Source organism: Nuphar pumila, chromosome 14 (genome assembly GCF_984573655.1).
Source record: "Nuphar pumila chromosome 14, dmNupPumi1.hap1.1, whole genome shotgun sequence".
NCBI lineage: Eukaryota > Viridiplantae > Streptophyta > Magnoliopsida > Nymphaeales > Nymphaeaceae > Nuphar > Nuphar pumila.
In genome coordinates this window covers 35,945,411-36,017,499 of record NC_143262.1, presented here as the reverse complement: position 1 = coordinate 36,017,499, position 72,089 = coordinate 35,945,411, and the positions used below count along the sequence as shown (strand labels likewise).

The window sequence follows — 72,089 nt, the reverse complement described above, 5'->3', positions numbered from 1 at the left end:
ATGATTTTTTAATCATGATGATCATTTAATGTGTTGTGCAGGTTAGCAATGGTTGCAGCTCATCAGAGAAGAGATACCCCGCCATTCTATAAGTTGTGTATTAGAGAAGTCATCTGCCAGTCCCATCTATCTAAGGTTTTTGAAAGGTACCAAAATATACTTAAGATTGAGAACGATAAAGACAAGGAAAAAATGTTGGAATTGTATTATGCGGAGGATTATCCATCATATATTGAGGCTGTGGACCAAAGGAAGAATGCTGAAGAACTAAAAATGCAGAAGGATAACCAAGAGAAGGCAAAGCAAAGAAATAAAGAGAAAAATAAAAAAAAAGAAAAGGAAAAGAAAGAAGGCAGAGCAGAGGGAAAAGCAAAAAAAGAATAAGGAGGAGAGGGAAAGGGAATTTAACAATCTAATGAAGGATGCTAAGACGGAAACGGACAAGATGTACTTGGAGCTTAAAGCAATGCGAAACATGGTAAAGCTACTGAAGGAGGCAGAGGAGAGGCGAAGGAAAATGAATAAGGAGGAAGAAGAGATGGAATAGAATAAGCCTCAGGATGAGGAAGAAAATGAAAGGCGAAGGAGGGAGAAGGAGTTTGAGGAAGGTAAGAAAATGCAAAGGCAGGAGAAGGAGGATGAGGAAAAGAAGGAAAGGCAACAGAAGGAGAAGGAGGAAGAGGAACAAAAGGAAAGAGAAAGGAAAAAGCAGGAGGAAGAAGTGCAGGAAAGAAGGAAACAAGATTTGGAAGAGAAAGAAAGGCGGCAGAAGGAGGAGGACGAGAAAAAGAAGGAGAGAGAAAGGAAGGAGATGGAGGACAAGAAAAAGAAGGTGAGAGAAAGGAAGGAGAAGGAGGACGGAAAAAAGAAGGAGAGAGAAAGGAAGGAGAAGGAGTACGAGAAAAAGAAGGTGAGAGAAAGGAAGGAGGAGGACGAGAAAAAGAAGGAGAGAGAAAGGAAGGAGAAGGAGGGCGAGAAAAAGAAGGAGAGAGAAAGGAAGGAGAAGGTGGAGCTGGAAGAGAAGGAAAGGGAAAGGCAGTGGGAGGCAGTGGACCAACCAGAAAGGCCTAGGTTGGAGGGAGAACAAGAGAAAAAAGAGACCAAGGTAAATAAGTTTGTCCTATCTATGAAGATTTAATAATATGTTTAGCGATTTTGGTATAGCGATTACTGTGTTAGGTATTAATATGTATAGCGATTATTGTGATAGTTTGTGTGCAACCAATATTATTTATAGTGATTAGTAGAATATTATTTATAAGTACAAATGATAGTAATTTATAATTGGTAGGAATAATATGTTATTTTGTGTTACAGGGAGGTCACAAAAGAAGTAGAGCACCAGGTGAAAAGCTCGAAGGCCGAGGTCAATGGCCTATAGTTCTGTCGTGGTATGGTCAGCTGAGTGCATATCAGAAGGACCGATTACGAAATATGCACTTCGGTGGCCTTTTGGACCAACAATATTTTGAAACTTGTTGAAATACCATGACCCACCTGGTAAATAAGTGAAATGATAAGATGAACACATTCCAGTTTGATTCTTTTGAGATCACCATGACTCTAGAAGATGTGGCGAGGATCACTGGCCTTAAGTGCGATGTCAGTGTTGTCCTATTACGACATTCAAACTATAACGCAAAGGAAAAATGCACGACCCTTTTAGGAATGTCGATGGACGAATGAAGTCAATGTATTTCTGGTGGCATCAATTCCACATCAATGAAAGTCTCATTTTTTCGTAATAAATGGGAAGGCAGCTCCGCTACTTGTGCATCTGAAACAACTGACCAAGAGTTGCGTGGCTTCCTTCTTTATTTTTTTGGTCTTACATTATTTTTCGATTGTTCTGGTTCGAGAATAAGTTCCATGTGGCTGCAGTACTTGACAGACTTAGACGAAGTCGACAACTATGCCTGGGGTGCCACTATGCTTGCACACTTGTACAGTCAACTCTACCGTGCGAGTAATGATACAAAAACAGTTGGGAGATTTTGGCCATTTGTTCAGGTATTTGTTTATTACATACTTAGTAATTGTAGACTAAGCTCATTGAAGGTTGTAGTGTTACTAATATATTGTTTTTGTTAGGCTTGGGCGTGGGAACATATTATCCCATTGCGTCCACGTTGTGACCCTGCGATTTGTGGTTTTCCAAAGATCGATCGCTGGGCTAGAATAAACGTCACAGTTCATAATGCTAAGTCCATTTTAGATGGGCTGCAACTAAATGAGGTAAACGTTCTAAAATTGTTTACAATTGGGTCAACATTTATCATTGAGTATTATAAATCATTGTAATGTTTAGCATTCTTAAGTAATCATCGCTGCAGGATTGTTTTCCGTAGTATATATCGTTGTCTCCATATCATGCTTAAGTAAATTGTAATATATTTGTCACTCGTTATTAAAAAGAAGTATCAATGTACAGGTTTTGTGAAGACCATATGGAGATGGGAAAGACGATGACCAAGACATTGTTGCAGAGGATGCTAGATTGTCTGACCGCGATTTGTGGCTGTTTTGCAATTATGAAGCCGAGTTGCAGCATGGTAGTCGAGTTCTCCTACAATCTGACTTGGGGCAGTCTATCCCAAATAAGCCTTTGGAAGTGAGAAGGAAGATGAATAGTGGTAGAGGCAGGAACGTGAATTGGCGCGAACGCTGCAGAGATAAATTATTAATTTAGAACACAGGTGGTATTCGTGCTGTATCGTATGATTATAATGGGCGACAATTTGATCCCTTCTATTTTGAAAGGTATTAGGAACCAATGCGCCGAAATCTGGAGATTGAGAAAATTGGGAACCCATGCCTCCCAACTGCCCCCTCTCATGTTGCAGCCCAGCCTCTACAACCCGTCTGTCGTCTCTCTCCGGTTACAACAACGATTCCCTCAGTAATAAATCACGATGAAGAGCGAACACTTGCTACAAAAGAGAACATTGTCTTCGCCGCAAGGTTCAAACTGATGGAGAGGGAGAATAAGAAATTAAGGACAAAAGCAAGCAATATGGGGATACATTTGAACTCAGTGGTAGAGATGATGACCAGTTTTTTTAATAAGATGGACGCAATCAAGAGGCCACCCAGGATAGACAGTCCACCAAGAAAAAGAAAGAGACGAGTTTATCATATTTCATCTGATTCGTCAAGTGCCACAGAATAAACCCTAGGTATTCTTTTTTATCACGATAGGTATTTGTTGTAATTGTATAAGTAATTGTCATAACGTGACATTCTTTTATTGTTTAATTCTTTTTTATTACATCTAACAGACATGTTTCGTCCGTGGATCTCGTAAATGAATAAACTTTAATCGAAAATAGATGTCTGTTGTTCAGAAATCGTGGCATTGCCTAACCTCCTTGATTGATTGAAAATCGCAATATAAGTCGCAATATAACTCGTCGGATTTGCGATGTATGCCGTGAACAATAATTGAACGAGTTCTGACGTCGTAAATGATAACAGTCAACAACGATAAAAAAAGTTTGATGCTCAGAAATCGCTATTGATGATCATCAGTAAATTCAAATCGCGCAATAGGATGTCGGCCAGCTAAAATCGGTACGATATGGTTCCCGGTCAGAAATCGCTCATTTGCAGGGACACCTTCAATGCAAAGCGCGAAATAGGATTGCAATTCATGAGGTCAACAATGCAACCGCCAATGACTTGTAATAATCGGCGTTTGTAAACGGTGTAAGTCAACATCGATTTGTGGTGTTAAATGATACTAGTATAAAACGATAATGAACGTTTGTTGTTAAAAAACCGATAAGGAAAGTATATGGCATGAATATATCGATATATCCATATATGATAATCAATACAATAATCGTCAAAGATTATACATACCTGGAAACCGGGTTTGGTCGGGTCGGGTCAATCTCCCACTGAATTATTGTTATAATATGCAGTCGAAACGACGAGACAATTTTTTAATTATTTAAAAGACAATAATTTAATTTGAGGGCAGTTTTCGAAAAAAGGGCGGCATGTGAAATGACGTTTTTGTATTTATTTAAAATGCAATCATTTAATTTGCGATTGGTTTTCGAAAAAGGGTAGCATGTGAAATGACGTTTTTTTATTTATTTAACACACAATCATTTAATTTGTGGGCGGTTTTCGAAAAAGGGCGGCATGTTAAAGGACGTTTCCTTTATATGTGACTGACAATGTCGATTCCGTAGCTGTGTTGCAAAGGTGACATCGATATCTTCGTCCAGGCATGGCGCCGAAGAAGAGGACGATGAGATCAATATGACTAGGCATGGCGTCGAAGAAGAGGACGATGAGAGCAATACAATCAGGCATGGCGCCAAATGAGAGGACGATTGGAGCAATACGACTAGGCATGGAGCCAAAGAAGAAGACAACCACATCCATAGGACCGGCACTAGCGCTTAAGACGTATATTTTTTTAACCTCCTGACTGGTTTAGTCAGCATTTGCCTTTTTATGTTGTATTTCGATGTGTGTTGTTTACTGTAGAAAATAATTTCAATGTCGAATTCTGAATACTACGCTCATGGTGCACTCAGTGCAACATCTACAGACAAGGGTGGGCGACAACGCCCTAAATAGTTCATAGATGACATCGAGCAGATGCAAGATGAATTTGCAGAAGGGAACACTATCAGTAATTTTATACGTATGTAACCACTATCATTTTTTAGGTCATCGGTTTGTATGTTTTGAAGTTCGTAAATTTTTGCAACCAGACAATATGTGATTTTGTCAATTATATTCAAAGCAACGCAACGAGCAATACAGTACACATCATCACCCCTTATTTCATGGTATGTCTGGTCTGCTATTGTTTTATTGGCTTTTATGACTTACTCACGTTTCTTGGTGGTTAAACCTTACTATTTTGTGCAACAGATGTACGTCCGGCGAAAGCCATACGCCAGTGGATTCGTAGATGCACTACCTTGTTGGAATAGCGACGATGAGTGCATAGACTTTTTGAATTTTGAAAAGGTAAGTGAACAAACCTCTTCTCCAAGGTTTAGTCCTAACATTCCCATCACGATATGTCTTTGGATTTATAAATTATTGTATCGATTCGCAGATTTTACTTCCTACACACTGGCAAAATCCCGAACATTAGGTCTTATATGAGATGAATTTACGGGAAAAACAACTATGGTGCTACAACTCATTGGACTGCCACAATGGTGTAGAACGTGACGCTATGCATTTGGTAAGCTTTTGTCCATAGGTGAATCGTAGCTATTTGAGGTGGATCGGACTGTACTATATTATCCGTTTAAAATAGGTGGGATTCCTAAACGACCTTGTGGGTGTCGATATTGCCGAGTGGATGTTGCTAGGTGCTGACGATGCTCCTTTACAAAGTAATGGGGTCGATTGTGGCATATTCGTAATGAAACATATTGAAGCAATATACAATGGAGAAGAACATTGTTTCGACGCTGTATGAGTTTTGTATCCGCTGTTATTGGGGATTCCTGTTATATATCGATTTCACATTACATATTTTGTTGCAGGAAGATATACCGGAAGTACGCGACAAAATATGCCAAAATTTGATTGAGTTTAAAAAGTCGACAGATATAAATAATCAGCCAACAACACTACTTACAAAGGAAACAAACGACACGATCCAGAAAAGTTTACAAGGATGTAAATAGATCTGTAACAAATTTTTGAGACTGTCTAAACCAATCTCCGCAGGCAAATTTTGTAAGACTACAAATTTTGTAAATCTATCTCCGTTGAAATATAATTTAAACTTTACAAAACACGCTTGTAAATCGTTGTATTGCTTCATCTACGAAAATCAAATCGTAACAACAAATAGTTTTGTGTTGTATGCGCTTAACCAATGCTAGTAATGTTGCTCTTTAGTAATTAAAAATACTGCACAGCGAAAGATATTTTGTTGCTTTTCCAAAATCTTTGTATAACTCACACTCCGTGAAGGAAAATCGCAGAAATAGGTTTCCGCCATTTGTAGTCAACAAAGGCACGTAATGTTTGCCCTGAACAAATGACGAAGTATTAATCGATAAGAAAGGTTTGTTCCTCAGAAATCGCTGTATTGCTGAACTTACGAGAATGAAAATCGTAATATATATGATCCATCGTGAACGAATATAGTGCATAGGTAGATGAGAGTGACTCAGGTTGACCCAATGTCGAGGTGTAAGTCCATAATCTACACCTAAGGCGATTTGTTGGGACGCGGGTGGACGAAGTTGTGGATTTATATAAGACCAAAAAATATTTCTATAATCAAACCCACATGCTACGTGCTACCGTGATTTGAACTACTATATCCAATCACATTGATTAGTTTTGGGAATAGCTCTCTGACATGACATTGTTTAATTTCATTAATGCAGAGTGTATTTTATTTGAGATTTGCTCTCTGTTTTTTAAAACGGTCATATTTATTTGAAAACTGGCGGAGGGTGATAGGATGTTTCATTAATATATGAATGACACATCACATAGGTTAAGGATGTGTTCCACTTTGCTTCGTGTATAAGGAACCGACAAACTGACAATTTCTGCATAAACGACTTGTTCTTGAATCGAGTGTATAGGCGACTTTGACGCAATTGAGGTATCCATCTAGACTTTTTTCATATGTCTGCAATATCATAATTAAAGGAAACGTTGTTTCACAGTACAAAAATTTTCAAATTATTACACAAGATTTCATGGTAGTAGCAGTGAAGATGACGTTAGACCGCCGTTTCTGAACATCAAACCTGTCTTATCGCTGTGTATTATTTCTAATTACGAAAGCGACATTAATTGCTCTTGTTCACTGCATTCATCGTGAATCTCTTCTGCGATTTTCATACTGTGAGTGTCAGCAATAAAGCGATGTTTAAACAACAAGCATTTCCTATCGATGTTGACTATTATCATTTCGAACATTAGAAGCCTTTGTTGATTGCATACATCGCACTCTAATTCTGCGACTGCCAATCATGCTGGTTGAGCACACATCTTTTATCAATTACAAGCTTTCATTATTTGTGCATGCTTATCGTATAAATCCTATGTTTCCCTTGCGATTTGCATTCAATGACGACAAAGAATATTGCGATTTCAGAACAACAACCGTTCCTTATCGCTGTTGAGTATTATTATTTTTGGGCGAACATATACATGTTTTTTTAGAGCATGCATAAATCATGTTTGTTGTAAGATATGCGCCCATGATAAAGGTCAATAGCGGTAAGATTGTTTGTTGATCAGGAATCGCTCTTTTGCTGAGACACTTTAAATGAAAATCACGAAAAAGGATTACGATTCATGCAGTCAACAACGACTTCTAATATTCGGTCAAAATATGATAGCTTACACACAAGTTGGTTGTACCGTCTCTAAAATCTACTTGAAATAGATGAACATGAAATTACTCTGGCGTGGTGGACACCATTGTTCGTTGACTTTTAGATCATCGTGGCGGCTCCGTTAGTTTCTCCACCGCAATTAAAAAGGCCGCCAATTTTTCGCAGAGTTCTTCACAGAATCCAGGTATATCAACCTGCAAAAACAAATTGTAATGTGGAACCAATAGCCATGCATTTAATCCCCAATAACAGAGGCCAAGAAATGGCATACAACATCAAAACAGGGTTCTGCACCATTGTATATCGCTTCAATGTACTTCATTACAAATACGCCGCAATCAACGCCATTATTTTGTAAAGGAGCATGGTATGCCGTGCGATAGATCCACTCGCTAACGTCGACTCCCAAAATGCCTTTGACGAAACCGATCTGAGAATAATGAATAATGCGGTCGAAAGTAAATTCATGACCCCAGTACACGACACAATACTCATATAGATGGAATCTTACGAGATGGGAAATGTCAAGCCGTAAACCACTGTCAACTTCCAACAAATTGTAACACCATAGTTGTTTTTCATGTAAATCTATCACGTATAAGACCCAATGCTTTTCAGATTGCCAGAGTGTAGGAATCAATATTTGCAAATGGATCGTAAAAATGTTGTTAGCACTGTTATGTTGTAACCTTGCACTCTAGGTTTGTTTACTTACTTTTTCACTTGACAAAAGGTCCCTATAATGATTACTGTTAACCCAGTAAGGTAGGCCATTTTTAAATCCACTGGAGTATGGCAAACACCGTAAGATAGTCTACAAACCAAAACATTGTTAAAAACAATGTTAAAATACGAATCAACTGGACTAAATCAATAACCAAAAGCAACATAAAATACAACTGATATACCATGAAATACGGGCTGACGATGCTTATAGTTTTGCTTGGTGAGCTGCTTTTAATATAACTGACGAAATCGGATATAGTCTGTTTGCAACAAATATGATAGATTACACGTACGTACACATGGCTTATGTATATAGACAACTCCTACTAGTTTCATACGAACAAAATTACTGATCATGTTGCATTGTGCGAATTCATCGTGCATTCGTTTGATGTCCTCCAGGAGTGATTGACTAAGTTTTCTCCCAACTTCATCGGTGGATGTTCTACTGAAATGAATAAGGACTTTGCAATGACCAATATTGAAATTACATTATAGAGTACACAACACAAATCACAAAAATGGCATGAAAGAGATGGATTTTGATGAAAATGGAGATGATGTGTACACAATATACGCATGATTCGACATTGTTGGTCGTGTAACTGTCTTTGTCTACCTCATCAACCACAATTTGCTATGTCGCTGGTTACATGTTCGAGGGAGGAACTCCAGGTTTATAAAGGAACCGTCAGCTTGACTGTTGCTGGTTCACGAAGTAGAAGATAATCACATTGTCCAATACTTGTGTGACTATTTATGAGCCAAAAGATCTACTGCTCAACCACCGTGATCAATGAGTAATGTACGATCAATTCAAAAATTTTCAATACATCATTTGTCGTCCGTACGAATCACATATGTGTATTGCGATTTACATTCAATAACGATGAGGAAAATTGCGATTTATGAACGGTTTAGTTACCTTATCGCTGCTGACTATTATCATTCAACGGGGAACATTACCATGTTTTTTTGACAGCATACAACCCAAATTTATTTTGCGATTTTCAGTACATGATGGAGAGAATTACAGCGATTTGTGAACGTCAATCATTTCGTATAGATCTTTACTTATATCATTTCCGAACATCGACTACATGTCTATGTTGACCGCATAAATCAGAAATGTGTTCTCCGTTGTTCACTCAGTTTAGGGTATAGGGTTTATGTTATAGGCTTCATGTTCAATTTTCGTCTCCATTTGTACTGTATTATGTTGTACATACATCGATTTATATGTTGAAATCGTTACTTTGTTATAAATTTCTCAAAAAATCGATGCATATGATTTGAACTACGAATCGTTGTAAATATGTATTAAGCGTATACGAATGACTGTTATAGATTACTCATACAAAATGCAGCCTGATTGCACAAATCGCTATACAGCGAATACGAAATCGATTCACGCACCACCAACCACGAACCACAAATAGTCACCGACAAATCAAAATCCAGCGATTAAGAAAGATTTCCTCGGCAAGATCAGTGGACGTCCTCGGAGTTCTGCTGCAGTCCGAATAAGAAGGGAAATCCAACAATTTGTCAGTTAACGACCTCTGCTAGAAACCCTAAACTCTTAACAAATCCGACAATATGGAAATCACGTCATGCAAAGAGGCATGCCCACTTAATTAATAACCCAAACGAGATTCCTGTGTACCCGTTTTCTCTTACGAATTCATCAGAGCCTGTCATGAAACACAAAATATAAAACATTGCCTTAAGTTTCACAAGAAATGCAAACCTCATCCCAACATCGATTACATACCAAAAGACTTGTAAAACTAAAGCTATCGTTGCCAGAAATCTAGTCGGGAGGAATGAAGGTTAGCACGTTGGGTATTACGTCTTGAGGGTATTGCTGCATGTTGGACATTACAAGAGTTAGATATTGACAAGCTTCACGTAATGGGAAGCAATATAATGCCTTACATACCTGTTCATGAGAAGGGTTTTGTTGCTTTTGATTAGAGGTTGGTTGTTTCTTAGACCTTTTCTTGCCAACCAATTCTAGTGCACCCTTTGTCCTCCGACGACTGCGATCAGAGGCAGGTTTTCTTTTGATACTCTTCACTTCATGAATATGTTCATCATAATCAACAACGTTCACTACTGACTTGTTGAAGATGATGTTTAGGCTACGCCACAACTTCTTAGAAGTGTTGAGCGAAACATGATTTTCACCTACGTTGTTCGATCCCATTATCTTTGACTGGTAATCATTCACTGCAACGGACTGAAGGTTAATTAACTGCACGTTTTCAAGTAACTCCCTTGACGCTTTTCTCATGCATACATAGCCTTCTTCACTTCTCGATGCCAAATCAGCAACATGCATAAATGACCTACACAGTTGTTAATAACGGAAGGCTATGTGGCACTTCTCGTCGACAACAGGTTTACTCATATTGTCCATATCAAGCATTTCAATCTTTGCTTGTCTTCTCCATCTTCGCATTACATAAGAATTCGATATTTCTTGTATCTTCTCTTGATTAAGTGACTTTAATGCATGACAACATAAAATACCTTTGAATTCATACATTTTGCACGAACATTCAACTCGTCCACGTTTTCAAAGTCTGTGTTTCACATCTCGATGTGTTTATGCACACACACGTTTTCAAAGTCTGTGTACAAATATCTTATGAATACATATTACAAAACATATAATATCTTACAAATCGATATACATATCGAATAATATATTGAAAATCGATGTGGCAGTTTAGAGAAAAAAAAGTCTCATTATAATCAATTCCCTCCATTTGTGTGAAACCTTTTTCAACAGCCTAACCTTGTACCTCTCTACTTGCCCTTTGGAGTATGTTTTGGTCTTAAAGACCCACTTACAACCAACATGTCTTACTCCATCATGTCGAGGTATAAGAACTCACACTTGGTTTTTTGCTATAGAGTCAAGCTCTTCTTTTATAACATTAATCCAATGTGTTGATCTTTCACTTTCAATGACTTTTGCAAAGATAAAATGATCATCATCAATATTTATGAAATTATTAGGCTCTTGCAAATACACTACATAGTCTAGATGGATTGCAGATTTACTGGTCCACATAGACCTCCATACAGGTGCTATAGGTGGTTCAAAATGAACCTCTGCCCCCTGTTGTTGTTGTATATCCTCGTCAACAATTTATTCTAGTTGGTATTGATGTTCATTGACTGAATTTTTCTTAACATTATCCAAAGAAACAATGATTAAAAAAGTTGAGCCCCTTTCTTTTGCAGGTATGAAACCTGAACTCTACATTTGCTCAAATTCGAAACTTTGATATGTATCTATCCTAATAAAACTATTTTCAAGAAATCTTGTTTTATATGTTTCAATTATCTGTGATGTATGAGATAGGTAATATAACCTAAATCTCTTAGATCTTTCTGGATAACCAATAAAAAATCCACTAGTTGTTCTAAGATTCAAGACTTTTATATGTGGGTTATATAATTTAGCTTCAGTTGGACATTCTCATATGCGTATATATAACAAAGAAGGTTTTCTACGAGTCCATAGCTCATAAGGAGTCTTTTGGATAACCTTCATAGGAACTTTATTTAACATGTGTGTTGTTGTCCTAAGAGCTTCACCCCATAAGGTCAAAGGAAGGTTTGAGTGATTCAACATCGCTCAATCCATTTCTTTAAGCATACGTTTTTTTTTTCAACTACACTATTATGGTAAGCATTATCAAGCATGGTGTATTGAGGTACAATTCCTTTCTCTTTTAAAATTGAAGATAATAGCCTTTCCTTTTGTCTCATCTTAGTGAAATAAACATAATATTTACTACCTCTATTAGACCTAACTACTTTAATAACTTCACCAGTTTATTTCTCTATTACTTTCTTGAAGTCTTTGGAAATCTGAAAGAATTCAGATTTTTTAAATAATAAGTAGAGATATATATATTGAGTAATCGTTTATAAAGGTGACAAAATATTTTTCACCCGTATAACACGAGAAAAAATGCCTACAAATATTCGTATACACAATCTCTAATTTTTCATTGTTATGTTTGACATCTTTCTTATATGTGTTGGATTGCTTAGCCTTTATGCAGTCAATACATGGTTCAGTATCCGTTAAACCAAGGGATCCAAAAAGCACTTCTTTCACAAGTCTTTGTACTCTCTCTTTCGAGATGTGTCATACCTTTGATATGAAAGCAAATAAAATTAATCATCTTTTAGTCCACATTTATTATCAATCATTGTGTTATCAACGAAGTGAGATTTTTTGGTTTTGCAATTTGGTTTTCAAACAATGCAAACCATCACACACATATGATGAACTTACATGAATAAAAATTTTAACAATAAGCTTAGAGTTTTCAAATTTAAATGCAAAACCAAACTTATCAAGTTTTAAAAAAAAAAATAACATTTCAACTATAGGATAAAACATAAAATGTATCAACCAAATCCAAAATAAATCCTGACTCCAACACAATGTTGCAGGTCTCAACGTTCTTGGCATGCAAACACATCTTATTTCCTGAGAAGATGTGTCTTTCATGCTCTGTTGGTTCTTTTTTGTTTAAAAATGCCTGTATAGAGTTGACAATATGCACCATGGCACAAGAGTCAATCCACCAATTATGCAGTAAAACATGAATTAAATTGCACTAATGAGAAACAAAGGACTCAACCTTTATTCTTGAGTCATTTATTATACTTCAGGTAGTCCACCTTCTTATGTCTTTCTTCTTGCAGAAGAAACACTTTATAAAAGAACCTCTTGCCTGAGATTTGGCTTTCGTTTGAGAGTTGAAACTCTTTTCAGGGTTTTTTCTTGTTTTTCTTCTTGAAAGAACTCTTCTTTTCCCTCAACCTATATTTTTTCTGATGAGATGTTATATGTGTGCCTTTCAGCCTTTCTTTATCTTCAACACACTTGGTTAAGAGGTCATTAAAGGGCCACTTATCATTATATGTGTTGTAAGAGATCTTAAAGAGTCCATATTTTATAGGCAACGAGGTCAAAATCAGATAACTTAGAAAAGAATCTTAAATGACAAACTTCATGTTATTTAACTAAGATGCAATATTTCTCATCTCTAAGATGTGTTGTCTGATGTGATTGTCACCAGAATATTTCATAGACACCAACTTGGATATTAGGGTACTGGCCCTAGACTTATTAGAACTAATGAACTAAGCCTCAATGGCTCTAAAAAAAAATCATTGTGCTGCAGTGAAGGATAATGCCTTGAATGTTCTTAGTCACTCTTAATTGCAAAAGCAACAAGCTAAGTCTATTCGAGCGCTCTCACTTCTCAAAGGTAGCATTCAGTTCGTCTGTACTCTGCTCTATAAAAGTGGGAGGTTCATTAATTCTAGGTCCATATAATCCAGAGTGAATAACACTAATTTTTTTAATGTGAAAATTTTATCCGTCTAAGATGGGGATATTACTAGAACTGTCAATGATCAAAGAACCTGGTCTTACAAGAATAAAAGGTAAATATCTTACAAATGCTAGAACGAGATTCATGTTGAAAAGGTAAAAATTGAGATAATTTATTATTTACCTTTTCTGAGACAAACATAATTGGGTCATTATCGTTTCATTTTGGTGAAAATGATAATACTCAGAGTTGCTTTGTTTCCTCAATTCATAAGAAATTGACTTTAATTGGTGAAACTAATATATCATATAACTAGAGGCAATTCAGCACTACACCTTGGGGTGCAAATATGCTTCATGGGCTAGTATACACAACTACTATTACACCCTATGTGAATTTGGAACACAATGACCCACCTTTGGGTACAATCATTGTTTTATAAAGTTACATACAATCATAATACTTAATCTTAACACGATTCAAAGAATCCTTAATCAACACAACTCAGATCATTTTGGTAATTGCATGAGTCAGTTAATTGAGATCTTTTACCACAAACATATTCATATTATAGAGCATGTGTATGCATACATAATAATGCATGTATATTCATGATAAAATATGTATTATATCATCAAAAACACAAATTCATGCTTCAACTTATATGTATAAATAAAATTTTGATGGAAACACATAATATATGTTATGAATTTAGTCATAATTCATGGTTAAATATCATGGATAACTTAAATAGCATAAAAATGCATGCATGAGTCATGCAAAAGTCATGATTCCATGATAATAAATACATATAAAGCATGAGAAAATGACAAAACATGATTTTATGGGTAATACCCTTGATCCCTATGTTGAAACTGGTCAAAAAGTACTTTGAACTAGTCTAAAATGGCTCTGAACAGGTCAACCAAGGGCCTGAACCGGTCCTGAAATAGTCAAACATGTCCAAAATATGTATAAAAGTCTATAAACCTCTTAAATCGAATGAGAAAACCCATGTTTCTGCACTGATTCATGAAAACAGGGTCTCTACATGCAGTAATTGGTGAAAACCTGATAGAAACCAATCAAAAAGGGTTCTGAAAACATGACAAAAATTGGGATTCTGGTGTCCCAGCTTGTTGGCGGTGACCATTGCCATCCTTCACAAGAAGGCAACAACAACTACTAGCCCATAGGCAGTGGTGCATCAGCCTTCTCCTTTCTTGTGACTGTCTAACATCCCAAAGACCAAATGGGAGTCTGACCAGAGAAAAAAAAACATTTTTTTTCTACGGGCATCCGACAGAGCGCATCAATGCACCCACACATGCAGCGGCTGTGAGATGTGGTCCCATAACCCATTGTTGGCGCAAACAGGAATGAAAAACAAAACATACTGAAAGTCGCCATAGTTGATTCAGACAAAGGGAGCATTGACGCGGGTGCTAGGCATTCTCCTCAGCCTATCGATGTCCACGATGAGCCCAGGTCATCAAGTTGAAAGTGAGTAGGACCCTTGAACTCAAATGAGAGAGAGAGCACCTTGCTTGCACTCATCAAACAACCATGTCTCTCTATTTATAGTGGAAAGAGAGTGGGGGTTACATGCATGACATTCGTGTATGTGAACCCTTTATATGCCATATTGAATGTGAACCCTTCACATTCATGCAACCCCCTCTCTACTAATGCCCTTAATTAAAAGTGCCTTGTGTCAAACATAGTCACTTACGGTTGGACCCGATCTGAAATCTCCAACACCTCCTTCAAGTTGAATAATACTTTGCATATTCTAAAAATTACTCAAAAACTACAATTAGTTCAAAATTTTATTAATAATGTGGCTTTCAAGTTTCATCCTAACTATTATTGTCTTGTGAAGGATCATGTCACATGGATGGTAGCACAGAGCCCTAAAGACATTTGTGGCATCATTTACCTAGGTTCCATGGGTTGCCAAATCTTGGTGTGATGCAGCAATTACTCTTAGCAACTAAAAATCATAATGAAAATTGCATTGTGAGTACATTTAAATTTGACCAAAAACATAGTAGGTAGGAGCCTGCACACATGATTATATGTCACTAGCAGAAGAGTTCATCACACTTATGTGCTAGAGAGAGTGATGTCAATAGTGAAGGTTCCACCTTCCCAACTGAATGAATATAAAGAAAGGGTTCGAAACCTAGAATAAGAGTTAAGGATTATGAACCGTTAGATGAGAGGAACAACAGGTGAAAGAAGACCCTATGAGATCCACGATTTCATTTTAAGCCATGACAATGAACCTTTGAGTCCTTAAGGAAGTTTGTTAAGTTCAATAAGATAAAATCTTGAGACCCATGTGACTTTATTCCTAAATGCATGTTCAGACTGCCTGATGAATTATCATGCACTAATTTGATGGTTCTCGAGGAGTCTCGAAGGAGAAGCCTAATCTTGGTTCTCCACTTTGAACGTCCACCAAATCAAGAAGTTTCAGATCTTGATGAACCTATTTATTGATGTAAACACCCCAAATTTTCACTCTCATCCAGTACTTATATTTCATGTGTCACTGCAGGTCATCGCATGCATCAGACATGTCATTTCATTGCATTGCATAATTTTCGAGATCCAGCACTCCTATTTTCAAAATATTTAATCTAGATTCGAGTTTTAAAACTTTTTTTTCAAAATCAATTTCAAAACCTGAGTTTTTAATCAACATTCTGTCATTTGCCAACCCCCGGGATCTTATATTTTGAAGAATTTTTCTCAGAAAACGATATGGATTCATTTTAAACTCAATTTTCAACTAATTTCAATTCTCAGATGAGACCCATTTAGCTGGTGTCGCTTCCGGATTCCTTCATTTATCAAATTTCTTAAAACTTTTAGAGTCCTAGTTGGATCAGAACTCTACTTTTTACTATCTTTTCTACCTGTTTTGGAAAAAAAACCTTTCAAAATCTTCTGTTTTGGCCAAAATCCCAGAGTCCTAGTTGGATTAGGACTCTGTTTCAAGAATCTCAGTCGGATTAGGACTCTTCTTCAGAGTTTCAGTCATATTAGGACTCTGTCTTTTGTCACTATTTTTACTTATTTTTAATCAAATCTTTCAAAATCTTTCAAAGAGGAGTCAAAAACTCAGAGTTTTAGTCAAAATAGGACTCTGTTCAGAGAGTCCTATTTGGATCAGGACTCTGATCCTGATTTCAATTCTGAGAAGATCTTTCAAAAATCTTTTCATCTATCAAAACGGTTACACTTTTGTCAAAGAATTTCAAAATTCTGAGGTTTTATCCCAAAGTCCTGATCGAATCAGGATTCTATCCCAAGTTTGTTTTCTCACTCCATTTTCACTGATTTTCAAATTTTTTGCTTAAATTTCATCATTTGCTTATCAGAAAACCAAAATTTCTTAGATTTCTGATCGAATCAGGACACTTTTTCAGAGTCCTAATCAGATCAGGACTCTAAACCAAAACCTCAATGTTATCCTATTTTTCAAAATTCTCTTTTTTGTTTTCTCAAAAAATCCAAAAGTCTGAGAGTCCTAGTTTAATTAGGACTCTGTCCCCAGAGTCTTAGTTGAATCAGAACTCTGTTTTATTTCAATATTTGTTATTGTTTTCACTGTTTTCACAAGTTCTTTCATCTGTTTTTTAGAAAAATACCAAAAAATCTAGAGTTTCAGTCTGATCAGGACTCTGTCCCAGAGTCCCAGTCCAGTCAGGAGTCTGTTTTGAAGTTTGTTTTTACTTCCATTTTCGTTTCTTTCTATTTGGTTTCAAAAATTAGGTCATTTTGTAGAGTCCAGTTAATCTAGGACTCTATTTCAGAGTTCTGATCGAGATAGGAGTCTAACCCTGACTGTATTTTCTGACTTGTTTCACCATTTTTGATAAAATCTTTTCAAAAACTCCTTCATTTGGCTTTTAAAACCCAAAATCTCCAAGTCCTAAAATTTTAGGACTCTAGCCCAGAGTTCCAGTTAGCTTAAAACTCTATTTTCAAAACTTTGAATTTCAACTGTTGATTTTAACCTTTTTTTAAAGCCATTTTTAGTATTTATTTCAAGTTTTTCAAAACTTCGATGAGGGGCCCCTTCAGTTGGCACCATATCCAGAGGAGTTTTGACTCAGTCAAGACTATGTACCATTTCAAACCTTTCAATCTCAAAGTCTACTTTTGAATCTCTTTCGAAAAACCTCACATTTTCAAGTTTTAAAATCGTTTTTTAAAATTCAAGTGGGGCCCACTCGGTGTGGCACCACATTTGAAGAAGTCAAGGTTAGACTAGGGTTAGTCATTGTCCTAGTTAGGCTAGGGGTTTAGAGGAGTCAAAAGCAATTTTAAAAATCTATTTTATTTAAGTTTTAAACCATTGGTTTTTAAAGGTTTTAAATTCAAGTTTTAAAAACCAAATGTGGGTCCATACTAGGTGGTGCCACATTTGGACTTTCTAGGGTTTAATTAGGTGTTAATTAGGGATTAATTAGAGTCCATTCTGGTTAGAATTCTCCAAAAAAATCGTCCTCCCCATGTGGTTTATCAAAAACAATTAAAAAGAGTCCAAAAAATCAAAACTCTTCCTAAACAAATCCAAAAAAAAAATCTATAAATAGGGGACCTAAAAGGGGTCAAAGAGAGCTCTTTTCTCTCTCAAATTTTCGTGGCTTCTCTCTCCTCTCCAGCACCTCCACCTTCCTCCATTGCAGTTGCATCCCCAATGTGAGTTATTTAATATTATTTTTTTATTTTTATTAGTTTTTTATGATTTTATATTAGATTTCACCATTGGCACCTCCCCTTTCATGGATTAAACCATGGATTCAACCTCAAGAACCTCAAGTTCAATTCAAGAAGATGATCTAACCCTATTTCATGTTGTTTTTCATGATTCTAATCCATTAGAATCATTTATTGCATTGTTTTTTATATTCTTAATCAAGAAAACATAAGATTTATCCGATTAAATCCATGGTTTCAAGGGTAAAAGCAATTCCAGCCATGGATTCCCTATGTTTTATTTATTTTTTTAAGCATATTAGTGTTTATTACATGTATTCCATCATTAAAATCAATTTTGTTTTGCTGTTTTGATAATTTTTTATGGTTTTTCATGATTAAATCATATTTTTTTAGTGTTTCTTAGATTTCTGTAGATTTTAATTTCAAATCAGTATAAATCATGTTAGTTTATATTGAAATACTGATTAGAAATTACTGATTTTTTTATATGTGATATACAGATATGTCAGTGAACTACTGTAAAAATTTTAGAAGTTTTGTAATTCGAGAACTCTGTTAATAAAATACAAAGTCAAATCGGGAGTTCTGTTGATTTAAATCATTATTTAATTTCAAGCCTAGCTTGCATATGTGTTATTTCTCTCATCCGATATCCGATTTGAGATTCGTAAAATGCAGTAGCTTTGTGTTGATGTAGGCTATTTACTGTAAACTTTTCATGATTTTTTGCCTCTGTTTGGTATTTTTCCTCTGACAGAAAGTCGAATCCATCTTTTAAAACTCGTTATGATTTATAAAAACCCTAATCCGACTTGTATTGATCATAGAGCTCAACCCATAGATTCGATTCATGATCTATAAAAAAGAAAGTTCATTATTTTTCTATCTACTATTCACTGATGAAATTGCAGAAATTTTTTATGAAGGCTGCTATTTATTTCTGTATTTATAACCGGAAGTACCTGTTCTAAGTAATTTTATATTCATTAAATTTTAGTCCAGATTGCTGGAAAAGTTTCTCCCTCATCGAAGATGATTTTTTCGATCTGTAAAAAGGAGATTCTCTGTTTTTTTGTCTAGCTTACTTTTATAAAATTTCAGAAATTTCTATGATGGTTTGGCTCCTGATTCGGGTCTAACACTGAAACTGGTATGTAAATATGGGTAAAAATAGCTTGTTTTACAGTTTTAATGCAATTTTCGAGTTGAAATAATATCAAAAATATATTTTTGTGATCCCAATCTGATTTTAGGGTGATAACAAGTGCAGGTGTCAGTTTTGTATGAATTTTGGAATCCATTTGATGCTTGAATGGATCAAATTGCAAAACAGGGTCCAGAAACACTACCAAAATTGTGATTTTTATGATATTTCTTTATTTTCGTGTATAAGTTCATGTTTTTAGGGTTTGTTCATGTTTAGAATCATATTAGAATGCTTCATGATCAATTTTGTGCTTATTTGACTTCATCTAAACTCTAAAACCAAAGTTTTTACCAAAATTTATTTTAGAAAACCTTGATTTCAAGGCCATAGTCTTGCTATCAGGGGCATTTTGGTCATTTGACCTCAATTTCGAAATTTTAAACCCTAATTTTCATGTTTGTAATCATGTCATATCTTATTTGGTTTGATTTATCCTTATTTGAATTTTAAAACTTGCATTTTACAAAATATCTTTCTGAAAACCCTGATTTCAAGGCTATAGTCTTGCTATCAGCGGTATTTTGGTCATTTTGACCCCAATTTCGAATTTTCAAATCTCATCTTTATTATTTATTTTGTTTTATTTTATATTTCATTAAGTTTATATCAAAGAATCATGGAAAAAGGCTTATATCTAGCAAAATTCAGCAATTTCCAAATATTGCTGGATAAACCTAGAAAAGCAACATATCTTCACTAATCCATTTTTCTAGTTTTGCAGGGACATTGAAGGCTTTATTTTCAGTCATTTAAATTCAATTAGTGATGTAAATTATAATTAAATTTGGAATAAGAATTTCAATATCTGCTTAGATTAGGATTTGCATTGCATATAGTTTTAAACTTTGATATATAACTACTATGTATGCCAATTCATGCACATTCTTTACAAATTCACCATGGTCTACACGAATGGCACGTTCACTAGCTCTTATGGAGTTGACAAACTCGGTGGAATTCATATTTATGGTCATAGTCAGAATACGAATGAGATCCAGATTTGTGATCTTCGTATTAGCCACATTCAGCCTACACTCTTAGGCTAACTTCAAAATGCACTGCATTTCTCAAAAATATAAAAGGATTTTCTCAATTTCTCAAAATCAAGTCTTTCAAATCCATATTCATTCATTTCATTCATTTTGCAAATCCCAATTCCAATTCCAAGAAATCGATTTTCTCGAAATTTTCTAAGTTTTATACAGAAATCGATTTTCTCAAAAACATTGAGTTTTCAAAGGATATTTCAAGTGTTTATCAAGTTCAAAATTCAATTTTATAAGTTATATTTTCAATTTCAAAGTTTGAATGCAGAGAAATCAAGTTTTTCCAAAGTTATTCCAAATTTCTTAGAATCGATTTTCACAAAACCCTTGTATTTCTTCAGAAATCGATTTTCGCTTTCTCAGAAACATTCTCTCAATTAGGATTCACGATTTTCAAAAAACTTCTTTGACAAAAAAAATCCAAGTATTTCAAATCTCAGAAGCAAACATCATGTTTTCAAACCTGCATTTTTCTGAAAATTCATAGCACATGCCTGATTCTTTGTGCACTTAGGAAATAAAAACACAATTTAGACAAGTTGAGCAAAGCTAAACACACAATTGATCCTTGGTTCAATTACCCCTGGTAAAGGCGCCAGGAACGGTTGAACCTTGTACCGACAGGCGAGTCCTATTCTACGGAATTTTCCCACATTTTAAAACGCAGGCGAGTTATTTTTAAAATCTTTTTCAAAGGTCAGTTTGACTTGCAAAAGTAAAATTTTGTGATGATAACAATTGAGTGCTTTCAGTTCAAGACTGATGATTTGCCAATAATCAATCAATTTTATGATCTTCGACAAAAGAAGGATGAGGATGCCTAAGACTTCATAAACAGGTGGATATCAATGTATCATCGCATGAAAAAACAGATTTGAGAGTCCCATGGCATTACCATCATTATGAACAACTTTAGCGAGCCGCTGAAAGAACTCCTAGCCACCTACAAATATGAAATATTTTTATAACTCATTGATACAACCAGTTGGATGGAGTCAAACCATGAATGGGGGATGTATGGTGGCTTGTTGGTCAAGGTTGAAAACTGCAAGGATTCAGGGACCAAGAAGTCAGATCCCAAGAATCAAGTTAATATTGTCAATCTTGAAAAGAGAAAGGGATAGTTTGTGTCCTCCCAAAACCAGAATCAGCAGAAGCCTTAGGGACAATACAAACCATAAGGGAACCATAGCAGTAACTTCCTAGTTCCAATTTGAACCCCAACTAGATGCAGGATCGTAAGTTCACTCGATCCTGGCAATCCTTGACAGCGATCATGGAGTCACTTTTGCAGGTGCATATGGTCAGGTTATCAAAGGTTCATAACCCACCTCCAATTAGAGAAAAAGACCTTACTAAGTTCTATAAATTTCATCAAAGCTTAGGGCATGACACCAAAAGGTATATCACTCTCCAACACATTATTCAAGATCTCATGGATAAAGCTGAGCCTAAACTCACTGAAGATACATCGATCTGTTTCCTAGTCACAAGCAAACTAATTGTTTAGAGTCAATCAGATATGTAGATACCATGGGACATATGCAACAATCTGCACACCATAGAAAGTCTAACATAATGGTAATTCCTCGAGTCAGTGCTACCCAAGAGTACAAAAAGGTACCTAAGTGGACCACCATATCAATCGTCAAGGTGCACCAAATGGTATAAAAAGAGCAGTCTAACCAATGACAGGTCAAAGTCATGTACTTGGATCAGTCCACATGAAATCTTTTGAAATCATCTAAAAAAGGGAGTAGTCAGTTAATAAAGTCAAAATCACTAACCTCTATCACCATCCCTTCGGATTAGGCCCTAGCCACAGGGGTCGACCACATCACACGATTTGGTAGAGTATATCAACCAGAGCACATAAGAAAAGGTGTCTCTCTCCTCTCCCACCAAATGGGATCTCATACACAATCAACACTTGAGGCAAGTCTTGGTTGTCCCCACTGGTGAACATCCTACAAAGAAATGATAGTATGACATTAAGGGTCATTTGTCCAAGCTCACAACTCCCAATTCCATCTTGGAATTGATCAGAGTGTTAATTGGGCACCAACAAGTGTTGAAAGACAACTAAATAAGGTCAAAGTCCCTCTGGCAATAGAACCAAATAGTCTAGCAGCATTGGTATCTTAGGTCATGACCCAAAATGCCTATTACATTTTCAAAAGGTGACTTGCCTGAATAAGGTCAAAGTCCCATATAATAAGGCCTTGCACATCACCATTTAGATCAATGGATTTTATGCAAGAAATATTCCCACTATGATAAGGCTTGAGCTCTTTAATAAGAGCAATACCTACAAAAAAGGTGGGCAGAATTTTGTAAGAAAGATTCTCACTTTGATATTGGTCTTGGATCTTTGCCAAAGGACTCGTACCCTTAAGGTAAAGGGATCCCAAGGGGGATAAAGGAATCCCAAGAAGAAACATTAGAGGAAGAAGAGTCAGAGAAAGAATTTCAGAGTCTCCCCTTTGAGCCCCATCCTCTCTCCAATGAGGTTAGTGTTTGAGGCATAAACATGTATGAGACATATGCACTTATTACTGTGACGGGGCAATTGAAATTTAGGTCGAGTACAAAAAAATTAGTTAAGGAGCAAAGGGAATAATTTTCTTCCAAGGAAGAGACTTTTGAACATATTCAAAGAGAATCAAACTAAATACGAGAAGAAAACAAGAAAATTCCTCTCCCCACTTTTGATCCAGATGACCCCTGGTTAAAGTGGAAGCCTCAAAAACCCAAGAATCTCTACCTGGCATACCTCAAAACTCGAGGATGGTGCTAACAACATGTGGTCAAAATTTGGTCTAAACGCAAACGAAGAGCTTCTAAGACCAGTAACATCAACTGAGTGGCATTGGAAAGAATGCATCGAGTTCAGCCGAAAAACATGGTATTAGTATACATCCTTTTAGGAACTACTATTTGACAAGTTTGTACACAAGAACTTGTACAAAAGGTGATGGAGGAAATAACCTAGACCCTTTGACTCAGAATGGTCTGACTTTGGATTACGAGACCTCTTTTAAATCAACATTGATCTGATTCATGTCCCTTTAAAAAGATTCAGAAGGTTTCCTCAAAGGACGAGATCTATCATCACTCCCTTCAAGTCCCTTGATAGAACAAATCACAACCCCATGGTGACCAAGGAATCTTTAGTCTTGAAAAACTTAGGAGAAAATATGACAATGGACTCAGGGGAAGAAACCTTAGATTTCAATACTATGTTCTCTAGCATATATGTTGATGCAGGTTCTCTTTCTGTAGCTAGAGAACAAGTTTCTACTGAAGAAATCAACCAAGAGTTTGATCAAGAACTGGGTAGAAATACACAAACCTCAGGTATGTGATCCTGATTTGGACTTTATACCATATCATGCAAAAATAAACTCGTCGACAACTGTGGTTAACAATGGTGGGGGCAGAGGGAGACGACTCCCTCTGCTTCCATGCAAGGGGCGGTAGGGACAGGGACAACCCCCCGCCCCTCTCTTTTTTTTTTATATTGAGCCGGCAACTCTGGTTGTTGCCGATTTTGAATTTTTTTTTTCATTGACCATTGGCAACCTACTAGTTGCTGATGGTTCGATCCGAGTAGAGATAGAGGAACATCCTCTCTCTCCCGCCACCACCTTTCCCCCTTTTCTTTGATTTCCTAAGCCAGCAACCTCTGCGGTTGCTGATTTTGGGGTTATATATATATATATATATATATATATATATATATACACACACACACACACACACACACACTATCGCCACTAGAAATGGCTGTCGGTGGCTGAGGTAGGGTCATCCCCTTTGCCTCCATCCCTTTTTATCAAGAACAGTCCACCAGCAACTGTGTGTGTTGCCAGTGGTGAGGATAGAGGGGCCGATCCCCTCTGCTCCACCTCAATGACGGTGGTAGGGACAAGGGCGACTCTCTGTCTCTGCCCCTCTCTCCTTCTTGACAATGCCCTACCTTCATCGCCAGCAACTGTGGTGGTTGCCAATTTTTTTTTTAAGAAGGGAGAGGCGTCTTACCTATCATTGGCGATGAAGCCCTTCTCGCCGCCTCCTTCTTCTTCTCCTCTCCAGCATTTTTCTTTCTCTCAATCCCTCTCTCTCTTTCTCAACGAACATGAGGTTGAGAGAGAGGACCCATGGCTTTTACAAGTCATGGGTGAGGGGCATTACCCCTCTCCCATTACCTCTCCTCTTTAAGAGGAGTTTCTCCCTCTCTCTCCACTACTTAGTCATGGGAGTGAGGGGGTTACTCTCTCATTAAAGACAAGAGGTGGGCTTCTCCCTCTCCCTACTACCCATTAAATGGGAAAAAGGGGGTCCCCTCCTCCCCTTTGCCTAGCCGAACCAGGTGGGTTCTAGCCCACCTGGTTTAGGGGTTATAAGTGCTATTAAAAAAAAGCCAAATTATTTTGGTAAATCTGACCTGTGGATATGATATGCATGGTTTGATTAATATTTAGATTGACCGATTTGCATGTGTAAGTAGGTTTTTTGGGGAGATTAAAAAGCAACAATTACAAGCACTTCAAAATTATTCAATTATATAAAAACATGTTTTCATCCACAAAGTGCAGTTTTAAGAGTCGATTCATGAAAAGTTTACCTTGTTAATCACATGGGCAATGCCAAATTGAGTCAAAATGACTTGTGTCAAAAGATTCCAACTACATTATACAGACAAACGATTGTAGCAAATATTTTCCCTTTAATGACCCTTCAAATTGTTGGCTACTTTGTACTTTCGTAAGATCAAATAGATCTTACCATCATGAAGTCTGAGAAATCACATCACATGACCCTATAAGCAAACTCTACAGACGATAATTGATGACCAACCCATGCCAAATAAGGCATCCTTTCCTACCGCTTTTTTTCCTCCCATTCTGTGGGTGGTTGAACTGATTTGGGAAGTCAAGATAAGTTGGCTTCACAACACTGGCTGATGTTGTGTGTTGAGTTTTTTTTATGTCGAGGAATCCTCACTGAGGCAAGGAAAACCCCGGGCGGAGCTCAACGACCATAATTACTAGCATCATGTCAAGTGTAAAGAATGCCAAGAACATATTGATGTCATTCCTACACCATCATCTGCATTGCATTCTAGCTTATCTCCCTAATCATTCTCTATGTTGACATTTGATGTCATAGGTCCCATCCATCTAATAGTCATTGCTATATTTTAAGGTTCATTAAGTATTTCACCATGTGGGTAGAAGATATTTCATTGGCTAAAGTCAAAGGTCAACATGTAATTGCATTCATTTATAGAAACGTCGTATGTTGTTGGTATTCCCAAGGACCTAGTGAGTGATAATAGTTCTCATTTGAAAAATAAAAAAGTTTGAAAGATGTGCAAGAAATTTGGCATAACCCAACATTTTCTGGATCCCTACTACCCTCAAGGTAATGGTTAAGTCGAAGCCACCAATAATACCATGATCCACATCATTGACAGGACTATAGAAAGTTCGTGATTGGCATGAGATTACATGATGCATTACTTGCATACCCCACCACCATCTGGACACCTACCAATGTGACTCCATTTGAGTTAATATGCAGAACTTATTTTACCTCTGCAAGTGCAATTGCCCTCACTTAGGATAATTTTTGCCTTGGAAATGCCTCTAGAAGTCTCTCAAAACTTAAGTTGACTGAGGTGGATCTCTTAGATAGGAAAAGACATCTAGCAACTAAGCATATTGAAGAATACAAGAGAGGGATTGAGCGATACTATGCAAAACACATGATTAAGCGATTATTTCAAGTCAACAATTTGGTCATGAAATTCATTCACCATATGAGGTCTCACCCCTTGAAAAAGTGACCCAAATTAGGAAGGATCATACGTTGTTAAACAAGTCTTGCTTGAGAATTTATATCGACTAATCAATTTTGATGGAGTTGAACTGCCTGATCCAATCAATGCCATGTATTTGAAAAAAGTTTTATTGTTAAATTGGATCTCCTTTGAAAAACTTTGCAAAATATCCCTTCTTGGTTTATGACAATGCGACTTTTGGTGATGGGTCATAAGTAAAGTCGTGGAAACCCAAATCTTGATGAAAGGTTAACTGAAGGAAAAAAGATTGATGATGAAGCAAAGTTTTCTAAATCATTGCATCCTAACTAAGGATTTCTAGAAGCAAATCATGAGAATTCATAACCGAATATCTTGGGTCCAAGACATAAGACCATATAGGACTTTCTTAGATAACCAACTATATGAGACTAAGGTCAAGCCAAAAGTCACCTCTGATTTGACCTTGCTTCTCAACTTCCTTTAGTCAGTTCAAAGAGATCCCTAATCACTAACCTTAGGTAGGTCATAGATTCAGGTGACAAAGATTTTTTAAAGGTAAAAAGAGCCAAAGTGGCAACACATAGGAAAGTAAAAAAAAAAGTCAAAAGAGGGCCACACATGAGAGAATGAAAAATCATGTGTATCCAAAGAGAGAATGTGGGGTGATTATTAGTTGATAAAAGTCATAAAAGGTGAACTGATTTAAGGTAAACCTAGACTTATATCCAGTATTCTCTTTTCTCAAGGGCACGAAAGATCTTCATGGTACTTTCCACTATTTGGCATCATGCAGAGTTCTAGACTTTGTAAGATCAAGCGTGACAATCTCACACTACAAATATTTAATTATGAGTTCCTATGATTAGTTGTCTCTTTATCCTTGCTAAGAGACAATAAGGAGTGTGATGACGAATGCCAAGCAAGTCCTTATTAACTTGGGATAACAATGAAAGAAGGAAGAAGGCTTAAGTAGCCAAATTTCGAAATCCATTTTAAAAAAAAGTGCATTGAGTTAAGGCAATTAGGGGTATAAGTATGCACATACTAATCACAAGTTTGTGAAAAAAGTAAAAAAAAAAATCCTGAGGTGGATGAGTTCATGAAAAGAGTCCTTCATTCTCAAAGAAAGAGAGTATTTCTCATTCATCCTTTATGTATTCTTATGCATACAATGTAAGAAAATGGCCAAAAAGCATTGCATGTCATAACTAAAACCATAAATGTCTATCATCATCGTTATTAAAAAAAAATCATAGTATCATGGTATGTACATTGCAAGGAAAAAAGAAAAGACAACATGACTAGGGGGCTTCTTGTCTTTGTGATCCCCCAAGCTTTCTCCAGCTTCCTCCCAAGACTCATTGTAGGCGTAATCGTCATGACAGTCTCCACTTGTTATAACAACCTTGATTGATAACTTGATTTTTCTAGTAGATTTTTTTTAAACAATGGAATATACAAATCGAGATTGTCACAGTTTCCGCATCAAACCATATACTAATTAAAATGCAGAAATCAGAGTACATCAATATCAATTAAATTGAATTAAAATAATATTTAAATTATCCAATTGCCCTGCTATAAAACCATTCCTAAAATCCAATGTCAAAGCCAACCAAACCCTCATAAATTAAGAAGCCAAAACCACCACCTCAACGGGCAGTGTGCAAAGTCTAAGAACTGTTGAACAACATAGGATCACTCAGCCACCTTAGAACTTAAAAATTATTCAAGTAAAAGAATCAGACAACCTGAGTTTGAATTGACAATAACATACTCGCATAATATACGACATGAGAACACATTCAAACACAACCTCATATATCAATCATGTAACACATATCTTAGCAGACAATAACATAAAATCATACTAACAATAAAATCACAAGTAAATATAATGTGCATCCATTCATGTTAAGATTTGCATCAATACAATAAATTATGCATATGCATGAATATATACGAAATGCATGAACTTACCATCTTAGTGTTATGAATCCTTCATGCATGAATAAGTTCTTATCTTCAATGATCATTTTGTTGCTTAAATGATGCATGCCATGTTCTATCTATATGCAATTTGCATTCTTGTTTCACTTGCCAATATCTGTTTGTGGGTACAATACAGACTCTCCAAGTATAAAGGTACATCACAAGTTTGTATTTTTAAACAATTGTATTTTATTAACTTGTGTGACACCACAACTGTGCATACTCTGGAGATGAAATATAATTTTATAAAGAGAGTTTCCAACTCCTGCAATCTCGATATATCAGATTTTCTTCATAAGTCTTGCCTACCACACCGTGGACAAATTTTGGTAGTTCCTCTGGTTACTGGTCTTGTAAATGAGGAACAAAAGCAACCTTCCATGCTAAGCCACTATCCCACAGAACCGTCAGTACCATGCTTACTCTTTCAATAAGCCCCAAGAGAATTAATTTTAATTTGATTTCATAACTAACTCTTTTGTTAATAATGTCAATGCAAACATGCAACCACGTTCATGGTTCATATGCAATAATATTCATGACATTCTATGCATGCTTTCAATTAGTTTCTATCATAAAAATCAATAAAATAATACAACCATTATGCATTTACACAGTCAAGGTAGGATAATCATTGATATTTATGCATGCCCAATTAAATCAATAATGAAATGCATTCAGTTAATATATATATATATATATATATATATATATATATATATATATATATATACATACAATATCTCATTTAAGTATCAATAAACATGTTGTACAAAATAAAATACAACTAGGCATCAACACATGTCATACTGTGTAGTTTCGATCCTTGTTAACCCAATTTTGAAAAACCCTCCAAAAATCATAAGAAATGAATTTAACTCTCAAAATTTTACCGGGATTGCCCCAACATCTTAGAAACCTAGTCCAAAAAGCAGAATTGCAAAATTTATCATAATAAATTAAAAAAAAATTGAGACAGAACCCTATTCAGGAAAAATATCAGACAAAACCTGTTAACTGTAGAAATTTATTCCGGTTTGAGGAATTTCTCAAGATTTACAAAAAAATCTTTTGACAAAATCTTTTTTATATAACCTTGTTATACATATTACCAGATTTTTCATAATTTAATTTGATTAGGGTTTTAGATCTTTCAACATCTTTGGTTGGAATAATCCTACTGATAGGGCAGACAACTTGTGTTCTGTTGCAATGAATGTTTCAACCTTAAAACTGAACCAAACAGAACAAAACAAGATTCTAAATTCAAGCCCTGTATGTGTAGAACACTCAAATATTTTTTTTTATTGACCATATTTTCATAAAGATATCATTTTTTTAAAACTAGTCTAAATAAAAAATGAGGACAGAATAGTCAAGATTCTAACTCATGCAAGATCTATTAGGCAAGAACAAGAATCAGGGTGAAATTCATATAATCACAAATTTTTATGTTATAAATTTATTTTCAATATCATACAACACATCTTTGATCATATTTATGATACTCTTGCTAACACATTAACAAGCGTAATGCAAGAATCACAAAACCTTTATGGAATATCTCAAATACAATTCCATCTATGCAAGCATCACAAGAAATATTAAAACAATATGGAATCATGATTCATCTATGCAATAACATGTTGTTTAATCATGCTACGCATATACTAGTCTACCATATATGATCAGATTTACTTTCTTTAACATGAAACATCAAAAACTTAAAACATTCTTGGTAAGACCTTCTTCAAAATGACTTTCTCGTATTTTTAAACAAGATCTATACAAGAGACAAGTTTACAGCATTAAGATCTATGAAAAAACACTCAAAAACATCTTTCTATATTCATTATACATGTTGAATAATCCAATAAAATATAGATCTATCTATTCACACGATTTTTGCTTTTTAGGGATTTGAAATGAGTCTTTTCTAAATCGTTTTTTCAAACCCAAAATTCTAAAACACCATTTTGGGTTTTTAAAAATCTTTTTCATATAGATTTAACATCCATAGATTTTATAGGCATAGATTACATGTATATCCAAGCCCTGGATAAAAAAGAGGGTATGCTAATGCATCTTGAAATCAAACACCATGAAAGTAGAGATTCCCTACAAAAAATACGCTTCTTCCAATGATACCGTTGCTTTTTTCTCTACTCGCACTTTTTTCTGGGCTAGATTAGACCTTCATAATGGTAGTTGAAGGTCTTTAATAAAGGTTTGGACTACCTTAATGGCTTAAAGGAAGAAGAAGATACGAGGAAGGAGAAAAAGAAAAAGGTAAACTCTATTTTTTTTCCTCAAACCATGAAAAAGAGGGGGAAGGGGGTGTCATGAGCCTCTTCTAGGTCTCTCTACACTATCTCTCTAGAACACGTGTTCTAGAGAGAGAGAAAAGCCATCCCTTTTATTTAATTTTTACTAATTTATTTATTTTTATCTTTTTTATATATATTTTATTTGCTATATTTTTTTATTAAATTTAATAAAAAATGGGGGTGACGTCCCCTCTAGAGGTCTTAAGTAGATAGACCTCTCAAGAGCCCAAATCATTTCGATTTCTATCTTCCTTTATATTCTAAAAAAACTATTTTCTTTTTTTTTTCTTTCTTTCTTTATCTCTATATATTTTTTTGTATTTATTTAGTAGTTATCTTTCTTCCAAGTAGCGTGACCATATGTGGAGTCCACAATAGACGTCCAGCCCATGAGACTCCAAAATCCATAATTATATCAATTTTATTTTTAATTAAAATCCATGTTTTATCCTTAATTGGATATTTATTGGATTTTCTTAGTGAATTTTAAATTCAATCCAATGAGAGTAAACCATATCAGATCCATATCCATATTTAATTAGTAAAACTCACACCCAAATGAGGGTATAAATCCATCTTAAAATTCTATCAAATTAATTTAAATTCCTATGTATTATTAAATTCTCATTTCAGGCCTAATTAAATTCAATATTAAATTCTATTTCAACTAGTGACTCCATTCAATTTATAATTTCAATCTCAATTTAGAAATCATATAAATTCTTAATTTTATCAATATAATATATAAATAGGGATTTAATAATTGCCAAAAAATCAAAGACATTAGAGTTGTGGTATGCTCAATAGGTCCTCGAGTCGAAGTGTCTCTGGTCAAAAATGAAATCTCCAGCTAGTCCATGCCACTCCTCGCAAGCAGTGGAGGCCTCTTTCGGGTTGAGTCAACTCCTGGTGTTTCAATTCGATCACTGAGGGACTCCATTCAAAAGCCAATGTGAGTGCCTTAAAAATATTATTTTTGTCAAAATTTTGTACAATAATAAATTAGGATATGGGCATAAATGGGGTAGGATCTCTATATCATTATTCTAAATGCTAAAGACATATTTCAAAGAAAGAGAAAGTGAGAATATTAAATTCAAATTGGAATCTAAAAAAGCCATAAGCAAGTTATTTTACTTGAAAGAAGTACATAATGATCACATGAGGTCCATATCAAAAGAGGTCCATCAGAAAATTGTGGCACCAATCAAAATTTGAAAAGTCCAGCTTGAGTGACTCAAATATGATATGATGATGCATGTGGGTCTCATTTTAAGATCCTTATCCGAGAAAAGGGTGCCACCCGGGTTCAAGTGGGTTTCCACATGGGCTGGATCATGGTATACCTGACTCTGAATCTGCAGTAAGTCCAAATCGGAATCTGAACATGAACTCAAATCTGATGCGGTATAATTGAATTTGGATCTAATTTTTAAATGAAAATATTGGATTAGTTTAAAAAATTAACGGCTGAAAACAAAGGTTTTAACTTTATCTTAGAAGTGCAATTGGATTGGATTTGTTCCAGGTCCTAATGTAGATCCATCAGAAAGTACCTAACCAAACCAGATTCCAAATACAAAAAGTCCGATCATATAAATCCAAAGCCTGACTAAATGTCCCTTTGGATTTATTTTAAGATCCACATCCTAGAACAATTTATTAGATTCAGATCAGAGGTGCAACCCATTTTGATCCATTTTTCATCCCTGGGCATCACATTCTCGAATTGGAGGTCCGATTCAATCCTAAGAGTAGCACTCCTAGATCCAGCCCTTTTCCCAAACCAAGTCGCGAGGGTCCCCATGGCTCCTTGTCTAATCGGGTCAGCACCCTGGACCCGCCCTCTTCGACTAGCGTCGGCGACTGATTTTTAAAGCATTTATTCGAGAAAAAAAACCCAAAACAAATGAGCAAAATATCGCGTTAAAATGGGCGAGGTGTCGACCGCGTATTCTAGACGCGGTCCGCATAAATTTGAAAACCAAAACGAAGAGATGACGATCTTGGAATCGCTTCAAAGGGCGGCCCAACTATAAATAGCCCCTTTCTCTCCCTCTCTCTCAGAATCAGGAGGAGGTGGAGAACAAGGGGAAGAAGCATCAGAGAGAATGAGGCGGCCTAGGGCTTCCGGGAAGAAGAAGAATAAGGCGACGGATGAGGTGGGGGAGAAGCAGAAAAGCGAGTCTCCGGAGGGTCCTCCCAAGGGATCCACCAAGGCCTCCACCAGAGGGAAGAGGGTCAAGGCACAGAAACCAAAGGCAGAGCCCGAATTCTTTCCCGATAGAAGGAATCTGGTGAAGAGATCGTTTCCATCTCTCTCTCTCTCTCTCGATGCCCATTCCTGCTTTAGAACTGCGATTCTGATGGAAAAATCTCTTTGTTGTGTATCACCTCTGCAATTTCCGTAGTATCTTGTGTCGTTTAACATCTTCTCTTATGCGTGCCTATGTTTTGTGTGAAAAAAACGTTCTTATGATTTCTGTTGTATTCTTTCGCTTTCGGATGCGGTGGACTGTGTGGTTCTGTACCATGGATCGAGGTTTTCTTGAAAGGGCTGTTTTTCTAGGGTTCGTAGCCCATCCTTTCCTCGTTTCTGTGCATCTCACTGTGGGAGTTTGTTTTAAACCTTGAAGAAGCGTTGCAGATGGTTCTCCGTCTCTTGTGACCTCGTTTATTTTTCGTGATATTTCTCTTGTTAGTCACCTGTTTTGTTTGCATAGGGTGATATCAGAGACGCTGAAATTTGTCTATTCATTATTTCCGGTTTTAGCACTTTTCCCTAGTTGCTTCTTGCTATTTTTTTCAGGTGGATGCCACAGTTTCCTGGAGTCTCTGTTGTTCCTTTTTCAATGGACTTGTCTTTCAATTTTAATAACATATTTCTCATAGAAACTGTGTTGAATGTCAAGTGTGAAAGCTGATTTTCAGTTTTCGGAAATATCTGTTTTGGTGCTTTCTATTCCTTCTTGGTTCTATCTTAATATCTTCCTTGGAATGAAGAGGATAACAGATAGATCAGCCACACTATCGCAATGTAGTTTTCTTTGTTTTTTTAATTCCCCAACCGGTTGTTTGAAGGATTAAAAATGGAAAAACTAAACTTGCTATCATATTTATGTTGTTTTTGTATATCTTGATGATGAACAATTTTTTTTGTCTTTGCTTGTTTACCCAAACCCTTTACAGAAAATGTAAAATGTGTAAATGAAATATTGGGTAACATTTAATTAATTTAATTTCCTTTTTCGGTTAGATTTATAACCATTTTGTTGTGAATGTTTCATTATTCTGATTTACATAACACATTTATGAAGTCAAGCATTGCAAGCTAGGGACAGCCTAGAAAGTATTTGAACTTGAGAATGTTGTTTGAGACAGTTGTTAATGTACATATCCAGCTCAAGATTCATCCTTGTTGCTTATATTAGATATGATATCAAATGCCGTCACAAACTCAAGCAAGAGACTTGCTGAAGTTATAATGTGACCTTATATCCTTATGTTACTTGATGACCTAGGGTGTATTTGACATCATGAAAAGCGGTGTGCTTGCTCTGATTTCTGTGGCTTCTTGTGACAACCATAATGAAGTAAATATTGCGGATTCTCTTTCCACAATGCAAGTGGATGAAGCAAACGTCTCTGATTCATTTCTCCCCCTTAAAGTGTGAAGAAATCATTGTTAAAAGGAATCATGGTTCCACCTTTTACTATAGCAAAAGTATCCTAATTCTTGCCTTTTATGCGAGAATTTAATCTGACATTAGCTGTTTTTGATGAGTTCCGTCTGTCACCCTTAATTGAATTTGACACATGGGTTGACAATTTTTATGATTGAAAATCTCATTTATTTGGAAAATATCATATTATGAAGATATCATGCCTCAATTCCTTCTATCTCGTTCGGCCTCTTTGTATTTGACGTATGTGTTGGGACCATGCTTGTAGGATTAGCTAGGCGTTCTTGCAAAACATGAGCTTGTACTCTTGTACTGGATGGCACCTGATTGGTGTGATCCCATCTTGTGAAAATCAACATACCAAGTTTTCATGGTTGAGTATTTAGGGAAAGGAGGAGAAAGAAAAAGAAGGCACTGATTCCTTTCCCATGTATAAGCCCTTAATGTCTATGTTCTTATGCTATCTATTATACAAGTATTATTGTACACCTCTAAATCTGTTAATGGTACATTGAATATTGAATATCTTATAGCTATAACATAATTCCATAACTAAATAACCTCTAATATCCAAGACTTCCCTCTCCTCCCTCTCTCTATCTTTCTATACTCAAAAAAATGAAGTTGCCTACCATGTTGGGAGCATTAGGTGATAAGTGACATGCAATATATGCTCCAACACCCTAAGTTCCTAGTGACCATGGGCGCATCTTAAACAATCACCAACATTTCTTGGACAGGGATTTTCTTAGTGGAATCTAAAAGTATGTGGTTTTTATTGGGAATATCTAGCAGATCTTGTTGGCAATAGTAAAAATTTTAAAATCTCAAAAATATTTTGAAAACTGAATTTGTGTGAATATTTTGTCGAAGTATTGTTATATTTTCACTTATCACAATGATTCCCTTATTTCTTAGGATTCATCATAAAACCTTTAAAAACACATTAATTTCAAAATATTACGAGCTATGTAACACGGACTCTTCTAACAAGGCACCATACCCATGTCGCACCCGCACCCAGGTGGGTGCAACACTTGGATACAACTTTCTTTGTGTTAGGTGAAGTCAACCGAGGTCCATTCCTATCTAAAAAAAAGTAGATTCAATTTACCCTAATCAAGTCCATTTTTATCTATATTATATATATAAATACATAAATGCACACAAATACATCTAGTGTTAACTTAAAACTATTAAAAATTATATATATATATATATATATATATATATATATATATATATATATATATATATATATATATATATATATATCCTCCCTGCAGCTCCGCATCCAAGTTTTTTTTTAAAATGGCGCATCCGCACCTGCACCTATGTGACATAGATTACGAGGTTTAGTGGCTATGGGCTTGAGAGATCAGAAACTCCATTCACTCTTCCAACTATAGAGTTGTGTTATAAATGCTTCTTATGTCATTTCTCTTATTTAAATGTCCTTATTTTGCTAATTTTGTGGAAAACTTTGGAGGGCATGGGTAGCCCTAAAATATTTAAAGCAACCACTAGATTGAAGATTAGAGATATAGAAAGCAATGTTGTAAGTATCTATGGGGATTTGCAATACAATATATGCTCTTATCTTGATGCAGGTGTCGTATCTTATGATACACCTTTGTATCTTATGATACACTCCAATATGAGGCATATTTTAAGATTTGCTATGAATGCAGTTTAAGTTCCCTCATTTCAAATTTCTTTTTCACGCACACGCACACACACACACGCACACACACACACACACACACATATATATATATATATTCATCCCTAAAGAGATCAAGAGTGATTTAGGGAGTTTTTTTTTTTTGCAAAAAAGAAGGTAATAGTGATGATGATACTCATGATTGACGTTATCTAATTCATTTTTGTTTGAATTTTGAAAAAAATTATGTAAAATTTTTAAGTATTGAAAAAACACTATGATTTTTTGTTTGTTTATGTAAACACACATTATTATGATTTTTGTGACTTATTAGCTTAGATTCATTATTTAATATGCATATTATTTCATAGTTTTCATTTTTCATGAGATATGCATGCCATTTATAGCATATTATCTTGATTATTGAATGTTTGAGTGTTACCTTCCAATTTTTTGCTTATCGTTCAGGCTTGTTTTTTTTGAATACTTTGGGATGCCAATTTTGAAAAAATCCCAATTGCACATTATGAATTAAAATGGAATATAAAACTTGATCTAGAAAGCAACACTAAGAAAGTCTACTTTGAAGCCAAACCTTTTACAATCTCCTAATTTTTTCTATTGGCAAGGCTCTCACTGGGTAGCGCAACAAATTCATTTAGTGTTCCCTTTAGAGAGGTGCAAATATGGAAACATTAATTAAGAGAGCTAATGGGAGTTTGGTCACTCTCCCGAGTCCTTGCCAATGGAAAGTGCATGCAATTACTTGCCTATGATGGATAGCACTTTGACAAAAAAAACCCGACTTCAAGCTTATGTGGGCTTAAAAAGAGCAAGTAGATGGAAGGAATGATTCAAGTTCAATAACGTGCAATGGATGAATCAGAGTATTGAACAACTTTTGCGAGCTTAAAGTGGAAAGTTGAATAAGATGCATTTCGGTCATACCTTTTTTGCTCATTTTCTCTGTTTCTTTTTAACACTTTTCATCTTAATGTGGGTGGGGATGAAGACTTCTTGTCAGGGACAATTGCATTCATGGATCTTGGAAGTGATTCAAATGTAAACTTCTTGGAAAGAAATTCGATTTTTTTTTCACCACTTGATGTATGATTTATAGGGAAAGAAATAAAAATTTCCTAAAAGAGTTTTCATGAGAGCATTCTTATCAAATGCTGGGGAAAAGATTGTCCTTTCCCATGCAGGTTTCTCTTGTCATGAATGTTTCTCGTGTCCTTTGGAGTTACTTCTCTTATTCTTTCCTAGTGACATGTGATCACTACTACTTTCTTTCATTAAAAAGGTTTTGCCTTTTAGACCATAAAAAGTTGTCTTTTTTCCCCAAATATTGAGAATTTAATAGCCCTTGGTTTTGGTTTTAGTTGCCTTTAAGTTGCTTATTCACAGTATGGTTATTTTTTTTTTTGTTAATCAAGCTGGGAGATTTAGGTCCTCTCTTGTGTATTAATGGCTATGTAGACAAAAGTGCCGACTATGTGCCTTGTCGGCCTAGGAACCTAGTCTAGGGGGTTTTCTTTTTCCTCTTCTTTTTCTTTTTTTCTTCTTTTTGTTTCTTCTTCTTCTTTTTGTTTTTTTCTTCTTTTTCTTTTTCTTATTCTTCTAATTCTATTTTTTTTCTTCTTTATTTTTTTCTTCCTCTATATGTTGTTTGTAAAATATATCAGTATTTTATGGTTTTCACATTTATATGTTCTATTTTATGTTTGACCTATTTATTGTACTGCGTGCATTTTATTTGTATGTATACTTGCTATTGGTTATATATGTATGTATATACTATACATTGTATATATGTATTGAAATTTATATATGATTCTTTGATTCCTTTAATTTTTTCTATAGTTCTTATACTTATGTTTAATTTATCTATTGATTAATTTTATGTTCCATACATCTTGTTATTAATTCTTAGCAATTTATTATAAAATTTGTATTTCTCCTTTTTTATTTTTATTTTTGGTATTGACTGGTTGACTAATCCTGCCTAATTCTTGACTAGTCTCTTTAGGGGTCTACCTACTAGGGGCTGACTAGTACTTTTGACTACATAACAATTATACAAAATGGACGATGGCCTAGTATAGTTGTGGTTAACAATTATACAACATGGACGATGGCCTAGTATAGTTGTGGTCTAAATTAGAACTACATTCATCCATGAAATCCATGACCTCTTATTGGCCATATACATATAAAGCGTAGTCATAAATCTCGTTATCGGGATATTCTCGACAAAGGAATATCTTGGGTTATTTTCAAAAAATAAGTTTTTTTCTTGAAAAAATCTCAGCAAGTTAGAAAATAAAAGCATAAGTATATGTATATTTAGAGAGAGGGAAGGAGGTAGAGGGGGTATGGAATATAGTCTCACATATTGGGCTCAAGGATATTATGAGGGGGAAGGCCTTCCCACATGTTAAATGGGGGCTTCCTTCCCCTTTCACTTCCAAAATGCGGGCCCCACGGTATGTGGTGTGGGCTGCATTAGTGTCTCCATTTCTTAAAAATAGGAAGTGAAGGTACATGAAAGAAAAGCTGGGTTATAGCAGCATTAATGCCTCCTTTGAAAATAAAAAGTCGAGGCATATAAACAAATTTTTTGGTTTTTAACTGTTTTTTCTTGCGATTTTTTTCAAACATATCTAGATCTATTTGCTTTAAGCGATCTATTCAACATCACATTTATTTCATATTTATCTTGTTTATTGAATAAATCATGTTTTTTTTTGGCAAAGTTCAATATATCACTGATATTTTTGACTATCGTATAAAGTTGGAGGTGCGGACAATATGCATGAGGGTGTCATTCAACACTATAGTTTCTATTATTAGGAGGTCCGATTGTTCCTGTGGTACCCTTGCAATATGATATTTGTTGTCACAATATAAATACACTGTTGATTTGGTCTCTCAAACTAGACTTCCTGATGATGAGAAAAGGGTGGATGCTCCACTTGAAGTGAATGTTAACTGGGGCTTACTGATGGTGAACTATTGCACAATTACACTGTTTAACTACAATTTGTTTGGAAACTTTAATATACATGTATTGCCTTTGATGTTCATTTGGTGAGTCAGCTTATGGGGCTCTTATATCTGTGCACATGGCATCTGTCTTGCCCATTATTCCATATGTTCATGATATCATGCATTATGCCTTACTTCCTTCATTATCTAGATTGATGTAGAAAGCCTACCCAGATTCAGACTTTGCAGGATTTAGCTGTCACATAGACATGACCATTGAACAGCCCTACCTGTGTTGACACAGCCACAGGTACGTGTGCAGGACACAGCACAGGTACGTGCTGCTGGTTCGGATTGGGTTGGGTCCAACCCTGGCCCAAACCATTTTTTTATTTGTTTGATGTCTGTGAAAGGCAGAGAGAGAGAGTACTGGAACCGGTTCTCTTCTTCTTCTTCCAATCTACCAGAGAGAGAGAGAGAGAGAGAGAGAGAGAGAGAGAGAGAGAGAGAGAGAGAGAGAGTACTGGACCTGGTTGCCCCTTTTTCTCAAAACTTACGCTTACAGGCTTCTTTTAATTTTTAATATCAACCTTAATATAGTTCCGTGTATGATCTAGACCCAAACTCTTTCCTCTCTCTCTCTCTCTATATATATATATCCATGTCCCCATACCCTCATTTTAGAAAATTGATGTGTCGTATCCTTCATACCCGTACCCATGTGACAGTGATTTTATATAGACATGAGATCTATTGGATTTTTGCATTTTCTAGGGAATTCCTTGATATATTGAAAAAATAAGAAGCAACAAGGAATAACATTGTCTACTGCTGACTGAGACTGTTTAGCTTTGATGCCTTTTGGCTAATATGGTGATTATTAGTTAGGGATCTACTCCTATGTGTTGTACAGTAAGAGTGCTATATATATTGCTAAAAGTCCAGACTCCAGAGCAATGTTGTTAGAAGTATCAGATCCTGAATCGATTTTCAAAACTAATTAGGGAATCAGCTGATTCTGAACTGAATCGAGCTAAATTGGCCAATTTTTAACCAGAAGATGACATATATCAGAAAAATATTAAAATAATATTAAAAATATTTGAAACCCTATTTAAAAAATAAGCTGATTCAGCTCATTTTGTATCAAATTTTTTCCGATACAATACGAATCGGCTGATTCGCGACGATACTAACAACATTGGACTAGAGTTTCATGAGAAGAAAAAACATATTGAGATCTACCACCACTATGTTCACTAAGAGTACTTAGCTGGGACCATTTAGGGAGAATTTATAGCGATTTTGTTTACTAAGTCTCTACCTTTTCTGCATTTCTCTCCCTTCTCTCCAATCTCTAGATGCATTTTGTTGATGCTCCTTGAGTTTGAAAGATAGAGAGGGGAGGGTTGAAACTTGAAAGTATTAGTGTCTGTGCTTTTGTATATATGCATTATATATATGTATGTATGTTGTGCATTATATGTTCAGGGCATGCTTATCCTTTTGATTTTTTTATGAGGTTATTTTTGTCCTTTTTTTCTTTCATCTCTCTTCAGTCCCATCAATGTATCTTGTTCTTTATATATATATATATACACTTAGACAGACACACCGATATAAGTGTGTGTAATACGCATACACACACTTATACATATGTATCTATGCATGTATTGTATTTCTAATGAAAATATACATGGTTTTTTGCAGTTTTTTTTGACTTTCTCCTTTGATCCTAACAGTTCGTAAGAACAATTTCAAGTTAAAGTGTTTCCTCTTATTTCAGTTTGAACCCGATCTGAACATCTACTCAGGCTTTTGGAAACATGCTTATCCTAATTTCAGATATTGTTGTTATTTTTCTAAGATTTCTTTCATCACATAAATTTGATCTTGTTATGATGTTTCTGTAATGAAAATGGCCCTTCCCTTCTTAAGAGCTTGTACTTTTTACCAATGTTGATATTTATTATAACAAGATATTAGTCATGCATTCTTTCTGTTTGCTTTGATGAGACACATATAATGCACTGTGCCTTCTTGGGAAAGCTTTTGTGATGTTGAGATTGTTAGGGGCATGCCGTCTTTGTTATTGTAGAAGCAGGTAATTTATTCAGTTATTCTTAATTTTTAAAATAGAGGGCATAATTTATTAAAGCATTTAACTTGCTCGCTCTTCCAACACCCCCACTCCTCCCCCCAAAATCTAAATTAAGTGTGGTAGTTTGTTTTGAAATGTTTTTGAAGCGGGAGTTCAAAATTTGAATATTTCAATTTTGTGTTAATTTCCAACTGGGGATAAATCTCAGTTGGAGGCGCTGCATTATAGCTAATCTGCATCCTTATAAAAAATACCATACGATAGATTTAAATTTGGATTGACACATATAGATACAGCTATCAGTAAGGTCAGTAATCCAATCCAGTAAACATCCAGGTCCTATGATTCCTTTTCTACCCGGACAAATTCAAAATTGAAAGACACTCTGGGAAATGCTTCTGCTCTCTCCTTCTCTCTCAGTACCATGGTTGCCAGTTGAGGAAGCGGGAGCGGGAAGCGATACGGGAAGCGGGAGCGGGAAGCGAGGCACTTTCAAAATTTTAGGAAGCGGGGAAGCGGGGGACCACTTAGGAGCGATTCGGGAAGTGTCTCGGAAGCGACCTAGGAAGCGTCTCGGAAGCGACATAGGAAGCGTCTCGGAAGCGAGGGGAAGCGAAAAAAATAAAAATAAAAAATAAAAAATACAAAAAATTGAAAAAAACAGGGGAAGCGTGGGGGAAGCGAGGGGGAAGCGTGGGGGAAGCGAGGGGGAAGTGCGCTTCCCATTAAAGGGAAGCGCGTCCCCCATTAAAGGGAAACACGTCCCCCATTAAAGGGAAGCGCGCTTCCCAAAAAAGGGGGACACGCTTCCCAAAAAAGGGGGACGCTTCCCCCCACGCTTCGGAAGCGCGACGTTCCGCGCTTCCGAAGCGCGCTTCGGGGAAGCGCACTTCCCCTTTTAGCTAGGCGCTTCCGGTAACTCTGCTCAGTACACATCTTGGTTCCACATTTCAACAATTGAAAGACATGGGTATATGTTTTTCATATGGTGTTCATCCTTGAGGGTCTGTCCTTAAGTGGCAGCCCTTCTGGTAGATGGTAGCATGCAACATCTTGCAATTATGCAACTTTTTCGATCTTTAATTCTCATTTATACATTTGCATTACATTTCTACCGTTTGTCATTTTCTGATTTGAAACTGTTTGCTTGCTATGCCATGGGCTGGAGAAGTTTGCTTTTATTGAATTATATCATTGGCTGATCTCCTAAGCTGTGTTGACTGCTGGATTTGTTTGTTTGTTTGCATTGTAGTGAGTTATACGGTATACCAGCTATATCATGGCATTTATACTTTGCTATTTTTTCTGTATATAACATTTTCTCCATCTTGCAGGAAGATCTTTGGAAAGCTGCATTCCCTGTTGGCACAGAGGTTTGTTTAAAATTAACTCTGCAATCTTTTTTTAACAAATCATCATGCAGATTATTTTTTGATTATTTATTCTTAGATAGTTTCATATTGAGGATTTTATTAACTTGACATTTTCAAATGAGGATTCACAGGTCTAAGAAATATAGGTGGTAGTGTTGCATTGTTAAGATCTCATAGTTGTTTTTTGATGGCGAGAAACCCTCGCTAAAGAGAGGAAAACCCTGGATGGGGCCCCACGACCACCCTGCCTTATGTGGCCCTATGTATGGACAGTTTTCTGGATGCGTAGAGGTGGTTTTTCGTTATTGTTAAATATCTATTGCTATAGAAGGCAGGCCATCAGTTTTGTTGGACAAACTTCAAACCATGTTTTTTCTCTCCAAGTATAATATTGTCAAATATTGTCAACATCTTAGCAGCTTTAGGAAAAAAAACCAAAAGGTCAAAACTTAAAGATGATACATTTGTTCTAAGGTAAATTCATGGTAGGCCTGAGCTTGATTAGGTTAGATTATGATCACACCAATGGGAGCTTGGTTGGTCTGGTTTGGATTTAGATATGGTCCTATTCTGAGTATGCAATGGAGCTTGTTTACCAAGGGATTTTCTGCTTTTCTTTTCCATCTTTTATCTTCATTTTGACTCGGTTTGTAAAGCTATTTTGGATGTGTTTTCACTTTTCAGTGTTCTTTGTTTAACACTTCCCTTATTAATGCTTGTGCTTGAACACTCTTTTTTCATGGTCTGAAGGTTGCATAACAGTTATTTTCTCAGTTGTGCATTAACTTGCTTATTTATGTCATATGGCAGCTTATCTAGGTATTTGTCATTGTCCAACTTGCATTCTGAATTTTCTAATATGCAATGTAATTTTGATTGGCAGTGGCATAATTTGGATTCTGTCTACAAGATCAACTGGGATTTTTCTAATCTAGAGGTGCGTGACATTATCCACTTTACATACAATAGTTTCTTTCTAATTTTATGGTGTGCATGCTTTCTGACGCAATATTCATTTTCTTGACTCTTCTTATTGTTAATGTTTTGCAGAAAGCATTTGAGGAGGGTGGAGTGCTTTATGGAAATAAAGTTTATATTTTTGGCTGCACAGAAGGCAAGCCACTCTATAAGATACATACATAGACATTATATGAATAGTCATACCCGCATCCCCCCTTAGTGCATATGACATACACACAACACAACGTGCATGTGTTTCATAAGGAATTACTTTGTAGATTTTAGGTGCGATAAAGTTCCCATCTTATGTTGCGATATTGATTATGCTTTTAATTTTACAGCTCAATTTTTGTTCTTCAAAGATCGGCAACGAGTGCTATACATCCCTGCAGTGGTGGCTGTAAGCCTTTTCTGGATGCTACTATCACTACTAAGTTGTTTGTTATCGCAATTTGTTGCTTTTAGTTAGTGTTCAGCATTCAAATTCCCTGAGGAATTTATTGTTAGAACTAAAATTGAAAATTTATTGAATGCCAGTCGTTGCTGCTAGCTATTGTTGGGCATTTGTTTTGAACAAAAATATGATCTTAGAATGGTATTTGGAGCTTGAACATTTAATGGGTTGGGCAAATTTGCATATTTTTCATATCAGGCTTGTTATATGGTTTGTTGTTTAAGGTTACATTTCTTAAATGAAACGTTTTGAGTTTTAACGGATGCTTTAGTTGAACATTTTCTTTCCCATTTTCAAACATGTTCAAATGTTTTACATTTTATCTTGACATTTAGTTTTAGTTTTGATTTGTCTGTATTTTGTTTTCCTTGATTTACTCCTGGGAAAAATGAATTATTGTTTCTTTCAGTTGGTTTTCATTTTCTCAATGCTTTTTAACTTAAAATTGAAATTTCATTTGCTTTCAGTTTTTCTTCCTTTAAGCAAGGTAAGATATATAAAAGAAAACCAGCATTTGTGTGCTATAGTTCATTACCTATTCCTAATGACATGATTTTTCCAGTTGTGCAGTTGATTTCTGGCTTCAAACATTTAATGTTTCCTTCTGGAATCTCTTGGATAGGTTGTATCCCCATTCCCACCTTCTGACAAGATCGGAATAAAATCTGTTCAAATGGAAAGTGAGAAAATAGTACCAATGAAAGAAATGAAGATGGATTGGGTTCCATATATTCCTTTTGAGGACAGGTATTTTGCTTTATTTTCGGTCCATGCAAGGGCTCACTGCATTTACAATGGTGTTCATTGGATGATATTTTCTTACAAAATGAGATATTATGTATGCAGGCTGAGTTCAGTGGAACGATTTAAGGCTCAGATTTTTACCATGAGTTGCACCCAGAGAAGGTATGCTTCAAGCCCCACTTCCATTCGATTATTCTTATGGATCTTGGTACCAAGTTATAGAATTGTCACTTCTGAATTTTGTTGAATAGACGGTAGAAAAGAAATTTCTGAGTTTTGGAATCCTCTGCCTTAAGATGTGTCTCATAAACTCTTTCTATGTCATTGTATAATTATTTGCTTTGATCTGTTGCTGGGGAATCTCAATTTATATTTAGTAAACTTATAGCCTGTGGTTCTTTTGAATGCAGGGCTGCACTTGGGCAATTAAAGGAGGAACGTGTAAAAAAGTACGAGTATTGCCTTCCATGTAAGTACCATTTGAGATTTTGTTATTAACTACAAAAGGTCCACTTGTCATCTTTGGATATCAAGTCAGGTCTACTTGGTTGTCTTTTTTTAGAGTTTAGTGTGATTTGTTTTGAGCTCTCTCTCTCTCTCTCACACACACACACACAAGTGTGTGCACACATGCACACTCTTGAGTGTATCATGTAGGACACTAGTGCTCTCTATCATTATCTGTTACCAAATTGGCTGGCACTATAGGGATTGTGCTGTCTGTCATGAACAGCACTCTGCTGTTTTCTGATGAAGTTGGGTTCAAAATGGTGTTTGTCAAAATATAGATGTTCATCTGTCAAAATGAATCATAGGTGTCATTGTTGTGCACGTCCATCCCACAAGCCCATGCATCTTCTGGTTTCTCCGGATGACAAAGATTCACATTTGTAAAAGAGGCCATTCTCGAATTGATTTGCAAATGGGATTTTAGCCTCAGAGCTACTGGAAATGAGAGTGTGTCTTGTTCATACCAAGGTTGCCAAACTAGGAAGCGAAAGCGGGAAACGACACGGGTAGCGGAAGCGAGAAGCGAGGCATTTTAAAATTTATAGGAAGCGGGAAGCGAAGTATCAATTTGAAAGCAAAATAGGAATAAAAATGAAGCAATATGGTAACTGAATAGGAATCAAACAAGAAGCAAATAAAAACTAAAATAAAATTGATTATTCTTATATTTCATATTTTTTTAGTAAAAGAGTTCAATTTTTGTTAAAATCTAGCAATGATGGTTACCAATTTAGAGAAAGTACATGGGAACCGAGTGAAAACGTGAGAGAAAATACATGAAAACCATGAGAAGCATATAGGAAGCATAGAAGAAGCATGGGGGAATTGAGATTCCCATGAAGTTTTGGAAGCGAGGAATATAGTGCTTCCAAAGTGAGTTTTCGGGAAGTGCGTGTCCCACCTACCTAATAAGCTTCCGGTAACTCTGGTTCATACTATGTGACAAACTTAGAAAAGAGGAGAGAAGAATTTTGCAGCAAGTCCAGGACCCTCTTGATGTGGACATATTACATGTGAGAAATTGCATACAACCCCTTGGATAGTTACAGAACCATCTTAGAAAAATAGAAAACATTAAAACTACTTAACCCACATCTCCTATCATGATTCCACCTCTCACATCATGGGCCAGAAAGTCCTAGTACAAATTTGGATCCAAGTGCTAGTATGGATGTGGATCCAAGATCCAGATGCCTAGGTTCCAACAACCCCTCTCAAGCTATATGGGTGGTGACTATGAATAGCTTGTTATTGAGATATTAGTCTCATTCTTGTCAATGATTTTGCAAATGAATCTGCTACTTGATCCTTTTGATAAATGAAGTATGTTTATAATTCCTGGAATTGAATACTCTCTCAAAATGGGTATCAAGCTCAATATGCTTCATTCTGTTGTGTTGAACTGGATTCAATGATATTTCTACTGCACTTTTAGTGTCCAGATATAAGCACAACTTCAAAATTGGAATGCCCAGAGTAGAGTAATAAATTCCTGATCCATGTGACATTGCTTATATATAGCGGAAGTCATGTTGCACATCTAGAAATATGGATTGAAAGTCATTTACATGATTATTTAATTCCTTATAAACATCCTTTTGGGAGCTGGTATGTGCACACAGATGCATGTAATAAAGAAATGAAGCTCGCAAAAAAAATTATTTATGTGCACATATGATTGAAGTGTCCTGACATACTTCCACGAGTGTAGATGTGTGACAACATTGCTTCTGAATAACACGGAGGGAGGTTCAAATGATCGTACACTTGAATAATGTCTATTTTCTTGCTTAAATAAAGTGTCCTTTATTCTTATATATTATTTATCTTTTTTTCTCTGCGCACTTCTGTCAGATTTCTTTCATCCCCTGAGGGAAGATGAACAAGAAGTGGATACGGTTGTTCCAATCATGTATCCTATGGAACCTCCTGTGAGTTACTGTTTCTTTGAGGTGTCTCGTGTATTCTGGTGCATTTTTTAGCCGCTGCTTTTGTTCTTTTATTCTTTGCAAGTTTATTATGGTGACCTGTGTCAGTTCATATGCCTTGATCAATTTGGTATGATTTTAATAATTGCTGATTGCATCTCATGTTTGTACAAGACATACTTTTGACATGTGAACACCGATTATTAATATTTAAAAACTCTCATATATAGCTGGAAATGGCTGATATGTTACTTATCAATTTGAACTTTGTAAATTCAAGTTCAAAAGCCTTCAAAAGCTTAGATTTGAGCAACTTTGTTGCTCTAAGAAAATTTCAAGTTTCTTCATCTTTTTTTTATGTTTTTTATGTGTTTGGGTTTGTATTTCTATTTGACTTCACCTTACTCCAAGTGATACATAAATCTATCTAGCTATTCGAGTGAATTTTTTTCCATTTGGGTTTGGATAAGTATCATTGAAATCGACGTCGGTGTCTTCCACATGATTAGGATTTTCAGCATTGGATTATTGCAGTGCTATTGTATAATGGCAACACCAATAGATCTATTGTCAATCTGCTATCCTGTTTTTTTTTTTTCATTTTCTTTTGTTGTTTTGTTGCCAACTATTCATATGGTGGGGTTGCTGCATGGTACTTGTGCATTTCAGTGTATCAAGGTTCATGTTGCCCATGCTTCTTATTTTTGAGTCAACAAGCTTTATTTATCATTATTATTTTTATTTTTGTTTTGTGAACTTACTTCCATTGCACTTAATTAGAGAAATAAAATTAAAAGGGCCATTTTCATTAAGGAGATGGGTCGCCAGTCATTTGGTGGTTTATGCTTGGTCTTTTGCGTGCGGGTTGAGATGGTTTTGTTTTACAAAATGATGGGTTGGCAATGTAAGGACACATAACTGTAATAGAATGAAATAACACGATGTATATCATGCTCCATGATGTACATATTTATATGTATGTATCTATCTGAGTATGTATGGACATGAACATAACACACACAACCGAAAACTCTAATGTGGGAATAATCCGGGTTCTCTTCAAATAATGTGTGTGGAGTATGCTTGTTCAAACTCGTTAGAGGCAGTTAATGAAGAAAACCACGGTATGAAACACCTCTGTCCACAAGTCAGTTCTAAGATTGGATTCCACCATCATCTTGCAAAGTTTCCACTATATGCCAGTGTGTGCATTCCACAACACCATTTTGTTCAGGTGTCCTTGTGTAGGACATCTCACGCAAGGTTCCATTATTATGAAGATATTTGCTTGAATACACTGGATGTGTATTCACCACCACCATTACTCTTAAGGATAAGGATCTTACGAGAAAACTGATTTTCAACATAATTCTTGAAAAGTTGTAAAACAGAAAATACTTGATTCTTGGACTAAGGAAAAAGATCAAGGTATATATGTCAAAATCATCTATACTACTGAAATTTAGAAAAAAAAGGAACTAGTGCAGGACCCCAAAGATCAATATGGATCAACTCAAAGGAAATAAAGTTTTTTTATTAGATGTTCCAAAGAGGGGAACTCATGGCTTTTACAAATTTGACAAGAACAAAGAAAATGAACTCTTTCTTCCCTTAACAAACATTCGGTTACTGTGAATTTTCTTCCCAGAAACAAAAGATGGGGTGAAAAAATGTAAGACTTAGATTGATCACACAATTGGGAAATTGTAATGCGATTATGTTGAATACCAAGAACAAGGAAAGTATTTGTAAGAAACATATTTCCAGAAATTGTGGGAACATTTGTCCCTACATGAGTGATGGGGTGATTATTTTCCATTACCAGTGACTTTTCTATCCACCCCATGATAAGGAACAACATTAAGATGCTTACCTGAATCACCTGTTACATGGTGCACGACCCTTGAGTCAACCTAAGAAGCATTGGATTGCTGCCCACTTGTTCCCAACATCATGTTATTTTGTGCTGGCCATGAAGTATGCATGCTAACTGGAGTTGCCTAAGTATTCACAAGAGTGTTCTCATTCAAATTCATATGTGAGAAGGCTGTGCTTAAAGTATCAACGTCTTGTGTTCTTGCGTGAGAGGGAGCATCAGAGGCATAAGAAGCTGCCTGGGATCGATGATGAGAATAGTTAGGGCCCATAGGAGTAGGTCTACATGGTCCTTGAAAAGGATGAAAACCACCAGCAGCAAGGCCCTTGAAGCGTGCTGGAATAGGAACAATAATAGGTGGCCGATAAGATGACACATATCTCTGATAGCAATCAGAACAAGTTTGGCTTCCCACACATGAGATGTACTATTTCGTTGGTGTAGGCAAAACACTTGTTCTGCGTTCATATTGCTCGCATTTGCCTCTTCCTGAACCTTGAGATTTGGGTGGAGCATTCCTAATAAACAAGACTTCAGGTTGAGGCGTGCTGGATTCCTTCTTGCTGGACTCGAATATATTAAACATTGCTTTATGCTTAAGAAGCACACTTCTGAGCTGATCAAATGTCGTTCATGAAATCTGGCCGGGCATACATGGTAACAAACATGTACTCAGATCCCAAATCGTTTTCATGGAGATGTCTTTATCATGGTTGCCAGTTGAGGAAGCGGGAGCGGGAAGCGAGGCACTTTCAAAATTTTAGGAAGCGGGAAGTGTGGGACCACTTAGGAGCGAGCCGGGAATCATCTCAGAAGCGACCTAGGAAGCGAACCGGAAGCGAGGGGGAAGCGAAAAAAATAAAAATAAAAAACAAAAAAATACAAAAAATTTGAAAAAAACTGGGGAAGCGCAGGGGAAGTGTGATGGGAAGTGCGCTTCCCATAAAAGGGAAGTGCACTTCCCATTTAAAAGTGGCGCTTCCCCGCGCTTCGGAAGTGCGACGTTTCGCGCTTCCCCTTTTACCTAGGTGCTTCCGGTAACTCTGGTCTTTATCAACAAGTTAGCCCATCCCAAATTTGATTCGGTTTTGATATTCAATAACATTGGAATCTCCTCATTTCAGTTCAACAAATTGCTCTTTCAAATGGTAGATTTTTGGAGTGGAAATTTGCCTGACCCAATGGTTTAGAGTCAACAACATCTCCCTTTCCAAACCACCCATGATACCTATGCCAATATTTTTCTTGAGAGTGTGGCCGTAATGAAGGTGACCACAGAATGATCGTTTTTCTTCCAAGTGGTATACTCTGGGTTCTTGACAGTGGTAATTTCGATAGGCTTCCCTTCTTTCGTATCTTGGGACACGATAAACTCGGTAGGCATTGTAAGAGTCCCGTCAATATGCCCCATCAAATTGAGGCTGCTGATGAACAGAGCAATTTGCTATTTGCATGTAAAATTGGAGGAATCCAACTTATTGGTGACAAGTTGGTTCAAGAAAGAAGAATTCTTACTGGGATTCGAAGATGACATATTGACAAGGAAACAAAGATAGTGGATTCAAAGGAGAAAGCAATGCAAATACCCAAATTAATTAACCAATTGGATCAGGTCCAAACCAGCAAATTAATCTGAATGAGCAAAGAGGAATTACTATTTTTTTTGAAAGAAAAAAAGGAGCTAGACAATGAAATATGAGTTGATGAAAAACCAAGGAACACAAGAAAAACATCAGCAAATAAGAATCAACAAACAGAAATCAGAAAGTTCTCTACAAGAAACTTAAACACACTAGCTTGTGACAGAAACATGTTAAGGAGACTATCCGGGTTCAAGTACAATGTATGTCTGCAACAGTGCAATATATGTGTTGGGAAAAGAGAGCTCTAGACAACAGGCAAACATAAGTATTGGGTGGGCATGTAGCATCATATGTGGTGGTTTCAAGCATGTATGCAGATGCTAGAAGATGGGACATGGTAGCAGCTGCAAAAAAAATAGTGAAAACTGCAAGTCCTGCATCCTGATGATTCTGTTCCATGTCTGCTTCTCTGGATCAAATAAAGATACTCAAGCTTCTTTATGACTCACTTGCAACACCAGTCAAAAGTCCAACAGAAACTCAAAGGTTCTCTTCACAACCTGCTCTTCAGATTGGCACTTCTTATGGGACTGGCCTGCCCTTGTACCGATGACCATACCACATGACCTGCTGTCAAGGTCAGTAATAGCAAAAGCCCAAGCCATGCCGTACAAGTCCTCACAATTGGATTGAAGCCGACCCAAACCAGCACAGCTCTAAGGGCAGCCTTTGAAAATGATCAGAAGCATGAGCTGCACATTTCCACATATCGAAAAAACATTCTCATGCTGTTTAATTCTGTAGCCCTCTTGACTTACCAAAAAATTGATCCGACAACAGAAATATTCGAATCAGATCTAAAGAGATTATTGGCAATGGTGCAAGATGAGATGCAGCTGGGGTTATCGAGGCGCCTCTTGACTTTTAGGCTATACAACATTATTTTGAACTTCCACCAGCATCAGCTCAAGGCATTCCTTTCTGTAATGGAATGTAATGGAATACAAAAGAGATTCAAATGTCACTTATGGACATACACAATCACAATGGCCACTCATGGGTCAATTACATAACACAAAAATCACACAAATCAGCCACTTAAGGGTACACACCACACATAAAAATATGGAATTATATTGATAAAATACTCTAAGAAAAAGCCTACATAGTGTGGGGTTTCAACTCCTTTATATACACAAAGGAGACCAAGAGTAGCCATTGGGACTTCCCCAACGGCTAGAAATGTTGTCCCCAACGACTCTTTGGTCAAAAGTCCAAAAACCCATCCTTATTCTAGAATGTACAATAATAAAAATAAAAGAAAAAAAATATACAATGACCATAATACTTCTTCATTTACAAAAAGACTAAAATACCCCTACACATATATACATTGACACTCCTCAAACTTACGATGTGATCTTCAAAAGTTTGCCTAACAAGAAATGAAACATAGAAGAAGGAAGAGTTTTAGTGAAGAAGTCTGCTAGCTTATATTCAAATATGACATGTGACAACCAAATAAATTCTTCTTTGACATAATGACATCCATTTCGATGTGCTTAGTGCACTCATGAAAAGTATGATTTCCAGTGATGTATATGGCACTTTTGTTATCTCAACATAATCTAGATGGTGATGTTGGTCGTTCTTCCATGTCTGCTAGTAAGCTCTTCAATCAAACAATTTCTAATGTTGTGGTGGCCATAGCCCGATACTCGGCTTCTCAGGATGACAGAGACACTTTTTGTTGCTTTTTGCATTTCCAGGACACCAAGGAGTCTCCTATCAAGTAAGAGTCAGAATATACAATTAATTCAAGAAGGGAGGAGGAAGATAATAATAATCCTTTGTAAACAAAATTTCTTAAATATCTAACATTCATATGAATTGAGGTAAGAGAGTGCTGAAAATTGACTAACAGTGTGAACCTTATAAGATATGTCTGGTCTGTTGATGGTCAAGTATGTCAGGACATTGATCATCTGTTTATATAGAGGGAGATCATCCAATGGGGTTCCATCATCAATCTTCATCTTTGAGTTGATAACTTTGAGTGTATCTACTCTTTTCTTGTCAGTTAGTTTAGCCCTCTCAATAATCTCAATTGCAAATTTAGATTGAGTTAACAAATATCGTCGGGGAGAATACGCTACTTAATCTTTAGGAAAAATCTAAGAAAACTTAAATCAGTCATTTCAAAATTATGTTTGAGTACATATTTAATATAATTTACTTCTTATTTATCTCCCCCTCTTATGATCATGTCATCAATATAAAGTAGCAAAATTAAAATCCCTGGAGCAGATTTCTTAACAAATAAAGCAGTGTCAGTACAACAAAAAAAGTATCCAAGACTAGTCATAACAAAACTAAAGTGATCATAACAGGTCTTCAGTACTTGTTTGAGACCATACAAGGCCTTTTTATGATGAACCTCTTTGCATTTAGAATATCATACCCAGGTGGTGGATCCATATACACTTCCTTTAATCCTCCGTTAAGGAAAACATTTTTGACATCCATTTGGTAGATATGCCATTTCCTCATAATAGCCACAACTATAAGTGTTCTAACAGTAGTCATTCTGGCGACAAGAGAAAATGTTTCATCATAATCTATCCCATATTCCTATAATTTTTCTATTGATTTCTTCTCAGGTGGTAAGTTGGTCAATTCTCAAGTTTTAGAATTTTCTAATGCTCTTATTTCTTTACACATTGCATTTTGCCATTCTGGATAGTTTTTAGCTTGATCAATGTTGTGAAAAGCGTTGAGGCGTAGCGAGGCGCTCCACCAAAAACTGAGGTGAGGCATAAACGTAAGCCTCAAAATTTTTTTTGAAAGCTTAAAAAAATTATAAAAAATATCTAAAACTACAAATAAATAAAAAAATGCTTTATTGATGAAGTAACAACTAATAAGAAATAGAAAATCTCAAATAAGTACTAAAAAATATGAGATTAACATATAAAAGTTACTAAAAAACTGATTACATAACTGAAAAACTAATTATATAATTGAAAAATATGATGTCCTATAAAGCAACAACCAATAAGCAATAAAAAATCTCAAATAAGTACTAAAAAATATGAGATTAACCTATAAAAGTTAAAATATATGAGATTAACATATAAAAAGTAAAGAAACTAATTAAATATATCATATAAAAGTAATTAAGAAATTGATTACATAACTGAAATCTTCGTCTTCTTCTTCTTCTTTTTTTCACGCCTCAGGCAGGCGCCTTGAGGTGCAGAGGGCCTCACCTCAAGGCGGGGCACATTTTTAAAAACACTGAGCTTGATTATATGAGACTGGTTCAAAGTAGGAGAAAATTTTTGGTAGTACTCTGTATTGAGGGGCAAATGACTCATATGTCACGAATCTATTAGGTTCTTTATGTTGTCTTTCAGAGTGCCTAATATTTTTAGTTTTTTGGGCTTGTAGGTTAAAATATTTTTTAAGGTATTTGGATGGTAGTTCTCTTGCTATGTCATATGGATTCGGCTAACCAGGTGCCGCACCCGCGTCGACATGACGCGAGTGCGCGTGAGGGTGGGGCACTTGGTGCGGTCAACCCGATACTTAAAAAAAAAGAAAACCCCATCTAGAGAGGCTCGCCCAGAGTTATCGGAAGCGCCTAGGTGCATGGGGAAACACACTTTCCCGAAGCACGTTTCGGAAGCGCAAAACGTCACGCTTCTGAAACGCGCAGGAAGTGCACTTTTTTGGAGGAAACACGCTTCTCCCTCGCTTCCCCATTTTTTTCATTTTTTTATTTTTTATTTTTTGTAGTTTTATTTTTTTGCTTCCCCCTCGCTTCCGGTTCACTTCCTAGGTCGCTTCCGAGACGGTTTGTAATTTTCTTCCAAGTCATCCCAGGGTTCTCGCTTCCTAAAATTTTGAAAGTGCCTCGCTTCCCGCTCCTGCTTCCTCGACTGGTAACTCTGGGCTCGCCTCAAGAAGAAGAAGAAGAAGAAAAAGAAGAAGAGAGAGGAGAGGGAGCTCACCTAAAAGGAGGCTGTTGCATCGCTGGCACGTGGGGCTTGTCGGCGTCAGGTGGCCGGAAAACGAATGGGAAAGAGGGAGCCTGCGGCGGGGGGAGAAGGCGAGCGAGCAGAGAGAATGAGCAGCATGGGGAGGGTTTCTCGAATAGAAACCCTGCCCTGCGTGCTTATTTAAAGCACACAACAATTGTTTTATCGGGTTTGGATCCGGGACAGATCCGAATCTGATCCAGGTATGATTTTTTTGCCGCACCCCCGCACCCATGTTTTTTTAAAGTGCCGCACCCGCACCCACACCCACACCCGCACCCATGTGACATAATTGTCTTGTATTCTTTTATATTGAATAATTTAAGAGTTAGCCTGATGTCCACCGTACTAAGTATGCATTTGAGGTTCATTATTGTCAATCTCATTCTCTTCAAATCACTATCATTCTTAGAATTCAATTCTAAAAATATATATTCGTCTTCTCTCCTAGGCATATTTTTATCAAAAAAACTTTCTTTCTTTAATAAAGTAACATTTTTTGAAATATATAATTTATCATTTTCAAAATCATAACATCAAAATCTCTTTTGACTCTCACCATACCCAAAAAATACACCGGGGATGGCTCTCGTAGATTGCTTGTCATTTTCGTTGGTTATCACAAAACACTCACATCCAGAGGTTCTTAGTCGAAAACAAGGAAGAACGGACAAAAGAAATTCAAATGTCACTTATGGGCATACACAATCACAATGACCACTTATGGGTCAATTACATAAACACAAAAACCACACAAATCAGCCACTTAAGAGCACACAACACATAGTAGAGTTATATTGATAAAATGCTCTAAGAAAAAGCTTACATAGTGTGGGGTATCAACCCCTTTATATACACAAAGGAGACCAAGAGTAGCTGTTGGGACCTCCCCCAACTGCTAGAAATGTAGCAGTTGGGGCGATCCCAACGGCTCTATGGTCAAAAGACCAAAAACGCCATCCCTCTTCTAGAATGTACAATAATGAAAGTGAAAGAAAATAAAATAGGAAAAAAATGTACAGTGACCACAATACCCTTCATGTACAAAAAGACTAAAGTACCCCTATATGTATATACATTGACACTTTCATGCGTCGAAGTAAGGTTCATGCAAGGCAGAGGTAGGGCTTTGTTCCAACAACAGAGAATTCTACTTGTCAAAGTTGTAAGCCTTGCCCAGCTGATTAGGTTGGAAGGTTCAAGAATGATCAAGAATAGATCCAGAAATTATTGTCTTTATATATAGGAGCTGAACCCTTTAGGAAGCTTTTCATGTACTGTATGCAACCACCTTGTATTGAACCAACCACTGCAGAAATTGTAGAATTGCTTGCTGAATTTGTGTGGGAGGCCAAACCAATGTTATAAGTGCCGCCACACGAAAAATTTGCCTTACACTCAGTATGCACATGACTTGGAGAGTGCGAAAGTGGCTATTCCCTATAGGCAAGAGCCAATATCTGAATTTTCACATGAGAAAAATTGTTGTCTAGGAATGTTGCCACCCAGGGCATTATCAGATCTGCACATTCTGTTCATCCACATGACAGTAAGGAATTGCAGTCATGCAATGTTGGAGGTGTTATTGTTTACATCTGCCAGCTTCACATTCCAATGATGATCTTTGGGCCGTCCACAACAATTATTTGACTGCATCCTTTCCACATTGCTACAACTAACAACGACAAAACATTGTTGCACACATTGAGGACAAGGTGCCTATCAAGGGGGAGGGAATTGTTATGACCCTACATCTATGATGTGGGTGTGGGTATGTATATATTCCGTATTATAAATGGGCATGAAATTTGGATTTTCTTGAAGAGGAGCATCTGGGTAGTGAGACCAAATAATGTGATAGATCGGGTATTAGGACCTAGGTCCATTTAGCTGTATAGGCGTCTATAAATAGTCTCATCCATGTAATGAGTGGGATATTGAATGTTAATGAGAAAGCCACCCAGTTAGGGTGTTTTGGAGGTCATTTCCCCTCGAAGTGAAACAATACTCTTCTTTTTCTTCTCTCTCTCTCTCTCTCCTTGTTAGATCGAGGATCATAACACACACCTTGGGCATAATGGAAACAAAGATTGAGATTCCGTTTATGCAACACATCAACAATTGATGTCAACACCCCCACTTTGCAGCCCTCTCTACTAATTGCTCCTTAGGCGGATTATTATTTATTGGAACTAGAAGCTCACCGTATCCACATATTGCTCCTTAGGCGGATTATTATTTGTTGGAACTAGAAGCTCACCGTATCCACATACAGAGGGGTTTTGGGGATCTTATTTTAAAGGGGGTTTGGGGGATCGTAATTTTTTGTTTATGATGGTCTATGGTTCAGCCACAGGACATGGGAAGAACAAATTTTACTTAGAGCTCATCTCAATTCAGAAATCCTTCAATGATCCTTGGTGCATTGCAGGAGATTTCAATGCTATGTTAAGCTTGGGTGGTGGGAACAATTTGTTGTTTATCACATTGGGGATGCATTGCTTCAGAGATTTCATTAACTAATGGAGTTTGGTTGATGTTTTATTGAACAACCTTTCACAGTCAAATAACTGCTCTTCGCCTTTTATGATAAAACGAAACTGATGCATCACTTCAGAGAATTCATTAACAAATGGAGTTTGGTTGATGTTTTATTGAACAACCTTACACAGTCAAATAACCACTCATCTCCTTTTATGATAAAACGAAACTTCTTCGTGGTAACACCAAAGCTCTTGAATCTATTTTATGATATTAATGGTCGGATCTGGCCTAGGACCATATCTGATCATGGTGCTATCTTCATTGAATGGTGCAATGGGTTTAAAGACAACACATATTTTAGATTTAAGGGGTGGTGGCTCATGTGTCGGGTTTCAAGGAAAATGTAGTGTAGTGGTGGTCAGAAGATTCAATGACCCTGAACACGATTCCATTTAGCAAAGAAGATTGCTCATCTTAGATCAAGCACTAAAAAGTTTGCAAGAAATGAAGGAAAAGCAAAATTTAGTTTGATTGTCACTTGGGAGATAAATTAGAGGCTATCCAATTGTCAATGTCCATAGACCAATAGTAGGTGACACCTTAGTTGGAAAAGGAAATGAACCAATTAATTCAGAACGTTACAGACTTGCATGTTTGGGAGGAAACAAAGTGGAGGCAAAGGTCATGATAATCTAGCTCAAAGTTGGCCTCAACTTATGCAATTTGCAGATGATATACTAGTTTTTGGAGGAGCCATTAGTGAGCAAATGCTCATAGCATGAACTATACTACAGGGTTTCTTAATCATATCAGGCCTAGCAATTAATGATGAGAGATGCAGTCTTGTTGTCTTTAATGTGGGTGATGCACTCATTTGTGACGCTGAAGCAATCTTTGGCTGTAAAAATGGTGCCCTCCGACTGAACTACTTGGGCATGTCATATTAAACGAATTTTGAGGGATTGATTTGGAGCGAAGTTGAAATTCATAAGAGACTGCAACCTTTATCTGGAAAACACTTCTGCCTTTGCAGTGAGGATTACCCTTGTAAAGCATGTCCTAGAAGCAATGACAGCCTGTCTTTTTTCCATCTTGAGACTGCTCAAAATGACAGGGATGCATCTTAACGAGTTCATGAAAACACTTCTGTGGGGGCCAACATCATGGGAACAAAAGGTATAGCTGAGACACTGTTGCTGCCCCATGGGGCCTGGGTGGACTCATCATCAAGTGTTGTCTCCTTCAACTTGGCCTTTATGGGGAAATGGTGGTGGTCGTTATGCATGAAGGTTAAACCCTTGTTGCTATTTATTAAAAGGAAGTACAGATTACAGGATCACCTTGACAATGGGTGGAAAACTCTAGTTGGCAGTGCAGATCGAGGCCTTCATGCCCTAAGTTGTTTCAAGCAGTTCATCATACCCAGGTTGGATGGGGTGACAGTTTGTACCTTTGGCTAGATTCATGTTGCAGGAGTCAACCTCTATCAATCTTCCTGTTCTTTTCAGATTAGCTAAATTCCCAAACCAGGTTCAGTCAATGCTGGATCCTAGTCTCTGTCACATGGATACAGCTGCGGAGATGGGGATACAACCGTTCTTATGAAGTTTTTAATATGACTAGTATACAAGGGGACATGATATGCGAAGTCAAAATAGAGTGTCTATATGACGTAGATCCTAGCATTGGCTGGTTGGTGATCCTTCACAGAAATCTTACTGAATGAGTTTCAACAGTGCCTAAGTAGGCACCGGTCATCTGACAAGGATGATCAGATCACATGGTCGTGGACCATCTTGGGGGATTTCATTGTGGCCTCCTTCACAGAAATCTTACTGAATGAGTTTCAACAATGGATGGATTTAATGCAGTGCCTAAGTAGTCACCGGTCATCTGACAAGGATGATCAAATCACATGGTCGTGGACCATCTTGGGGGATTTCATTGTGGCCTCCTTCTACAGGGCCATGATGAAACCAAGAGCTGCTGCCCCATTACCCAAACCTATTTTATGGGGTTTAGGTCTGTCACCTAGAGCTCAAATGTTTGCATGGATCCTATCTTTAGGTAAGAAAAACGAAAAATTTCAAGGGCGTCTATTTAGCCAGCCAGTGCTGTATGTACTATGAGGCTGAGGAGTCAATTGCTCATCTAAAATAAAGCTATCCTTCTAAAATAAAAAGACTAAGGAAAAAAAAACTTTTCCTTGTACATAGTTAACTGGTGTTCCACTATTTAACTAGGTTTACTTTTGCAGGTGGTTGCAGACTTTGATTGGGAATTGGATGAGCTTGAGGTATTTAGTCTCTCTCTCTCTCTCTTTGTATAGTGTCATGCGTGGCTTCCTGATGCTTTTAAAACCTTGGAGAGAATAAAAAGTTTGTTTTAATACTTCCTTTAAAAATATTATAGAACCCTTACACATAATGGGTGTTTTTGGTTAAAAAAATTCTTAGAAGAAAAGTAAAACCATGGGTTTTATCTACTTTTTTGTGTTTTGTTCTATTTATCATTGTCACTACTTACTTTCCCCTTGTGTTTCCTGAACACATCGGGCTTGACTCTGTGCATTTCTTATACATTTACTTTCCTGTCAATTCACACATCACCTCCCACACTTCTTACGTTGGTAACTATTGTATTGTGCATCCTTGTTGCCATGAGTAGCTTAGCCCAGTTTCATTTTAATGAGAACTACCTGTTTGGCTGTTTTGCTTCTCAGCAGCCAAACTAATGCCAGAGCTAAATTGATTTTTCATTTTCTCATATTCACAGAATCTACACATTCCTGGAGTGCTTGGTGTATTTTCAGTTGGTTTTAGATGAAACCTTGAATATTTTTGAATTGACCAACCTCTCAAAATTAGTAATAAGTTGGTGCAAGATTGCTGGTTTCCTTGTCATGATTCTCAGCATACTGGAAATATTAATTCTGAACCGTCCTGATAATGTGATGCACAGGAGTTCACTAATGATTTAATTGAGGCGGAAGCTTTGCCAGCTGATCACAAAGACGAGTTTAAGGTATGACAAATCTGATGATGTGCTCGTTATCTTTTCTTTTACTTAGCTGACAAGTGCATGTGTGATATTCTTTCCCTTTGCCAGAAATTCGTCAAAGAAAGGGTGGTAGAAAGTAAGAGAAAGCAAAGAGAGGTATCAAAGCAAAGAAAATGAGATAGGCTCTCTTTTGGCATTCATGATGGCTTACATGATGTCTGATTATTTTTGCAGGCTAGGGAGTCCCGGAGAAAAGCCATTGAGGAAATGAGTGAGGAAGCAAAGGAAAACCTTCAGAAGATGAGATTTTACAAGTTCTATCCAGTTCAGACACCAGATACACCAGATATATCAACTTCTAAGGTATGCATGGTTATGCGATTTTTAACTTTTCTGAGAATAGGTGGTAATATTGTGATTGAAATCACTTCCCATTCTGATATTTATGTTTCAGTGCGTAATAGTAGATTTTTTACAATAATTGTTTAGTTTGGGTAGTACATATTTCCTTCTGGGAATTCTTCAGCATGCTGACAGGGTTTTCCATCAGTCTCCATATATAAATAGGTATTATGAGAAGGCTCATGAGGTGTTTTAGATGAGAGATGAGTGGGGCAGATCGCAATCTCCCTGTAAGATGCTTCAGCTCCAGATAATCAGTGTCGGTCTGGTCTGTAATGTCTCCCTGAGGTGAAAGTTTTGTTGAGACACCAGCAATGCAGCAAACCTGAGAAACCGAAATGGATGCTGCATTAAAATCTTGGTGCTTGTGCTCCTTGCATCTGCTGCAATGACACCCATTCTGCGGTGGTGTTGAAAGATTGCCATTGATTTTTCTTATTGGCCAGTGTAATGAAGTTCGGGAATCTCCCTCCTTGACAGTACTTTGGGTACCTTCAATTTTGTGATTATTTATCACTTGTTCTTTTAGATTTTATGCTAAAGTGAAAGATAGATCCTAATTCCACCGTCCATTCTGTGTAAAGTTGGCTTTTTGTTGCCCACCGTAGCATGCCTTGATAACCTTGTCAGATCTGGCCGTCTAGGAATCAAGCTGAAGCTGATTCAGTGTTGTGTCTGGCCAGGATCTAACCCTGATCCCATCCATTGGGTTGGAGATAGGTCATACCTGTTCGATCCTTCATCTGATTCAGATGGCACCAGTGGAACAGATTTCACATCACGTTACTGGAGTTGCCGCTAGCTTTGCACGCTGGACCCTCGACAATGCAGGTTGATTATTGATTCCATTCAATTGGGTCTTGTGCACGTGCTATGCTGCACGGGCAGTTATAACTTTTAACTCTGTCTGGCATGTTCATGCTTCCCCTTGGTACAAAATGAACTGGAAAAGCAATCCGGATGTGGGCTGTCTTGTTCAAGCTCTGGCTGATTTTGCTCAAGATGGGCTTTGCTTCATCTGCTAGAATTTTGTTGAACAAATTCATTTTGCAAACACGTTTGAGCTTAAAGGGGAGTAATATATCTTGAGAACACCCGTTTCATAGAAGTACGTACAGCCTCCTATTCGTTAAGGTTGCAACCTATTGTTTGAAATATTTGTCACAAACCAATTATAACCATAATATATTAACACATACGATGATGGTGGTGGTGGTGATGATGATGATAATAATAAAGCTAATAATAATAGTACAAGAACATCTAAGTTTTATTAAGTGTGTCATATTTGAGCTTTGGCTCATTTAACTAATCAAAGCATAAAGCCGGGCTTGAGCTCAGTTTATTTAGACAAGCTCAAGTCAAACTTTATGAAGTGAGCCTGAGCACCTCCCGAAGAGCCATGTTCATTGTGAATCACTTTGTAGGGGTACCCTCTCCTTGTGGTTTAGGTTCTTAGGCCTATCAAAACCATTCCTTGATGGTGTCTTTGCAGCCTCTGAACTGTTTGTGAGCTGGTAGGTTCGAGTACACTTCCATTGCGGTTGGGTCAATAACTTTTTCCAATAAGGCATTCTTGATTCTGAACTGTTTGGGAGCTGGTAAGTTCAAGTACACTTCGGTTGGAGCTGGGTAGGGATGGCAGTGGGGCGGGGCGGGGAACAAGGTCTCCACCCCCGCCTCCCCGCCCCGCCTCAAATTTTATCCTCCACCCCCGCCTCCATCCCCGGTGGGGAATGAATTTTATCCTCCATCCCTGTTTCATGGCCTCCATCCCTGGTTCAAACGGGGATGAGGCGGGACGGAGTGGGGATATTGCGGGGAAAAGTGGTTGGGGCGGGGAAAAGTGCACGTCCATCCCCGCCTCCACCCCCGTACGGGGATGGATTTTAACCTTTGTCCCCGCCTCCATCCCCGTTTCATACCCTTCATCCCCGGTCCAAACGGGGCGGGGCCCCACTTTCCCCCGGTCCACTGCCATCCCTAGAGCTGGGGTCAAGAACTCTTTCCAAAAATGTATTCTTGATTGAACCTCCCACATATGACCTTACCTTCTGGGAGTCTTAAAGGGGTTTGGGGCCTTTGGCGTTCACCTATTTCTTACTGGACTCATCCTATTTTGTAAGGTTTGCTTTCCAAAGCAAAAAGCAAGTTTACAGAGGTTCCGCTTTGCCAAACAGGAAATTCCTAAAGCATCCATACCTACACAGCCTTTGAGAAATATCAAACCTCTTTCCTTTTGAAACCAAAATCTAAGTTTCTTGAGATAGAACTGTCATCTGGTTGCGAACAGTCCTTGGTCATGTGGAAGCGTTTCAACAGCAGCTACCAACCTTTCTGCGCGCAAGGTTTTTCTTTTCAAAATAAGCGCATATGCATGAAACTGCATAAGCCTAGGGAATATGTCATTTTGATTTTGCTCATTTTGATATATATGGGGAGGTTATCCTACTCTATCTATTACACGAGCACATTATTTCCTCATTGTAGTAGAGCTACTTGAGTGTTTATGATGAGATTTAAATCTCAAACCAAATAAATATTGTAAACTTACATTGTGATGATTAAAACACAATCACTCTCAAGCGATGTGTTAGATTAGAAAATGGTTTAGAATTTTTTTTCCAATGACATTCAAAATTGACTAAATGATAATGGCATATCTCACCAATATAATTGTGTTGTGACACCCAACAATATGGGGTTGTGGAACGCAAATATATGCATTTGCTTGTGATTGCTAGAGCCTTGCACTCAGAAGCAAAATTGCCTATCAAATGGGAGAATTCATTCTTACTACAACCTATCTTATCAATTGGGTTGCTACAACCTATATGGGTGAAGAAATTGGAAAAAACTGCTCATGAAGTATTGTACGGTACAAGGCTAAAATACAAACATTTGAGAGTTTTTTGTTGCTTATGTGCCACAAACTCAAATTTTATGCTTATGCTTATAAATGTGTGTTTGTTGGATATTCTTTCCGACAAAAAAGATACAAAGTATTTGATCATGAAACTCATTCCATCTTTGTGAGTCAAGAAGTATTTTTTTCATGAAAAATATTTCCTTTTAAATCTTCCCATTCACCAAGTCAGTGACCTTGTCCCTCCAATTCCTTTGAATGAAGATCAAAATCTTTTTGAACCATTGGAGGCATCCATTACTGTTGAGCCAAACTGCCGAACCATCTTTAGAATCAAATCCCGAGTCCAGTGAAATTGGTCCACATCATGAGAATGCTTAAAATGAAATTCACTTAGGTGATCTGCCTGAGTTGGATCAAAACCTGCTTATCTAAATGACTATTAATGTGACTGTGCTACACTTTATGCACATCCAACTGTCTCAAAATTGAAGGGAAGGTCATTTCCTCTTTACCACTACCTCACTTTTTCTCAATTTTTAGCAGCCCACCAAACGTTGCCAATTGGAGAAAGGCCATGGGAGCTGAAATTAAAGCTCATAACGAAAACAATACTTGGACCCTTGCCAAGTTAACTCCAAGAAAAAAAGCAATTGGATCAAAGTAGATTTTCAAAATCAAATACAAATTTGATGGGTCTATCGAAAAGTATAAGATGAGGTTGGTGGCAAATGGCTACACACAACATGAAGAGATAGTTATCCGGACATGTTCACACTGTGTGCTGCTTACTTTCTATGACAAACAAATTCTATTGGCCATTATATCAATTAGATGTAACTAATGCCTTTCTTCATAGTGATCTCAACAAAGAGATCTACATGAAATTGCCATCTAAATACACACGAGAGGGAGAGACACATATATGCCACTAAAACAATTTTATTTATGGTTTAAAACATGTTTCAAAGAAAATAACAATGTTGGAGATGATGAACTACAAGCTGGTTTGAATCATGTTAAAGGGCTTCATTTGGAAATTGAGAAAACTCTGCTGAAATTGAAAGAGAACTTTGGATTATCAGAAAGCAAACACCACCACCATAATCATATTCATTATATGAAGCAACCTCTGAGTCAGGCAAGAGTTCCATTGTGGACCTTCATCTTTGGCAATTGTTGGATCTCAAAGGATCTGAAAATCGATTTAGATGAGGTCACTTGAATCAAACAGGGCATGTGCACCAAAAAAAGGGGTTGAACCCCAACCTCGTGAATAACACAAGCTCTCCCATTGAGCTATTCCGCCGTCTCCAAGCTCTGAGCTTTTTTACAGTCCTCCATTAGATCTCTTGTTATGCTCTCTTTCTTTACCATAAACATGAGCCATTACATAGGCAACCAAGGAGGGCTGAATTAATTCACCATTAAACTCGGAGATAATACCTCATTAATTTTGCAACCCCATCCATAAATATCATGTACGTTATGCATTCAACCATTAAGTTAGGATTAATATTCACATTAAACCTACTTAATTGACTTAATTATAATTCATAATGAGCCCACGAGAGTGTGGTCATATCCTGAGGTTCTTCTTGTAAGACTCTATAGCCATATCCTGATTTGGTACCAAGATCCAACATCTCTCACTTGGCCATATGAGGCGAATATTATGAGGATTTATCACACATCAAGTAGATTATTCACTCACGTTCATTTATACTCACTTGAGTCATATTTGACTTATATGTCTTGCAAAGACATCTTTTGAAACTACTTTCATCAATGGATCAATTGTCATGTCTGATGAAGGTAAATAATCAATTAGGAGTTTATCTTTCTTTAGCATACATAGCTAAACATTAACCACATAAAACTTGTATATTTTCAAGAGTTATATCATATTTTAATCATGAGATTTTTCACACATGTTATGAATTATTTATCATATAATCATGTAAAATATTCTATCATACCAAAAACTATCATTCCATGTATTAAACAAAATGGTCATGACATCTTGAGAATATATTAATCAAGATTTATGAATTTATCAAGTTACCATGCATATATGATGTGACCATGAGACTTAATCAAATATTCTATGCTTTATTCATGGCATCATGAGGCATTTTTGTGCGCATTCTTCCTCATGATTTATGTCACGAAACTATCGTGCATAGCTATATGAATTACTCATCATGTCATGATTTCAACCATAACCCTTAATATGCAATTTCATATGCATACTTTCATTCACATCTACTACAATAACAATTATGGAGTTTATAACTCTAGAGTAAACAAATACATATCACCAAGGTGAATTCTTTTACATATGTATCAATTAGGTTGCCTTACAACTAATATATGTCTCACTTTCTTAGTTAGTCATGGGTTCTTATGGCTCTTTCATCACCATATATCATTATGTCCACGTGCATACTAGTTGAGTTCTATGGATTTTATCAACTTATAGATCCATAATAAAATACGATTTGCCTAACATAACAAATACTCTCACTTTTCAAAATTTCACCATAGTCTGTACTCCCACTATCCATGCACATGCAACATGTTTTAATTTTATCAGGTTAATTAACTACCACGTGATCATTCGGATCGATATATCCAAATCCAAATATCCATATAACATGAATACCACCATGTTACATACCGTGCATAAGCTTTCTAATACATGAAAATATCCTTTCATGCATTCATACAAGCATACCATAGGTAACATAATTTATGATGATTATTTATCACCGTATATAAATAAATATCCACTGACTCGAATAAGAAGTTGAATTTTTCTTTCTCGCAGTAATTTGCTGTTAAAAGTGCTTTTTTTTAACTTGTATGAGAAAGAGTTATACTCTTCTTATCGATTGTGGTCTCTCTAGTTTTGGTGTATCAGTTGCTATCAAATTAGATTGAGCATATATTGGTGTAGTAATGTCTACGTATTTCTCCTCCATAAACATGTACTTTAGTTCTTATGATGCATGTGACAATTTATATATTTTTTTCAACTTACTTGGCAACTTGGAAAATTAGAGAACCCTGATGCCTACTGCCATCATTATGCACGACTTGAATCTCAGATATATTTGGTCTAACAAACTCTATTTTGATGAGAAAGCACATACTGTCCTGTAAGTGCAACCTTGATGTGTCATTGTAGATTCAATTAGACAAAGTCCCCTTTTTCAGTTGTTATTAGCTCGAAGGGGCACAATTGTTAAGTTAGTGAATTTTGGCATAGTTGCAACCTGCAACTCAACCACGGATGCTTTGTTTTGTAGATATGTTCGATTAATACCTATTTGTAGTATAGTATATATAGTGAATGCATGCTAAATCTTTTTTTTATGCATAGATTTTAGAGATTTTATATTTTAATACTATTTTTGCAATTTCATGGAAGAATGCATGTTAAATCAAATGGTTTTTTTCAGGTATGCTTATGCTTTAAGGGTTTTATATTTTAATCCTTATTTTTGCAATGAAAACAAACTCTATATTATCTTGAAAAGGGAGACTGTTTTTGTTGCTACTCATACATCTACAGGAAAGACTGTTGTTGTGAAATATGCCTTTCCAAAATGAAATTGAGTGAGGATAAAAAAATAAGAGATTATATTCTTGAATTCAATAAGATTGTAAATGATATGGCCGTTGCTGGGAAACCTAGCAATGAGCATATGTAGGTTACCTAATTTTTTATTTTTAACTATTTATTTCTATTTCTTAAATTCTATTAAGGACATGCATATTATTTATATGTTTTTTTTTTCAGGTCACAACCCTTTTTTATGTCTTTGACATCAACATAACATAATTTTATTGGGTTCCTTTAAGCTCAAAGACATCAATCTGACATTGGCTTCATGAAACTCTGCAATAGGCCGAAAAGTGAAGAAAAGATGCGTAATGCAAACAAGTCCAATTATGTGCTTCTTACTGCTTATGAAACTACAAAGAAACTCAGTTCTATGAAGCTGCCTACTTTCAACATAAGAGGTTCAAGAAACCTAAGAAATATTAGGGGCAGTCCAAAAGAAACAATAATGTCTCTATGAAAATAATATTAAGTGTTATGATTATGGGAAGAATAGATTGGGAGGTTCTCCAGTTTGTTGGGGTTATTAGAATTTAATGATACTATTAATAAATGAAATCTTGTGGAGATTATTAATGAGGGGATCAAATTCACTTGGAATAATAAACAAAAGGGGGATAACTAGGCATGCATAGCGAACCGATCCTGATATTCCTGAACTCATCCTGCCCAAAAGATATCATGCTCAGACTCGGCTTGAGCTCGACCCGAGCTTGAACCAACCTTGCTCGAACCCAACTTGTGTTGGGTACTGAGCCTGACCTGACCCAGTTTGTTAGCTTTTAAGGGCTCATCACAACGGACCGAGCTGAGCCTGAGCTCGATCTGGGCTCAGAGAGAGAGAGAGAGAGAGAGAGAGAGAGAGAGAGAGAGAGAGAGAGAGAGAGAGAGAGAGAGACTTTTGCTCAATCGGAAAGAACTAGAAAGAGAGAGGGGAAGAGAGAGAGAGAAAGAGTCCTTCGAGAAGAACGAGAGAGAGAACTCCTCCACCGCCAAGCGAGAAAGCCTCCTGTGTGAGTGGCTCCCACTGCTTGCAGCAGATGGAAGGGTGGCCATCCTTCCTGTACTCTAAGAGTCGGGTGATGTTGAGCTATGTGATCTTCAGCAAAGGGTTGTTGGTGCTGAGTTGGTTCACTACTTCTTCTACCGCCCAGAAAGAGGAAGAAAGAGAGCGAGAAAAGGGAAAGGGTAAGAGAGTGAGGGACGGGGCTCAAGAAGGGGTGGGTCAGGTCCAAAATACCCACGAACTGAGCCTTGTTGAGCTTGGTAGGCCAATCAAGCTTGGCTCGTTTTCTCGGTCCGAACCTAAGAGCGTGTACAAGCTCCGCTCATTTACGGCATGACCCAAGCTTAACCAAGCCGAGCCGAGCCGAGCCTGGGCTGGCTCGAATCATTGTGCATGCCTAGGGAGAACTTCAGGGCCAAAAAGTTGGATTGGTCCCTTATGAACCACTTTTGGAACAATTTCTTTCTGAATTCAAGAATAGATATTGTGCCAAAAATTCTCTTAGATCATAACGCTATATCCGTCGAGATTAAAGGTGAGACTCTTTATGAATTGTGGTTGTTGGAACCTAATTTTCTTGTGTGATCATCGCAAAATCTTTCCTCTTATTCCTCTTTTCCTTTCTCTTCGCCTTTTTAACCTCTATTCCCTTTTTGAAGGGAAAATAAAAGATAGAAAAGAGGAGAGAATGAGAAAAGGAAGAAGAAAGAGGAACTCTTTTGCATAGTCTCACTTGACCTTAATTTTGAAAATATTTTAGGAAATTACTCGCCTCCGTTTTGAAATATTTGCGGGAAAACTGAGAGACGGGATTCGCTCGTCGGTACAAGGTTCGACCGTTCCTGGCGCCTTTACCTGGGGTAATCAAACCAAGGATCGAGTTTATGCCTTTTTGCTTTGCTAAAAGATTATCTAAGAATTTATTCTAAGTCTAAATGCACAAAGAATCATGTTTGTGCAATGCAAAAATACAGAAAATGTATGCTTTTCGAAAAACACTTTTGGAAATCTGAGATTTTCCAAATGATTCTGAAGTAAATGTGATGAGGAAATGATTTGAAATAGTTGAATTTAGAACTTGAGATAGATAAGGAAAGAGATTTGAAGTTTTAAGTCTTTGAAATAATTAGAGTTTGGGAGAATAAATCTTGTCTTTGAAAAGAATGATTTGAAGCTGAGATAAAAGGAAAAGAAAGGAAGTTTCAAAGTCAGAAATGGACTTTGAATTGGTATTTTTGAGCCTGGATTTTAGGAGAGGAGATGAAATTTGAAATGAAATTGAGTTCCAGATTTTGAAGTTTTTGAAATCAGTATGGAATTTGGATTGAAGAAATCCAAATGGAAATTTAAAAAATAGACATGGATTTAAGAAGTCCATTTGAAATATGGAAATCAAGATGGATTTGAAATCTAGAATTGGGAATAGAATTGGATTTGAAATCTGGAATCCTAAGTGAAATTTGGATTTAAAATATGGGATTGGGAATGAAATTGGATTTGAAATCTAAAAATATGGGATTCAAGATGGAATTTGAATCCAAAGTCTGAATCCTAAATAAAATTGGATATGAAGTCTGGGATGAAAAAATGAAGTTGAATTCTGGAACCCTAAATGAAATTGGATCTGAAGTTTGAGATCCAATATGGAATTGGATCCGGAATCTGGATCCAAAGTGGAATTGGGTTCTAACTTTTGGATTTAGAAAGCCCAAATGGGACTTTTGAAGATGGATATGGGTTTTGAAAACCCAGATTGAATTTAAAACTTTAGAAAAGAATCGAATTTTGAGATTCAGAATCAATCTCAAAACTTTTGATTTTGAATTTGAGAATCAAGACTTAATGAGAAATAAAAGATGAACTTGATTTAAAGCTTGAGTTTTGAAATCAGAAGATGAATCAGAAATTTCAAAGTTAAATTAAACTTTGAATTTTGAATTTGAGATATTGAATTGAATTTTGAAATTGAATCCTAAATTTGGCATTTCAAAGTTGAATCGAACTTTGATTAGAAATTGAGTTTTGAATTTTCAAAGTCAATTTGGAATTTGAATTTGAAGTTCGAATTTGGAATCAGAATTTTCAAAGTTAAATTGAACTTTGAAATTGAATTTTGAGATGTTGATTTGAATTTTGAAATTGAATCCTAAAAAAATGAATTTGGAATTTCAAAGTCAAATTGAACTTTGAAATTTGATTTAAATGGGAATTTTGAATATGAAATGAACTTGAAATTTCAAAGTCAATTTGGACTTTGAAATTGGATTTTGAACTTTTGAAATGAGATAGAATTGATGAGTTGAAATGGGAATTTGAAGAAAAAAATATTCAGGATTATTTGGGTTTTGAAAAAGAATTTTGAAAACATGATGCAATTCTGTCCTAAATGATAAATGAATTTAAAGAATTTAAAATTGGATTTGAAAATCATATCTTATTCTTTAAATGAATTGAAATAATATTGAAAATATAATATATCCCTCACTATGGCCATTGAATGTATTATATAGTAATCATATTTAAATTCAGGTAAAGAATAAAACATATTTTGGTGCTTTTATAGAGTTTAAAATGAAATTAACTCTCAATATATTCTGACTATGGCCATTGATATATATTTTGAGTTAATTTTAATTTAAACCCTGATAAAAGAAGAAAATATTTAGAAATGTGATGATTTTTGAAAAGAGATCCAGTGTTATTCAATAAAAGATAAAAATCCTAAGCATTGCTCACATTTTGACTATGGCCATCAATGCGAGTCATTTGCTTATGATTAATTACCTCTCATTAGAATGGTGCACGTGCCATTCGTGTTTCCATTCGTGAAATTTTGAAATAAAAGAGAAAAATATCATGAAACAAGCATTTTAAAAAGATATGCATGCTCATACCTTCTAATTTATTACAGAAAATGAAAATTTTCATTATGACCTAGCTATTACATCATTGAATTGAATTAAAATTTAAATTTCTTCATCTAAAAGGGGGAATGGCCTTTTCTACTTCATTCCTGCAAAATTTCAAGTTAATACAAGCAATATGAAAAAGCAACATCATTTTGGAAAAGTAACAAGCATATGGTCATATCTAAAATGCAAATGTACCTATCTAAATATAATGCTTATACTAAATAAGTGAATCCATAAGAAGTATAACATGTAACTAAGAGACTAAAAATACTAATGAAGATGAACCAAGCAATGATTTGGAGATGACACATATAGAGGCATGATGGAGGAGGTTAGTGCATTTATCAATCATAAGATGAATGTCACACGATTTTGCGGTAGACCTATAGAAACTAAAAAAAAGAAGGATATATGGATGGTTTGGTGTGCCTAAATACATAACGATTGAGCAAACTGCATGATTCATATACATTTGTTCAAGCAATATGCAAGAAAAGATAGAAACAGATGATATACACATGTACTGAGACACAACAATGTGGGCATGAATACAGTGTTAATATATATGTGCTGGGGATAAATGCAAGAATTGAGTGACTACAACAATGGTGTTTGTGAAGGAGGGTTTTGTGAAAAGCATACAAGTGTTGGGGGTATGATATTAGTGCAGGGGGATACAATGTGTGTGGTGATGGATGTGTATTTGTGAAGGAAGTGGAACCCCAACAGGTGCAGGTGATAATGAAGGTACTGCAGATTAATGGATTGCAATGATGAAAGGTGAATACTAAATGCAGGGAGCTTGAGTGATGTATGAGAGTTCAAATGACATGCTGTGAGCATGTCACACAATGCGTTTTGCACGAAGCAAGTGTGAGTGCTGTAGTGTGTGCAAGGGATGGAGGAGGAACCATGCATATGTTATGCACAGAGGATATATGACTATGTGATGCTGAGTTGTTGTGAATATGATGCAACAAATGTGATGAATCAGTGACTTTTGCAGTATATACAAAAGAAGGTGAGATGGAGGCTGTTACAGATATGCAACAGTGAGTTTTGTGTACAGTGGAATGGTTATGAGGTGAGGAGCATATGTGATTACAGCAAGATCAAAACAGGAAATGGTGATGATGCTCAAACAGATCAAAAGGGTAATTGGAGCATATTACCTCGGCAATCCATCAGGATTAAGTCCACTTATGATGAACATGGGATGTTTATGAAAAATATGCAGGGAATGGGCTTTAGACTTGCAATGCAGGTAAGTCGTAACATAAGTGCCGACAACTAACTTATCTGTGAACC

At 36.4% G+C, this 72,089-nt stretch overlaps 1 protein-coding gene across 4 annotated transcripts; it reads left to right on the top strand.

The window, feature by feature from the left end:
- The first annotated feature begins 32,582 nt into the window (after positions 1–32,582).
- On the top strand, positions 32,583–61,575 carry LOC149816760 (myosin-H heavy protein). Of its 4 annotated transcripts, none has more exons than XM_089988026.1 (14): positions 32,583–32,877; positions 42,350–42,388; positions 43,272–43,325; positions 43,439–43,502; positions 43,690–43,748; positions 44,425–44,549; positions 44,649–44,708; positions 44,957–45,015; positions 46,911–46,987; positions 59,225–59,263; positions 59,929–59,991; positions 60,076–60,123; positions 60,202–60,330; positions 61,053–61,575. In XM_089988026.1, the coding sequence occupies exons 1-14, from the start codon at positions 32,692–32,694 to the stop codon at positions 61,203–61,205; spliced, it is 1,155 nt and encodes a 384-aa protein (XP_089844152.1). In that variant the 5' UTR covers positions 32,583–32,691; the 3' UTR covers positions 61,206–61,575. The 4 variants fall into 4 exon arrangements, with proteins under 4 accessions (XP_089844152.1, XP_089844155.1, XP_089844154.1 ...); XM_089988029.1 differs by lacking the exon at positions 61,053–61,575 and adding an exon at positions 60,518–60,939; XM_089988028.1 differs by lacking the exon at positions 61,053–61,575 and adding an exon at positions 60,494–60,939.
- The last annotated feature ends 10,514 nt before the right edge of the window (positions 61,576–72,089 follow it).

Excerpts from the sequence above, each read along its gene's own strand:
- LOC149816760 (XM_089988026.1), top strand. The coding sequence starts at position 32,692 with ATGAGGCGGCCTAGGGCTTCCGGGAAGAAGAAGAATAAGGCGACGGAT. Across the intron at positions 43,503-43,689 it reads TATTTTTGGCTGCACAGAAG|CTCAATTTTTGTTCTTCAAA; the intron begins GCAAGCCACTCT and ends TTAATTTTACAG. Across the intron at positions 44,550-44,648 it reads TATATTCCTTTTGAGGACAG|GCTGAGTTCAGTGGAACGAT; the intron begins GTATTTTGCTTT and ends TTATGTATGCAG.